The sequence below is a fragment of the Acinonyx jubatus genome, chromosome C2 (genome assembly GCF_027475565.1).
Source record: "Acinonyx jubatus isolate Ajub_Pintada_27869175 chromosome C2, VMU_Ajub_asm_v1.0, whole genome shotgun sequence".
Classification (NCBI taxonomy): Eukaryota; Metazoa; Chordata; class Mammalia; order Carnivora; family Felidae; genus Acinonyx; species Acinonyx jubatus.
The window spans coordinates 76,129,940-76,202,028 of record NC_069384.1 but is presented as its reverse complement, the minus strand read 5'-3'; the positions used below and the strand labels follow the sequence as shown (position 1 = coordinate 76,202,028).

At 36.4% G+C, this 72,089-nt stretch overlaps 1 long non-coding RNA gene across 1 annotated transcript; it reads right to left on the bottom strand.

Annotated features, from left to right (window-relative positions):
* Positions 1 to 43,548: 43,548 nt before the first annotated feature.
* Positions 43,549 to 71,122, bottom strand: LOC128315215 (uncharacterized). The gene is made up of 3 exons (XR_008297746.1): positions 70,985 to 71,122; positions 59,412 to 60,458; positions 43,549 to 45,505 (listed from the first exon to the last, which is right to left on the bottom strand). It is a non-coding gene; the product is annotated as an uncharacterized LOC128315215 (long non-coding RNA).
* Between the last annotated feature and the right edge of the window lie 967 nt (positions 71,123 to 72,089).

Here is a 72,089-nt window from a genome sequence, read left to right as displayed (position 1 = left end):
CCCATTACTTGAGTTTCTTAAGGAACTGTTATAGTTTGTAAGAGATAAGCTATTGCTGAAGGTTTTCTCTCCTCACTAAGCAGACACAAATGGCTGACCTTATGGCCAGTGAAAAGGACAAACCTTTTTGGAGAGCAATGCCAGCTTTAAAGTGCTCAGCTCCTTGCTTTCTTAGGTGAGAAATTGATGGTGTGACATGAAGGAATGAATGCTAATGAGTCCAAACTTCAATTCAAATATTTTATGGTCCTCAAATATTCCCTATAAACCAGATGTAGTGTAGTGGAAGAAATATTATTCCTTTCTGGAGACACAAAATAATATTGAGAGAAAAGTAGAGAAGAGAGTAGGCCTTTAAAAAAATAAGATCCTAAAAGCTTTCCTAAACTTATAGCTCATAAGACCTTAAGTGTTATGTGAAGAGACTAAAGTAGGAGTCTGAGCCCTCAGTTCAAGTCTTCACTTAAATCTTAGATTTATTCTCACGGATAAAATATCGCTATATGGAGTAGACTTTGTTTTAATTTTAAAAAGTAGTATATTCTCACATTGCCAAAGTCTTCCTCTTTGGTCAATAGCAACCTCTTCCTTTTCTGGGGTCCTACAGTTCATACCACTCATCTGGAGTGTCATATATTATGATGTCATGTAGTACCATTTATTACTGTATATGGGGCTCTATAATACTATTTCACTTCATTCAACACTATTGTAAGCTCTTTAAGGATGAGGTCTACAAGTTCCAAACTCTTCACAGTGCCTGTTCCTTGCCGAATGTGGGTGTTTGGTAATTGTTAGTCAATGGAGATTAAGGTTCCAGTAGAAAGTTATTCTTTTAAAATTAAATGCTTTCCAAACATACTGGTGGAATTCAAGCTTAATATTTACTGACTGATAATAATGACTGCATTAAATTAGAGACATAACTTCGTGTAAATATCTTCAACTAATTACAGAAATGTAAATGTGATGATGGATACAATTACTAAAACGATTGTCAACTAACACAAGCTTATCATTTGCATGATCCCATGTAGTCCTTTCTCTTAAAGGCTTTGGAGCATTGGCACTTTAAATAAATGATATATTTGCACCAGTAATCATGTGGTGAAGAACTAGTATTTTGAGGATGACTTCTCATAAAAATAGTAGGTATACTCCCCCTTCTCGACTCAAATGACCAAAAAGAATTGTAATTTCAATACAGTTTTTCCTGAGAGGGTTAATTTTCTCATCTTAGTTTGAACTGAGCAAGGACATTTTAAATATAACTCTTGGGATTCAGGAGGCTATGCATCAGTGTAATATGGAGAGTGCGGTTATATACCAAGACAGTGGAAAGAACACTATACTGAGTCTGGATATCTAACTAGAAGTCCTGGCACTTTTGACAGCTTTCTATGTGACTTTGACTAAATAATATCTGTATAATAGTCTCCTAACAATAACATACTCTAATTCCTGAAAACAATAGTTTTTCATTCTTACTCCTACCTGTAGTTCCAAGTCTGCTACTTTTCTTTCATCCTAGGACATTATTTTGCTACCTAAGAGTTCCTTTCCCTGGAATGAAAACCTCAAGTTCATAAAGAAAACAATCTAAGGTTGAAATAGCCTCTTGTGTTGTAAAGAGCTCTAGAGTCTCAAGAGATATCTAGTTGATTGTGCAATAAATGATCTTGGCAGCTCGGGTGTCAGAGTGGGTGGTAGGTCAAAGTGGGTGATTTGGATTGATGCTATTTAACCCATTTTCCCGTTGTACGATTTTATCTGCTTTGGATAAGTTATTCTTGATAAATGTACTCAAGTCAGAAATTGGGTGTCTTACTCCCACCTCTACTGCTTAATACTGTGTTATAATGGGCAAGTTACATGTGACCTTTGAGCCTTAGTTCTCCATGTGTAAGATAAGGATCCTAATAGCCACCTAACAGAATTCTCATAAATGTTAAGTGAACATTTATCTAAAATATTTATATCTTACTAAATGTTTTCAAATTCAAGGGATGATAATGATGACACTTGGCAGAAAATGAACTAAACATTTGAGGGAGATGCAGCAAATCTGTTAGGTATTTGTCCTTAAATAGATATACAGTGTTCTAAGTAAACTACCAGCAGTTCTGAAATTAAGGTAGCTTCAAAACTGTATGGGCTTACTCTTAAACTTGGGCCTCCAACCAAGATTTGCCTTAATAAGGAGGGATCATTCATCTGACTACAGAATATTCACTTTGCTAAAAATTAATAATACTGTCACAACTGTTACCACTATCTTTATAATGATAATAGTAATTTTGATAATGTTGATATCATATTTCCATATATTTCCATCCTCCCTTTTCTTAACCGATGAAATCATTTTTTCTAAGAAATGTGGCTTATTAAATCATGGGATATATATTTTACCTATATCTTTTCTTGGGGATGATGTGAAGTAGGGTGAAGCAATTCCTTTTTCTATGCAAAGGATATCAAGAGCGAATCAGAACAAATGTACACCTAGTGGGATGGGAGAAGTAGAGAAGAAATACAGGTATATACGTGGAAAGAGTTCCATTTCTTGTTTGGATGGAAACTGTTTTCCATTGAAAAGGAGAATCTAGCCCAGCGAAAACGTGGTTTTTAACAGGAGCTTAGCTAGGAATCTGAAGTGCTCAGAAATCCCATTATTTTAAGAATTAAAGTTGAGGCATAGAATTCCAGGACCAATAATTTCACAGCCCAGCTTGTTCAAATCTCCATGCTTCTGAACCATATACAACCAGAGAGCATCATTCCATTGCTTGCCTGGATATCCTCACAATCACATCATCACGATAGAGGAATTTGGCAGCCTGTCTTCATGAGTGACCTTCACAACTGAAATGGATGACTTTATTTTCAAGTCCACTGAGAAGAAAAGCATGCCAAAATAACTAGGGGTATTGAAAGTATTCGTTCAGGAACTGATTCTTTCCAACTTTCTTCTGGAGATTAGCCTGGAAAGTAGCTGCTGGTGTGTGGTCACTCCAGGATTCGTGGTTAGAACCAATAGAGGTGCCTTGACAGGAGTAAGCAATGCTGACAGGTACATACAATGGAGTTTGTAGTATGTATTTATGAGCTATGATTCAGCTCAAAAAAAAAAATAGAAAAAAGACTTACAGACAGCTTAAAGATATAAAGGGGAAAAAAGTCCAGCTAATGACTGGTAAACAAAATTATCTCATTTTCCTGAGGGTATCTCATTTAAAAAAATAAAATGCTCTAATCTCATCAAATTCTTTGGAGTATTTTTCATATGAGCTAATTAAATCTTATTAAAATTATACATGGCATGATGAGGTATGGAGTTTGCCTTTATACGAAAAACTCTCAAGTATGTGATTGCTTGTCTAAAGTCAATGAGAGGCAGCAGCATCAGAATTTAAGAAGACCTGCCCTAGACAATAACTGGCCAGATAGGCAGTGACTGTTACCTTTGTATTTGTTTGTTTTAATGGGAAAATGATTCTGTCTCACATAGCAAGTTGTTACACTGAACACTAGTTTTCAACTAGGTGACATATATCAGGATCAGCTGTGAAACAAAAATAAATGGGGGGTAGCAGCCTGCCCCCCAAAACTCTGACTCAGAACACTTGAGAAGGCCCTAGAGGTGTGCCCAGTCAAACCAAATCTCCATTTCACAGAAGATATATCCATGAAAAAATATGTTTTTCCTGAATTTTTTTTGCCAACACATTTTTACTATGCATTTTTTTTTCAAAAACAATTTGTTTTCACTTACCTAGTTTCTCTATTAGACTGTGAGAAAACTAATTGAGATTAACAAGTATTCCAAACTGGAAGTTTTATGTACAACAAGCCTCTCTGTTAATCTATTTACAAATAATTCCGATTAATAAATATTGTCTGGGAGGGGAGAGTGGGTGATGGGCATTGAGGAGGGCATCTTTTGGGATGAGCACTGGGTGTTGTATGGAAACCAATTTGATAATAAATTTCATATATTAAAAAAATAAAAAATATTGTCTGAATGTCAACTAGGTGTCAGACACTGGGCTAGGTTCAAAATTTAAAGATGAATAACACACAGTTCCTGACCTCAAGCCGCTCACAGTTTAATTACACGACCTTCATAAGCAGTGAGAATCAATGCCTTTCTCCTTGGATTATGTTGTATTTTATACCCATCTCATAATCTCATTGCATTTGTCTTGTGTCACTGTATCCACATCCATCATTGCAAGTGGGTTGAAAGTCTGCTAAGGGCAGAGAAATACCTATAGCCCTACAGGTCTGTTGGTAGGTAGCATATTACAGAAATGAATAAATAAAAAGTGATTTAAAAAACCAGGAAATGTAGTAGTGCAAATTTCATTGTTGACCATCATCAATCAAGTTGTCTTAATCTTGAATAACGTGTATAATCCACTTGTTTCCAAACTAGAAGATTCAAGGTCATTTGCATGCTTTTCACAGCCTCTACATCCTAATTCAAAGAGGTTTGTACCAAAGAGCACACAATCTGATTATATCATATTTTTACTTTCATTGATTTGCTTGAAAAAAAATTACTATTTCAGAACTTCTGCAAAAGAACATTACATTGAATTTTAGATATTTTTCCCCATTCTGCCTTCTGCTATTTCACCAAAGCTAGCTTCCTAAAATGCAGATTCGATCTCTTTTTCTGATGCATAAAAACTTTTTTTGATACCCAGTGCTTATAAGATAAAATCCAAACACCTCAGCAAATGAGCCTCTTTATTCTTTTTGCCTCAACTTCTATCTCTAGGCCTATCTGGAACCACTCTTCCCACCTCAAATATATCAGACCCTTCAAACATCTGGCATCTTGCACATGCTATTGTTTTCTTTTGGGGGGTCTTTCCTCATTGATGCCAGGTAAAATCCTAATCAGGCTGCAAAACAATCCTCAGTACCATAGTTATGAAGCTTCCCTGCATTGTCCCTCTAAAATTAGAATTTTTCTACTCTATATAGTGAAGTTTAATTCTCAGTTTACTACTCAAAGTCCAGTTGTAAATTTGCTACTCTAGCCTTGCCACTGAGCTCATGATTTGTGGATCTGTCAGTCCTTTGAAGTAAGGTCATTACAACTGCAGGAATTCTTTCTAAAACACAGATAACTTTAGAAGAGCTAATACACTAACAATCCCTGGAATTTACCCAACACTTCACAGTTTACAATAAATTTGCATATTCAATTCCAAACCAGGAAGACAAACATTTCTACTCAATAATATTCAAACCAGAGAGCTAGCCTCTCTGAGTTTTCTGCAGCTAAATGTTTTTCTAGACCTTTTGCATTTGTCAGGTCTATGTATGCCGGGTTAAGGTTTCTCCTGATAATTTCTGCTATTATGGCTAGTGAACAGACTGAGTCTCCCAAGAGAGGCAGAGCTGAAGATAGCAGAGTACCACATGAAATTCAATGCTGAGAATAGTAGCTTTTCTAAAAAAACATTCTGAGTTCTTTATTTTTTCAAACATGCGCACACACACACACACACACTATACTTGTAGAACACTGTACTTTCAGAATAAACTTATAATATGCAGTTAATTTTTAAAGGAAGAAATAATATAGGTATGATGTAATTTCCATTACTTAAGGCTAACTCCTGTTCTCATTGTGGTTTTTATCTTTGTTGTCTGTTTTTTTTCTTCTATTATCATACATACATGCAGATGGCATTTGTGACTGGTGTTTGTCACTAGAAGTGTACTTGGAATATTTTCATAAATTTGATATTTCTTTGAAGCTGAAATTTATAAAATGTTTGTTGACGTTTGATTAAAAGTTCACAGAAGATTTACTGTAGAGTCAAGTCCAATCAAAGTTCAGCTGTTTAACCCATTAGAGGGGAAAGTGGAGGATAACACTTGCCCAGGGGATTTGGGGGGAAGACAGTCTGTCCTAGACAACTCTGTTATTTCCTGGGACAGCTATGCCACATGGCATGACTGAGCCTTACTTATTTCCCTCTAAAAGATTATGATGTACTTTAATTCATGATTCTTATTCTTAATTCCCTGTGATATATTTTGAAAATGAATCTTCTTTCTCTCTGTATATATATATAGACATACACATACACCCTTAGTCAAATATCTGTAGGGCCTCAGTTTCTCCATCTGTAAAATAAGTGTGTCAGGGCGCCTGGGTGGCTCAGTTGGTTGAGCATCTGACCCTTGATTTTGGCTCAGGTCAGGATCCCAGGGTCCTGGGATCCAGCCCCTTGTTGGACTCTGCACAGAGTGTGGAGCCTGTTGAAGATTCTTTCTCTCTCCTTCTGCGCCTCCCCCCTATTCCCATGCATGCTTGCTCTCTGAATAAATAAATAAATAAATAAATAAATAAATAAATAAATAAATAAAAGTATGTCAATCAGATATTTTTAGAAGCTTTATCCAACACTGATATTTCCAGTTTCTGAATCAATTTTCTAGGCTTCCATTTAAATATAATCAACATATACAGGGCGCCTGGGTGGCTCAGTCCGTTGAGCATTGGACTTCTACTCAGGTCATGATCCCACAGTTCGTGGGTTCGTGGGTTTGTGGGTTTGAGCTCCCCGTTGGGCTCTGTGCTGATTGCTCAGAGCTGGAGCCTGTTTCAGATTCTGTGTCTCTCTCTCTCTGCCCCTCCCCCACCCGCACGCACCACGTTCTCTCTCTCTCTCTCTCTCAAAAATAAGTACACATTTAAATAAATAAATAAAATCAACCTATTATCATTTGAACCAGAATATCACTCTATTTAAAACAAAACAAAACAAAACAAAAAAACTTTATAGTCTCATTCAGTTAAATTCCCTGCTAGGCCTATGATTTTTGCAAACAGCTGCTGGTTCATAACTTTCAAACAGAGCCTCAAATTTAATACAAAACCTCAAACTATGTTACTTATTAATACACTCCATTTCTTTCCACACTATCTTAGACACTGGGTTGTGGCCAAGTGATCTGTTCTGATCCTCTCAACTTTATTGCTAATGCAATTTGAATTGTGATCTGGCTTTGCCCAGTTCACTACCAGGGAGTAGCTTCCAAAATTTTCAAGCCTATAAACTAGAACCGCGCCTGCCTCTTAATTCTTACTTTTAAACGTATGAAAGGATCACATGCATGATAAGGTAACACTTTCAGAACTGTGGGGCCTCTAAATTCTTACGTCAGTCCTCTGTTAACAGCCTCATGCTGCTGTTCTGATGTTAGTTTGTAAAAGTGTCTCTTCTGATAAGTATTCAAAAATGTTCCTTTATTGGACCCCCCAAAAAATGGTGGGAGGCAAGCATGTTGGTACCTTCCATCCTGCTGACCTTTAGAGTTTATGCTAAGTGATTTCCTGGAAGTGAATCCTACCACATCAAATACAATTTTTTTTTCCCCAAAGTCATTAACTTGTTCTACCTTCTGAATTCATCATGACTCACAGGTGTAACGGCCCCTTGAGGAATTGCTAAATGTCTCAGACATTTCAGAGATGTTCTGGGTCAAATTACCATTTAGAAAGAGGACACTTAAATTAGAGGTGAATAAAATAGTTGAAAATCAACGGATTTACTCCCTGAAGGAAGCAGGAATGTCTCAATTATATGCGGTATCAGGTCAGGCTTCCCCAGAGATTTTACAGTGATGTATGCTTCCAGTGTCCCTGAAAAATCAAGCCTTTATGGATGACCTAATTTAGTTATAAAAATAATTGCTGTAAAGGGTAATATTCACCTTACCGTAGACTAAAACATACGTCTTTTAAAATTCATTAGTGCATTTGATTCACTTGGAAAGATCACTCATCTGTTATCAGGCCTCACTTCCTCTTCCTCATTTGTTTTTCATCATTCAAACCTGTTCAACTGAGCTCACAAAATCTTCCCCAATAAAAGGTGCTCATTCTCATGCAGAGAACTTTATGGCACTTCATCTCTTTCTTATGCCACCTAGCAGGTTCAAGTGATAATAAATGATGCTGCTTTCTTTTCTCCATTACTTAGTAAGCAACTTTATGCAAGTCACTAGGTTTATGCTCTTTCCCTAGATCAAGAGGTTCATCCCTCTTTCCTCACATAAGTCCTAGAGTCTAGTAGGAGTTCAACAGGTGCCTGAATTTTGCCTAACAAAGCCCATATGTGTTTCGTTTTACTCACTGTGCCATCCACAGAAATGCTTGGCAATGGGTTAATGTATGGGTTAATGGTCATTATGAACATAAGTGTTTTCCAAAAATCTGTGGCAAGAGATTCAAAATTGTTCTGTTTGTGTTCAAAAGAATAGTTTTGAGTTTTCAGTTGAAAGCTAAGAGAATAAGCTGATTTTATATGTGAGGAAAACAAAATTCATAAGCCATTTAAACCACCCAACCGAAACACAAATAGGAGTGGGCTGTTAGGTATTTACATTAGGTTTTGCTTTCATTTTTTTTTTTTTGTTTAAATGAGGCACTAGTGTGTTAGCTCAGTTTCCAAAAAGTGATAATTTACCAGCAAACGGTCATGTTTGTCTGCATGGCAATAGGATTGGCTGTACTTGGAAAAGGGACCAAACAAAGAGAAACAAACAAATTACCCAGAGCGCCAACCCCAATCTATTTATTTGACTTACTCAATCTCATGGCACTTTAGACTTCCTCAATAAATAAAAGCACAAAAGCTGAGTAAGGTCAGTCATCCTTGGTTTTTGTCTTGGGGAATTTATCCCGCTCACAAGCAAAAGGATGTGAAGTTGGCTTTTCCAATCTATATTAAAGCAGTTAACAATGTGAAGCAAATCCAAAATATCAGCTGAAACCATCAGCTTTAAAATGAACCCTGAGGGAATTTAAATAAAGGCTGCAGCCTCAATGGATATCCTGCATTCTAGTTGTGATTTTACATCTGCCCAAAAATGCCTGTGAAACTAAGAGCTGAAGCAATGCGCTCATGGGAATGATGATTTATCATATTTTTAAGAGATCATAATATTACTTATTATTCATAGTCAAAATAATCAATATGAGGGTTCTGTCTACTTTTAAATATATTCATATAAATATGTATTGGGATTAAGGAGATGACCAGAGTTACATATCCAAAGACCTGTTGCACACGTAGTAAGATGTATTTGGACCGTAATTCCATTTATCACCTGGCTTCCACGGGTCCTCATCCTAACAAGAAGGGAGGGGGAGGGGCACAATGCATTCTAGAACCCATATTTTAGATCCAGTGTCAGTTCAGATTTCTTAACTAGAAAAATATGGGTATTTCCTTTTTTCCCCAATGAATTGTTTTATTCTTATAAATGGCTGTTGGTTTCTCTGGGGAAGAATGAGGGAAATATTGTATTTTATACACGTGTGTTGGTATTGAAGTGTTCTTTCTCCACAGGACTCAGCCTCATTTTCAATGGATAGGCTCTGGGTCTAAGAATTGTCTCATGTAGAGAAACTGGATAAGGGATCACTATTTCCCTTTGCAGTTGCTGACATAAGCTTTCTGCTCACCATTTAACTTTTTTTTCTGGTTATACAATTATAGCTCCTATCTCATTCTTGGAATCATTATGGTCAACTAGGTACCATCTCAGATCCCTAATGTTCTAGAAACCCTGGTTGCCACACCAACCTTATAGATTTTTCCAGGTTGACTCTGATCATTAAGTGCCAACATCTGGCCTCTCCTATTTTCCCACAACCAAGTATCCCCATTGAAACTGTGGTAGAGTCCCTCCCTAAGGATTGTGGTGAAAACCTCAAGATGAGGGAAGGCAACCTGGCTATGTGTGTGTTCACAACATTACTCATGACCCTGTAACATAAACCGTACATTCATACTGTATGTTACCATATATGGGAGGCAAAGGAGCAAAAATTGTACAAAAGGCAACCCCCCACTGTGCTCGGGACTCAGCTTTTTGGGTCTTAGCCCACTGAGCCCATTCCTGCACCAATAAAACTGCTTCCTGGAAAGAAGAACCTCCGTGTCTCAGTTCTCTGTGTGTGACTTACTGCTACAAAACTAAAGATCCCAGCTCCATCACCATCTCTTATAGTCAACCATGGCTTACAGAGAACAGTCAGCACTAACATTCTCAATAAAGCCAGCAGTCCCCTCACATATGCATTCAATGCCTTCTTAGTGAAGAGAGTGTAATTTGGGCCTTCTCAAGTAACACAGGGTGAGTGATTGGTTCTCTAGTCTCACAGATTAAACCCATTCTAACTTGCCTACCTCCCTATGCCTTCTGATTCCTTTCACAACATGCTGATAAAACAGTTCTTACATCTCAAGTTCATGTACTATTTGCCATGTTTATTGTGTCCAAGACCTAAAGAACCATTCCAGCAATGTTTTAGGACCAACTCTAAATGTCCTTGCCATAATGTTAAATCTTGAGTCACGGCAGAGTTCTTCTATATCAATATTATGTTATGGTGCCTTATATTCAACACTTCCACACTGGCCCACCAGTCTCAGGGGCCTCATATGTTCTTTTGGTTCCCTCTTATATAGATTAGCTAGAACTTGAAACAGTTTTGATCCACTGTCTGAGCACAGACTGTTTTTCCTTCTCAGCCTATTCTGAAATCTGACCCTAGTTATTGGTCTATAGGCAATCAGGAGAGACAGGGACAGATCTTAAGAAGAAACAGCATCATTTCAAAAGATCCCCACCTCAGATAAGATCATCTAGTCTCCAGGCAAACCTCAAGGCAAGCATCTGTAATCCCAGAAATCAGAGGTGAAGGAGTGGAAAAAGTGAGACAAAGAAGGAGGAAAAGCCAGTTACCATTGTGGGGAATCAGGGCTTAATTCTTCTAGGCTCAAATAAGAAACTATGCTGCATATACCTCAGAATTGCCCTTAGAGTGGATGAAAGTCCAGGGGGATTGATTCACCCATTCCTGTTTTTTGGGGTTTCCTTCAGTGGTATTAGTTCCCCTAAACTTAGAGATCTTGTCTGCACAAGGCAGAGCAGCTTTCAAAAAAGCCCAGCAGGGAGTCTTTGAGACACATTCTGAGTGGGGAGCACAGGAAGTAAAGAGAATGTTCTATCACAATCACATTGAAATCAAATGAGCAGGGTGGGGGTATCTTGGCACATTATGTGCATTCAGCTAACAATGGTTATTATCATGTCAATCCCACTTTGTAAGAGGATTCTTTGGCTCACAATTTCTGTGAAGCAAATATCACACTCTTAGCAAGTCAGGCAATACCCTCTTTAAATTGACTCATGCTTATTCCTCAAGACTCACATACATAGAAATCTACTCCATAAATACCTCATTATCTATTCACGTAGAACTTGGTGCCGGCAAGTTTCTAAACATTCATAACTTTGCACATGGTATCTATTCTGCCTGACATTCATTAAATCTCGCCGCCCTTTCTACACAGAATAAACTTAAAAGTCTTTAGTGTGACACTAAAAACTCTCTACACTGTTGTCTCTTCTGTCTCATCATTGTGATACTATTTTCCAAACACCTTAAAAAATCTTTATTCTTTTCTTTTCTTTTCTTTTTTTTTACAGTCTCAATGCAATGGTCGCATGCATTTTGAAGCATCCTGAGACTTATCCATACCACCCACCACTAAGTGAGTCAACCTCATCTTCACTTGATGACTTTATAGATTACTATTATGGTACTTATCATATTGCATTATGATTATCTGTCATCTGCATTAGCGGGTAAACTGCTAGAAATGAGACATATTGCCTAATATGCATATTTACATCACTAATACTAGTCAGTAATTAAAACATTTTTTAACGTTTATTTATTATTGAGAGACAGAGAAAGACAGAGCATGAGCATGGGAGGGGCATGGGAGGAGGAGACATAGAATCTGAAGGAGGCTCCAGGCTCTGAGCTGTTAGCACAGAGCCCGATGCAGGGCTCAAACTCACAAACCCAGCGAGATCATAACCTGAGCCGAAGTCAGATGCTTAACTGACTGAGCCATCCAGGCGCCCCTAGTTGTCAGTAATTAAGTATTGACTCAATAAGGCAAGTGAGGATGAGATTTTTCTATCTTTTAAATTTTATATAAAAAGTACAACCAGCTCTATGATGGCTACTCTGCCGACTCAACACTATTTAAAACTAAATAAACATACATATTAAATATAGTATTTTATTTCCATTTATACCTTAATTTATAACTAGTGAATGTGATTGAGTTACATTTTTATAAAATATCTCAGTGAAAATAGAGCTAAATTCAAATAGACATTGGGAGAGTAATATATGTAACTGCATTATATCCCTTTTTAAAAGAAGATAAATTAATTTAAGGTATTTGGATAATGAAGAAATAGAAAGTTAAAATAGCTTTAAGAAATGAATTACATTCCATCAAAACTCATGTAGAAAATGTTATGAATAATTTAAGCATATGACCAATAAGGGCTGTTAATATTTTCATAATTTACAAAAGACTCAGTATCTGTCAAATGCGAGTATATTGTAGAAACATAGGATTCAGCTGATGGAGGAATAAAAGCCTTTATTTCCACAAAGTGAACCACAATTGTTGGAAGCTGAATTAGAAAAGAAAATTACAAGAAATTATGTCAGCTTTTTGGTTTTTTTCACGTTTGTAAAATGAGGAGGTGGAATTTCTTGAGCTGAAGTTATTACTCAGGTAAATAAAAGTTATCAGCCGACTGAGCCACCCAGGCACCCCATTTTTTTTCTTTTTAATAAAACTATCACATTCAGCTCCCTCACCATTTCACCATCCCTCCTTCTTCCCATCAGGGTCCATGCAAAGTTTACAATAGACAGATCTAGGTAGAAATGATCTGGAAAGAGAAACCCTCATACTTACTCATACATTTATTATATGTGGTCTATTCATTAATTAGTCTTTGAGAGTCATGAAGTTTGGGACTTGTTTTTATTCACTTCTGAATCACCATTGCCTTGAACAGTATGAAGTAGGATGTGAAAAATTCAATAAACCTTTTTTAAATCAATGAATAGTTTAACGTTCAGTTAATCTTGGGTTAGAACAATTTGTTATTTTATTTATGACTTAAGAGACGCACTTTAATGATCCTCCTAATAAAATAAAAATTTATAAACAATGGTTTTTAAAATGCACATTTTGGGTAGACTTGCAATAAGGTAAGACATTATCAAAGGCCCAAACCAAAGTCAAGGCAGGAATCATGGGAGATAGGAAAACTTAGGAGGCAACTTGCACCCAAAGATATTTGATCTGCCATTTTGAGGATTGCATGGAGTGATGGAGACGTGACATGAATTCTAGGGCTTGCTGAGGTGGACCCTCAAATAGGGAACACTAATATAAGGCTAAGACTACAAATGATCATAACTTTAATGAAAGAGTGGGTGAGGCACAAGTGTCAATATTCAGAAAGTGGTAGAAAAAAAAACTTGCTTTTTTATGCCTTGAGTGTTGATACAGAAAAAAAATGTAAAAAATTCATGAGTTGGTTCTCATGTGATTATGCGACTCAGTTACACACCTATATGGTCCAATTTTATTTAACAAGATCCCAGATTGAAAATGCCCCCAGTCGCCTTGCAGAAGAAAACACAAATCCTCCTTGGAAGAGTACAACCTCAGAACATGAGTTTTTCAATACTAAAGTGTTCTCTCCTTTCAAGTTTTTTTGGAAGAGCTTGAGATAGATTAATGTTAATTCTTTTTTCAATGTTTGGTAGAATTCACAAGTGAAGGCATGGGCTTTTCCTTGCTGAAAAGTTTATGATTGCTGGTTCAATATCCTTACTTGTTTTTTGGCTATTCAGATTTTCTGTTTTTTCATGATTCAGGGTTGGTAAATTGTAATTTTCTAGGAATGTATCCATTTCTTCTAGGTTGCCCAATTCATTGGCATATGTATGATTATTCATAGTCATCTACATAACCGTTTAAATTTCTGTGCTATCAAAGGTAAAGTCTCCTTTTCCATTAATAATTTTATTTGAATGTTTTTCTTTTTTCCTCAATTCAGGTAGGTAAAGGGTTGTCAATTTCCTCTACCTTTAAAAAAACAACTTAGTTATTTTCTCTTGTTTTTCTGGTCTATTTCATTTGTTTGGCTCTCATTTTTATTAGTTCCTTCTTTCAGCTAACTCTGGGCTTAATTTCTCTTTTTTGTAGTTCTTTGAAGTATATAGTTAGGTTGCTTATTTGAGATCTTTTTTCTTAGTGTGGGCATTTATCACTATAAACTTCCCTCTTAGAAAATACCCACTGTTCCCCATTTCTTCTTTCTGCTTAATAGAGGTTGTTGTTGACAATATTGCAATTTTTCATCTCATTCACTATATTCTTCAGCTCCAGAATTCATTTGGTTCTTTTTTGTGATTTCTTTTTGTTGAACTTCTTTGTTCATGCACTGTTTTTCTGTGTTGTTTATCTGTGTTCTTTGCAGCTTGCTAAGCAACTTAAAACTATTATTTTGGTTTTTATCAGGCAATTCATAGATCTCCAGTTCTTTGGGGTTGGTTACTGGTAACTTTTTATGTTCTTTTGATGGTGCCATCTTTCTTTTTTTTCCCATGTTCCTTAGAGTCTTGCATTGTTGATTTTGCAATATTGTTGTCTTTGAAGAAGTAGCCACCTTCCCCACTCTTTCAGAAGGGAAAGATCTTCAGCAGTCAACCCAGCTAGGGATTCTTTGGGTCTCAGATCTTTCCTATGAATACACCTGCTTCACTCTTGTTCCCTCTGGAGAGGAAGTATTTTCTCAACCCTACCAAGCCAGCCTGGTTCTGACAGCTGCCCATTTATTTTCTCTAGGACAGTGCCCTAAAGTGTTCGGAGTAATGCACCTTCTCCCAATTCAGCAGAGTTCATCCCACTATTTGTGCGCATGTATAATCTACAGAGGCTTCTGTGTGCCATCTACAGGTGGCATGCAATAGGAGGAGGAGCGCTCAGAGTACTGGGGTTGCATGTAGACTAGTTTGGGGGTCCTCAAGTAATGAATCCTATGAGGTTTAGGGCAGTTATCATGGTGGAGTCTACCAGGCAGTTAGCAGAAACCATGTGCCTTGGTTGAGTTTACCCTGGCTATTGTGAGTCCTTGCCCCTTTGCTCTGCTCCCAACCACCCCCAGAATATGGTAATAACTTAGAAAATGGTTGATTTTATTCTTGAAATACCAAAAGTCATTTTTTAACAGTGAAAGCAATATTTGTCAGGGATTTGTGCTTAAGTCAAGCAACAACCACCAAAAAGTTACAACTAATTTGAACTCTGTAGAGCCAGTTAGATTTCGAATGGGAACAATCCTGTTTCTCATTAAAACGGATACATAGACAATTATCCAAGTATCATCAGCCCAGGGAATTAGAACTCCTTGCATTCAGGCTGAAGTAATCAGGAGGGTAAATCCAGAATACATAGAAACAGTTTTCTAGGTGTGATACATATAATGTTAGACTGAGACAAGATGCCTAGATGCTAATTCCAACTCTGCTTTGGGCAAGTTTTTTCCCATCTAGACTATAATTTACTTCTATGTAAAGTGAGTAGGTTACAATAAAGTTTAAGAATTGAAATTATGGCCTAACGGACAAATGTAGTTTGCTTATCCCAGGGTAGGGAATCACCTGATATTTTTAGCACAACCTAGAAGTTTTAATTTGCTGGTATAACTCATCTGAATTGATTAAGCATTTAAGTTTTAAATTGCTGCTTCTGGAAAGTAAGAGAAAGGAGAAAGAGTTGTTAAGGTTTTCCCTAGAAATTATCATCTGTGCCATAGGAGATATGTTTTCATCTCTACATTCCAAGCTTGATCAGATTTCTCCCACAAAGAGGTTCAAAATACGTCTTTTGTTACACAGTGGAAGGAGAATGCTGATTTTACAGGAAAGAGGCAGACAGGTAGTGGTCAGATTAGAGAAACAAAGAACCATACATCTGAAATGGTTCTGATAAGGTGACATTATATATTACTTGAAGTATTTTAACCATTTGTAATTTGGACATTAAATTATAGAAGTGGGTGAAAATATTTGATCAGGCAAAACAATAAAATAATCTCAGATTTTTAAAAATTGCTTTCCTTGTCATATAGCATAAACTAAAAAAAATGCAAGATACATTCCTAATAATTTTTAGCTAGTTAGGAAGGTGATTCATTTTGGACACTTACAGGGCATCTTATGTTTTAAGGTTTTAGAAAATTAAATTTATGGGTACTATTCTGTCTTTTAGAATTCAGCTATTTCTAAGGGTCAGAGAAGTCAAAGACTTATGGAACAACTTGCTCCCTGGGTTTACTTTTTGATGTTGCTTGTTTGGAATGCAAGCAAGGGCTGGGATTACTTTTGAACCAGCTCATACCAATTTCACAATCTCCTGCTCTGGCATGTCTAACGAAAGTGGTTTTATTAGATATAAAAAGCTACTCATCCAACTAATCATCTAAAACTTATTCCTGAAGCATGTTGGGGGGTGTTGAGTGTGAACTTAAAAATATTTTAAACTCCCATAACGTTTTAAAATCAAAGAATATTTCTTGAAACGTTGCTCTCCTTAGAGATGCAGCATTTAGGGGGTCTCTTGAGGAAAAGCCTTGTGTTTCCTCATTTCTTTTGAGTGCGGTTTGGAAAATATGTATTTCAAACTTATTTTGGGGGGGGGGAAATAACTTCAAACTTAAAAGACTTTCAAAAATTAAAATAGTACAAAGAGCATCGATATACATTTTATCCAGATTCATCAATTAGCATTTTATCCTATTTGCTTAATGATTCTCTCTCTCTCCTGTCTTTCTCCTCCTGAAAGGGAGCTTTTATTTCCTTGCTCCAGATGACTATATTTGTTATTGTGGAGGCACCTATAGGATACAAAGACATTTTTTTTTATTTAAAAAACAAAATACAGGGGCACCTGGGTGGCTCAGTCAGTTGAGGGTAGGACTCTTGATTTGGGCTCAGGTCATGATCACAGGGTCGTAGGATCAAGCCCTGCATCAGGCTTCATGCTGATGTGCAGAGCCTGCTTGAGACTCTGTCTCTTTCTCTCTTGCCATCTGCCCCTCTCCCCTCCTCGCACTAAATAAATAAACAAACAAATATAAAAAACAAAAACAAAACCCATGATCTTGTAAGGCAACTGCCTCTGGTGTCTTTGCAGAAACTTCAGGAGATGAGACTTCTATTTCCAAGGAAAAGAAATTGTTTCTGCTGGGTGGGAGGACTCAGGAGAATCTAGAGGTTTAAGGTCTTCAGCTCATTCAATCAAATATCCCCAGTGCAGACCTCACTCTTTTTCTATTAGCACCTTGTCTTTGGCATAAAAGACATATCAAATTTATAGAATTAGTCATAACTGCACTACCTTTTTAATTAAAACTTGGGCCTCTGCCTTGTAGCTGCAAGAGAAGTAGGTCTTTCTTAATGTTACTGTGCAGGCTTTCTTATTTTCAAAGTATAATTACCTGAGTCTATCAATTTATTTTTAAAGCTTTTGAAGCAGTAAATAAAAGCCAGCAAAATCGCCATCTTTAGAATTACTGTTGTCCTATATAATTTATTTATGTTTTTTTTTAATTTATTTGTTTTGAGAGAGAGAGAGAAAGCGAGCACACAGGAGCATATGCAGGGGATGGGCAGACAGAGGGAAAGAGAGAGAGAGAGAGAGAGAGAGAGAGAGAGAGAGAGAGAGAGAAAAGGGGAGAGAGAGAGACTCCCAAGCAGGCTCCATGCTGTCAGTGCAGAGCCCATCAGGGCTCAATCTCATGAACTGTGAGATCATGACCTGAGCCAAAATTAAGAGTCAGATGCTCAACCTACTGAACCACTCAGGCACCCTGCCCTACATAATTTAAATGTCAACTTGTAAAGCTGCTTCGGAAATGAAAGTTTCACTTTCTATGTGCACCTTATTCCGACCTATCATTGGTGAGACTCTTAATGACTATAATGCAAGGGTTATCACAGTTTCAACAACAACAACACACTCCTTACAGCTATCTGGTGAGTGTTCTAGTTTTAGAAACCTGTTCTGATGGTGTGACTTCCAGGGTCTTTTCTGTTACCAGCCAATTTAAGCCAGTTTGTCCCGCAGGTGTGAAATATGGGTCTCCATGCAGATTATTTATTTTTGAAAGTGATCCTATGAGATAAGAAGGGGAGTAGGTAGAGTATAAAAGGGAAGAAAGAAAGCCAATCTAAGAGTAAGCTATGATACTAATCACAGTACGAAACCAGAAATCTGTCTTGCTAAATACCTTAGAGGAACCACGTAGAAGATATTTGTGTATTGCCCTGAGTTTCAGGAAAAGGAAGTATCCATTGGCTTCCATCCCTCATTCGTTAAAAGGAGCCACATAGGGATTGAGATTTTCTCCATGCCAGAATGACTGACAATTTTCTCGCCATTGTTCCACAGCATAGTGACAGAGAAGCTCTGGAAGAAAAGTGATGTTATTCCATACAGCTGATGTGAGGTGCCATAGATAACACTCGCACACAGTAGGTTGGCACCATAAAAATGAGTAAAACAGGGACTGAAATAATGTGAAGTGAGACATAAGGTGAGTCAGCTACACTTGTCATTTAAACAAGAGGGAAGGTATTACCTAAAAAACATATGTTAAAACAGGAATATTTTACTAATTAAATGGGGATAAGGTCCTGTATTAGTTTCTTATGGCTGCTGTCACAGATTATCACAAAGTTGGTGGTTTAAAATACCATTAATGTATTCTTTTACAGTTCTGGTGACCAGAAGCACAAAATTAGATTCACTGTACTAAATTCAAACGTGTCAACACAGCCAACTCCAGTTCCTTCCAGAAGCTGGAGAAGAGAATATGTTTCCTTGTTTTTTTTCCAGCTTCTAAAGGCCACCTATATTTTTGGTTTATGTCCCTTTATTAGAGCTCTACAAAGAGATAGATTCAGTGTTTATGAATACATCATCATACATGTACATCTTTGATCCCTGACTAATGATGGTTTGACTTTGGACTTTTCAGCTTTACAATGGTGTATGATATGCATTCAGTAGAATCCGTACTTGAATTGATCTTTTCCTGGGCTAGCCATGTGAAGTACAATATTCTCCCATGATGCTCAGCTACTGCATGGCTACCTGCAATGGGGCTATAGCTTCCATTCAGTCTCTTGATCATGAGGGTAAACAACTGATACACTTACAACCATTTTGTATTTCACCTTCTGTACAGTATTCAATAATTACATGAGATATTCAACATTCTATTACTAAATAGCTTTGCGTGAGATGATTTTGCCCAATTGTAGGCTCATGCAAGTGTTCTGAGCACATTTAAGGTAGACTAGGCTACATGATGAAATTTAGTAAACTAGATGTATCAAATACATTTTCAACTTGCAATATTTTCAATTTATGATTGGTTCATTAGGATATAGCCCCATCATAAGTCAAAGAAGATCTGGAGATCAATATATCTATATCTATTTTTATCTATCTATCTATCTATCTATCTATCATCTATCTAATAGAGAGGCAGAGAGAGGGCGGAGATTTATTTTACAGAATTGGCTCATGGAATTCTGGAGGCTGACAAGTTTGAAATTTTCAGAACAGGTTGAAAGACTGAAATCCTGGGGAAGAGTTGAGGTCATGTTATCATGTCTGAAGGCAATCTAGAGGCAGAATTTCTTCTCCCTTTCAGACCTCAGTCTTTTGACCTTCAACAGTTTGGTTGAGGTCTACCTAAGTTATCTACTTGACCCAAAGTCTAACTGATTAAAATCTTTTTTTTTTAATGATTTAAATCTTAATCCCATCTAAAGAATATCTTCATAGCAACATCTGGACTAGTGTTTGACCAGTCATTTGGGCACAGTAGCTGAGCCAAGCTGAGATATAAAATTAGCCATCACAATCCACTTCCCCCATCTTCAAAATGCATGACTTCAATACCTGCTTATCATATTATCTGCATATCATATGATCTCTGCTGTGATTCTGATTCCTCTTGCATCCTTCTCAAAAGGACCCTAGTTATTGTATCAGGCCCTTAGAGATAATACAGGAAATTCTTTTTATCTCAAGATCATTAACTACATTATATCTGGAAAGTTTCCTTTGCCATATAAAGTAATATTCATGGGTTCTGTGGATTAGGGTGTGAACTAAGTGGGACATTATTTAGTGTGTCACAATCTGCCCTATGGATTCATGCACATCCCACATGTGAAAGACACTCAAGTCAGGTATAGTTGAGACTCTGGTTATGATTTATCTGTCCTGACAAAATTCCACTCCATTTGTGGACACATGAAACTAGATAGCAAGTTAACTGCTTCCACAACACATTGGTGGGACAGGCATGGGACAACAGTTACCAACTTTCCCATTCCAAAATTTTTTTAATCTTTACTTATTTTTGATAGCAAGAGACACAGGAAGAGAGTGGGGGGAGAAGGGGAGGGCAGAGATAGAGGGAGACACAGAATCTGAAGCAGGCTCCAGGCTCTGAGCTGTCAGCACAGAGCCCGACGCAGGGCTCAAACCCATGAGCTGTGAGATCATGACCTGAGTGAATGCTTAACTGACAGAGACACCAAGGCACCAGCTTTTCCATTGCAAAATAGAGGAAGAAAATGAAAGGAAAAAAAGAATAACTGGTTCCAATAAATTTTGAAAGCCAATTGGATCAACTCCATGAGGTTTCAAATCCTGGAAATAATCTTCTGTGGCTTTTGGATTCACCCTCTGAGTGATCCTTCTCTTTCTTTTTTAAAAAATAGACCTTTTTTTAAAGGGCAGTTTTAGTTTCACAGCAAAATGTAGTAGAAAGTACAGTGAATTCCTACTTACTCCCCTCCCCCCGCCAAATATATGCACAGCCTTGCCACCATCATACTGCTCTTACCAGAATGGTGCATTAATTATAATCAATTAGCCTATGCTGACACATTATTATCATTAAAAGTCCATATTTTACATTAGAGTTTACTGTTGGTACTGTGAGTTTTATGGGTTCTGACAAATATATAATGACATGCACCCAGCATTATAGCATTCTACAGAGTAAGTTCCACAGCCCTAAAAATCTTTGGTTCATCTCTCCTCTCCTTCTAACCTATGGTGACTGCTGGTGTTTTTTCTCTCTCCATAGTTTTGCCTTTTCTAGAATGTCTTATAATTGGAATCATATAATAGGTAGCCTTTTCAGATTGGTTTCTTTGACTTAGTCATATGCATTTAAACCTCCTCTGTGTCTTTTCATGGCTCACTAGCTCTCTTCTTTTAAAATACTAAATAACATTTTGTTGTCTGGATATACCACAGTTTGTGTATCCGTGAAGGACATCTCGGTTGCTTGAAAGTTTTGGCAATTATGAATGTCTGCAATAAGCATCTGTGTGTAGTTTTTTGTGTGAATATATGTCTTCAACAAGTTTAAGTAAATACCAAAGAGCACAACAGCTGGACTGTATGGTGAGAGTATGTTTAATTTTGTAAGAAATTGCAAAACAGACTTCTGGTTTCTGGTTCTGCATGTGAGGACCTTAGAAGTTACCACTCCATTAAAGCAAGCAAAAAGCTGAACAGCCTAAAGGAAATCAATGAGACTTCTTGAAACCATAAGAGAGTGGAGGACACAGGGCTCAAAATTGGAGATACCCACAGGGGAATACAGGGAATCATGGCTTCCTGGAGTAGACATTCAAGACGAAAGCATTATGGGAATCAGTGCCAGCATGCGGAAACCTGAAATGTGTTTTCCAAATTGCAGGCGGCTCGGTACAGACAACTCTGAAAGTTGGGGACCTGTCATAGCAGAGTTCCCAAAATATTGTGAGATTTTTTTCTCCAGGAGCTTGTTCTGGTTCCCATAGTAAATATGGGAGAAAAATCTCTTTAGGTTTCCAGCAGGGGAGGGGGAAAGGAACCATTCTGAAATACATCAGAACACTCTGTTCCACTCAACAAGTCCTGCCTGCAGAGGAAGCTAGTTAAACAGAGACTAAACTGGTTAATTGAAGTATTATCAGAACTTGACTGGCCTGGGAAAGGGCCATTCCAGCCCACTCCAGCTACTATGTCCCTCCTTAAGGGGGAGGGGAAAACTGAGAAGCATTTGTGAACTTTACAGTCCAGAGGCATAGGCTCACTATAAGTCTGAGACATTGTAATAAGACAATAAATCTTTTCCCCTGTCCCTGTACCTCATCACCATATTACTAATATGTTTGGCTGTCAAGAAAAAATTACAAGGCATACCAAAAGGCAAAACAACATAATTTTGAAGAAATGGAGCAAACAATAGAGCTGAAAATGGCAAAGATGTTGAAATTATCAGACCAGGAATTTAAAACAACAATGATTAATATGCTGAGGACTCTGATGGCTAAAGAAGATAGCATGCAATAGCAGGTGGGAAATGTAAGCTGAGAGATGGAAACCCTAAGAAAACATTAAAAAGGGCCACCTGGGTGGCTCAGTTGGTTAAGCATCTGACTTTGGCTCAGGTCATGATTGCACAGCTCATGGGTTCCAGCCCCGCATCAGGCTCTGTGCTGACAGTTCAGAGCCTAGAGACTGCTTCAGGCTCTGTCTCCATCTCTCTCTGCCCCTCCCCCTCTCATGCTCTCCCCCTCGCCCCTGCCCTGCTCTCTCTTTAAAAAAATAAATATTTTTAAAAAACAAAGACATAATGCCAGAGATAAAAATACTGTAACAGAAGAATGTCTTTGGCTTATTAATAGACTGGACCCAGCTGAGGAAAGAATCTCTGAGTTAGAAAATATATCAATAGAATCCTCAAAAACCAAAACATAAAATAACAAAGACTTAACAGAATGTGCAAGGACTATGGGACAACTACTATATGCATGTAATAAATATACTGGAAGGAAAAGAAAGAGAAAAAAGAAGAGATGAAGTATCTGTAATAATAATGAATGAGAATTTTCCCCAGATTAATGTCAGACCACAAGCCACAGATCCAGAAAGTTCAGAGAACACCAAGTAGCATCAAACAACAATAACAATAAAACCCTACACTTAGGCATATCCTTTAAAGTACATATACAAATGACACCATGCAGTATTTGTCTTTCTCTGTCAGGTTTATTTCACTTAGTATAAGGCCCTCAAGTTCCATCCATGTTGTTTTAAATGGCCAAATTTCGGGACACCTGGATGGCTCAGTCGGTTAAGCATCCGACTTTGGCTTAGGTCATAATCTCACGGTTCGTGGGTTTGAGCCCTGCTTCGGGCTCTGTGCTGACAGCTAGGAGCCTGGAGCCTGCTTCAGATTCTGCGCCCCCCTCTCTCTCTGCCCCTCCCCTGCTCCTGCTCTGTCTCTCTCTGTTTCTCAAAAATAAACAAACGTTAAAAAAAATTTTTAAATAAATAAATCGCCAAATTTCATTCTTTCTCCTGGCTGAATAACAATCTTATATAGAATATATGTAATATATTGGACATATAATATACATACACACACACACAAACATACACACATTATACCATTAGGTATGTGCGTGTGTGTACATAACATGTCTTCTTTATCCATTCATCTCTTGAATAATTAGATTGTTTCTATATCTTAGCTATTGTGAATAATGCTGCAATGAACATGGGCGTGCAAATATCTCTTTAATACCCTATTTTCATTTCATATGGGTATATACTGAGAAGTAGAATTGCTGGATCATATGGTAGGTCTATTTTTAATTTTTCAGAAAGCTCCATACTGTTTTTCACAGTGGCTACACCAATTTACACTCTTACTAACATTGCATGAAGGTTCTCTTTTCTCCACTTCCTTGCCAGCACTTGTGATTTCTTGTCTTTTTGATAATAACCATTCTATTCACTTGTAAATAACAAGTTGTTTTTGTTTTGCTGGTTTTAAGATTATCTCCTTGTCTTTAATTTTAGACAACTTAATTATAATGTGACATGGTATGGGTGTCTCTCTTTTGTTTAATGTTTATATATTTATTTTGAGACAGATAGAGACAGAGAATGGAGGAGGGACACAGAGGGAGACACAGAATCCAAAGCAGGCTCCAGGCTCTGAGCTGTCAGCACAGAGCCCAATGTGGGGCTTGAACCCATGAACCATGTGATCATGACCTGAGCCAAAGTTGGATGTTTAACCGACTGAGCCACCTGGTGCCCCAGTGTGGGTCTCTTTAAATTCACTTTATTTGGAACTCTCTGGGCTTCCTGGATCTGGATGTCTGTTTCTGTCCCTAGGGTTGGGAAGTTTTCAGCTATTATTTCTTTGATGAAGCTTTCTGTCCCCTTGTTCTCTCTCTTCTCCTTCTGAACCCCCTATAGTGCAAATATTTGTTTGCTTGATAGGGTCACATAAGTCTTTTTAGCAATTTTTACCCTTCTTCATTTTATTTTTTCTTCTTGCTCATCTGGATGAATTCCACTGTACTGTTTCTTTGTTTACTACTGTGTGGGACACATGAACACAAATTCTACTGGCCACCAGAGCCAGGTAACCAACAGATGTATGCTTAGGTTAACAGCCACATAAGCCAGAGTGAGAGCTGTGAGCACAAAACTCCTTCCTGGGTGACACCAGTGACCTGAAGCAGGCCAAAGGGATAACAGGGACAATGTGCCTCTTTGTTTCCCTGGTTTCCAAGGAGGATCCCAGTCAGCCCCTAAAAGTGCACTAAACTAGAAGCTGACCCTCAGGCAGCAGTTTTAAAGTATGCCAATGAGACCTTTTTCAGGAAAAGAGTGAAAGTTGGAATTTCTACCTGCAACTTTTGCACTGAGCCCAAGGGAGATGGCCACAGTGAGTCCTCATGAGCCAAACTCTCTTTGTTTGCTACAGTCTTGTAAGTCTTGTAGATACGAGCCCCCATTGGCTTCCCACGCTAGTGTTTTGGGGGTCCATCTCTCAGATGGGGAACTTGATGTTGGCTCCAAACCTTTGTGCTCAGAGACAAGCTGGGAATTGTGAATTCTCTCCTTGTATGTTACTGTGGCCAGAGTGGGTCTCAGCCTTTCCTACCCACTTTGTTTTGAGTAGTTTCTTGTTTGTCCGATGTGTAGAAGTCACGTGTCTAGTTTCTGGCTTTCTTTCAAAGGGGATTGCTCCATTACACCTGTAGATTTGGTGTGTCCAGGGGTGGAGGTGAGGTTAGGAGTCTCCTTTCTCACCATTTTGGACTGGGACTCCCCAAAACATCTAATACAAGTGATTACTTGTCCACTCATTTTCCATTTTGTGATGTCTTAAGTTTTGCTGCTTTTCTTTTATACACTGAATGATTTTATAAAAATTATACACTTTTTAAAACAGAATCCTCATTTATACAGACCAACATCATAACCATGTATGAATAAATAGAAAATAGAAAGATATAATACATTTATTTTGTAATTATAATTTATTATTATAAATTTACAAAGTAAAGTGAGCATACAGCATTTCTTAAAAATTAAGGATATATTGAAAATACATTGTGTATTTTAGTAATATATAAATATGTTTTGTATTTATAATACATTGGCAGAGAAATATAGAGTCTTGTTTTAGCCTAGGTTCCACAGAAAGTGGAGCCTGAGCAAAAGTGTTTGTCTGAGACTGTTACTGGGAAGTGCAATACCAGAGAGCAGGGGTGAGAGGAAAGGTGAATGAAGCAGAGAAAAGAAAAAGCCAGTTAGTAGGACATGTTATTGATTTGGTTGCTGAAAAATGCAATTTATTGTTGACATCCAGGCCACCAATAAGCTGTGCAAACTGTCTCCCAAGACATCCCATCTTAGGGATGGTGGGGGGAGAGAATTACTCACTAGTTCCCATTTATCAGTATTTCACACAAGAATGGGTGATTCTCAGTTTTATTTCATGGATGCTTAGTTGCTTAGTTGGGTGTCATTGCTTCCCAAGCTTTTCAGTCAACAGGGGAATCATGGGACAGGAAATAAGAGATGCATGGCACAGGGAGGTGGCCCAGGTGTATCACAATTCATGCAAAGCAGGTACTCATAGCAGACAACATAAACAAAAGACAAAGGAGGCCAAGAAACTTTGAAGCAATACATATGAGGTGTCACAGGTCTCAAAAGCACAAATATTGATAGTGGGATTTGTTTCTAATTATATAATAAAAATATACAAATAACGTTTAGGTGAATATTTCACATGTAGCACACTCAAAACGTGTGTACTTAAATATTTACATCTCTTCACTATTGCCAAAAAAGTCTGGAGACCTTTGGTTCGTCCAAAAATTGATCGTTAATCTTTTTACTACCAATTTTCCTGCTGAACAGAGATAATTAATATTTATGATGAGTTATACAAAAGTACTAGCCGAAAGATTTTGGAATCCATATCTTTTCCATTTAGATGTCTAGCACCAAACTGTCTTGACATCTGCATAAAGATTTGAAGAAAAGTGGTCTGAGAATTTGTTTAACTGAAAGTATGATGGGATTTAATCCCCAAAGTCGGCTGGGTGGTTGCTTATACAAATACTTTGCCATATTATCCATGCACCTACCTGAAAAAGCTGTTGATATTTACATTAATGTCCATATTCTCTTCAATCTTTTCCCTACAAGACATCCCATACTTTTTTTGCTGAATAGAAACAGAAAGTACTTCATCTTTGAAAACAAGATTTCTGCTTAAAGCTTTTACTTTGTAAATTTTTCAAAGCAGCTTGTTTTCAGAAGCATTTAAACGGATCTGCAGATGGCAGAGATTTAACATTTTGGTAGATGACATATGTGGCTTTTTCAGTAGACAAATCTTGTGACGATATAACTCATTTTACATGTAGCATGTATGAATTTATTCTATAAAACTTGTGTGTGAGAATCAGATTTACATTTTCCCCCCTAGATTAATTTAAACCTCGCATGAGACCCTGTCTCCCAACTTAGCAGAATATCCAATATTACTCATTATGGTGCTTCTCAAACTTACTTGATGTCAAGATAATGGGAAACTGTGTAGTACTTTTGCTATGCATTCACCATGGTTAGGTGTGCTTCTTACACTTAAAATGTTTCTGTTGAATGCTAATCATACTTTTTTTTTCCAAAAGCTAAGGCGAGAGGTATAATTACTGCCACTCCAAAGGAGTGGTATGAAAACCATTCTGGCCTGACTTGCCTCCAGTTATCCATGCAAGCTCCTGTTACCTGTAAGTGCTCTGAGACTTCTATAACTTTACCCATGGAACACTTACCGCTCCCTCTGGCTGTCTCTCTCTCTCACTGCCCAAATACTTATCTCTTTCCTCCCTTCCCCTTTAGTGAAACCAGCTGAATTTCTTCCTCAGAGAGCTGGATAGGGTTTTTCTTCAATAATTAAATTCCAGAGAAAGTTATTCATTTTCCCAAAGCGGTAAGAAAGAGTCAGACGTTATCATTTCAGGGAAAGTCTTGACACAAATGTAATTCTATGTCTTCCCCATAAAAATGTTTGTGAGCTAAATTTAATGCTTAATTATAGTAACTACTGTTTTTTTTTTCAATAACTGTATTCTTTGCTTAGCCTCACCCCCTTCCCCCAAATTACTTTAATATGTGGCTTCACTGTGTAATGTGTCTTTTATCATAAGATGCTTCTAACCTTTTCTGTAATAATATGGGGTACAAAGGAGGAGGGAGTACTTTAAAAGTAATCCAAAAACAATAATACGCCTTTTATATACATTAAGAAATTTCTCTTAAAGGCAGCCTTCCGTGAATTCTCTTAAAATGCGAATCATAGCCTCTTCGAATTTCTGCTTAGTGATTTTTGGTTTCTGTTCTCAGTATGCATTCACACATGAAAGGATTGCACGAACAGCTCTAAGACTAGTGGGGCATCCTGCCCTTTGTGTGGGGCCCTCATGAGGTCTTGAAGAGGGGATTTTTAATTTCACTTTATATTGTATATTTAAGTTGCTGTTCAACAGTTGTGCATTTTTCTTTTGATAAAATGTAAACTTCTAAGTGAGACTCCTTTGAAGCAAAGGAGGATCATTCAGTATCCATGTGGGCAGTCACCACAAAGGAATATAGACCACAGGCACAGACACAAAAAGCACATGGTAGTCAAACAAAGACTTTCACACTGTCACCAGAGACACAACACATCCCTTAGACATAGCCATTAATATCAGGGTTTATAGAAAGAAAGCAAAACCTCTCATAGAAATAATATTTCTCCTGCAGAATAAAATCTGAGATATTGGTGTTTATGAGGAAAATTCATTTATAAACTGACCTTTGCCCATTAAACCATCTTTTACCTTTAGTCCCTTTGCTCACTGACATTAAAAGTCAGAGAGATTACAGAAATTGTCCAAAGTTACACAGCTAGATGACTGATGGAATAATGATTTAGCCTAGAACATTTCTACTCCAAAAAGTATGTCTTTTCCATTTGCAGCAGATGGGGCATTACCCTGATATTAATACTGCATTTTTGGGAATATTACAGTTTGGGCAGTAAGGCAGGGTGAGGGTGAACCTAACCTCTACAACTAAGGTTAAGTTATAAATAGAACGTGTTATTTCTGTTAACATTTGGATTTACTGCATTATCAAGAGGGAAAAAATCTTTGCTTTCTTATTAAATAATGAGTACCTGGATACAAAATAGGGTTAGGTGAAATAGGTATAAAAAGCATGATGACAACACAATAGACCTAATAGAAAACCCATAAAAGTGGTTTGTCAAAGGGTAGAATGTATTGCAAAAAGTGTATTGATTTTTCCGGTTGGTCACTACAATTTAGAGGGCTACATTTTATAGTTAAAAGACAACCTGAAAAAATCTAATCAATTATCTGTCTCCTGATTTTAACTTTTTTTAAAATAAAATTTGTTTATTTTGAGAGAGAGAAAGTGCAAGTCAGGGAGGGGCAGAGAGAGAGGGAAAGAGAGAGAATCCCAAGCAGGCTCTGCACCATCAGCACGGAGCTCAATGTGGGCCTCAAACTCAGGAACCATGAGCTGATGACCTGAGCTGAAGTCAGACGCTTAACTGACTGAGCCACCCAGGCGCCCCCATTCTGATTTTAACTTTTTAAAAATTTGATTTAAGATAACAGGATCAATCCTGCCTATTTGAGCTGTTCAGTTTGGTTTTGTTCACTTGCCATTTCCATCTGGGATTGAAATACTTGCTGCCAAAGTAGGCCTAGGAAGGAGGCTTGTATGGATTTCCCATCTGGGATCTCTGATATGGGGCCAGCAGTCTCCTGGGAGACTTTGCGTTGGGTCATGGCCAGATTTAAAGTTGTTATTTTGAGTGTTTAATGTTAAGTATGGAACCAACAGGAAATTAAGTGAGGTGTATAATATCCACATGGAAGACAGGGCCTTCTCTGGCGGGTAAGCGATAGTGATTAAGAACAGAGCTTTTGGAATCAAGCATTTGACTCTGGCTTTAGACACTTATCGTATATTTGATCTTAGGCCAATTATTTAATTCCTCTAAACATCAGGTTTATCGTACACAGTTATTGCAAAGATTATAGGAGGAAATATTAGTAAAGCATTTACTTATTATATAATAGAGCTCAAAAAACTTAATGCTGATGGTTTGAATAATTGTTAGGCATCATTTATTTTTTTTCTAAATGTATTGTTACCTAAACAATATGTTAGAAATAACACAAATAAAAAGTGAAAAAAAATCACCCCAAGTTTTACTCACTACCATAAAGTCTGGCACTGGGTCTTCTTTTCCTTTTTTATTTTTAATTATTAGTACATATGTTGACAATGTTTACATGGTGAAATCGCAGTATAGATGTAGTTTTATAAGCCAATAAAATTTCAGCTCCCAAAGGACAAGGATAGTACCTGTCTTTGTCGCTACTGTATGACCACTATGTAATACAAGTATGTCGAGTTGAATTGAACATGAATTGTAAGCAGAGTCTCCATAGCCATTATTTATAATAAGTAGACTATAATGTACCTAATTGAATTTATTGTTGCTATAGCCATAGTTTCTAGTTTTCAAGAGATAGTTCTAACATATGACTGTCCTAGATCAGAAAATACCTGTGATTCATTTTTAGTGCCACCTTGCTCTGTAAATCATGTCCCAATTTGAATGAATTACATAATTTTGGTTACCAACTTTTTGAATTTATGAATAAAACTGTGATGGACATCTTTTCAAATATAGCTTTTTACTCCTGTGATGTTATTCCTGCAGAAGGAATTAATGACATTAGGATTTAGACAAATAGGGATGTTTTTTAAAGTTGTAAATTCTTCCATTTTGTGTGTGTGTGATTGGCTCTTTTAGAAAATGAAAAATGATACTCTATTCACTTTTTATAATTCCTTATTATATAAAATTATGTGACTTCATCAATGTTTTGATGGATTTAGCCACATTGTCACTACTATTTTTCAATAGATTTATTGAGAAAGCCAACAGATTTTAGGATTTATTAAAAAAAAAAACAAAAAACAAAAAAAAGACAAAAATTTTGTCTATTCTCTATAAACTTTCAAGTATCTTACAAATGGGTTCCAAACTGTGGTTTGATAAATCAATTCACTCATTAAGTCTAATAGGTGTTAAATGTTCTATGGAATTTTCTTATTTTTCTAAATCAAATTATAATTTCCTGTATACTCCCAACTTTTTAAGATTGGAAATAAGTTGATTATCAATTTTTAGTGGACCCCTTGCCCTCTCTGGAACTTACATGGTCCTAACAAGTGTGTTGATGTAGAGGAGCCTTAAGAATCTGGTTATTTCCATCAGTATCATTGTTTTCCTTGGTTTCTCAGTCATTGTGTTGTGAAAGAAGACCTTTATGGTTGGTGTCTGCATAGCGTATAGAGGTCCTCAACCTTCCCCAGTGCTGAAGTCCTTTGAGCATAGCCTTTAAAGGAACCCACGTGGTTATTTTCCATCCATTTTCAAAGAGACCATATCCAGCCAGTTTCCAAGGTGACTCTTTCTAGTCAACTCTGGCTGCTATAACAAATCACCATAGACTGGGTAGCTGGAACAATAAACGTTTATTTCTCACAGTTTTGGAGGCTGGGAAGTCCAAGATCAAGATGCTGGCAGGTCCAGTGTCTGGTGAGGCATGCATCCTGGTTTACAGATGACTGTCTCCTCATATGGTGCACAGAGAGAGAGGGGACAAGCTCTCCTGTCCCTTCTCACAAGAGCAATAATCACATTCATGACATCTCCACCTTCATGACCTAACTATCTCCCAAAGGCTCCACCTCCTAATACCATCACATTGGGGGTTAGGACTTTAATGTATAAATTTGGCAGGGCAGGTGGCAGGGGGTGGGGTGGACAGAAACATTTAGCCATTACATTCTCCCTTTGTACAATTCCTAGGGTTTCCTTGTGGATAAGTTGATCTAAGCCTTCCAAAACACTGCTTGTGTATGTTGAAAATGTCTTCAGGGTTACACCTCCAGTTTGAGGGCATGAAACAGAATAGTTATTAATTACTCCTAGTAGGGACAATAACCTAGAACTAAAGAACTCCAAGGCCTGTTTAGTCTCCATTCTCGGAGAGGAAAGGATAGAGACCTGAGAGCTGTTTTAATTTTTCTTTGTTGAAATAATATTAGTTGGACACAGTAGTCCCTCTTTATCCACGGCTTTGCTTTTCACAGTATCCATTATCTGTGGTCAACTGTGGTCTGAAAGTATCATCAGAAGGTCACTGGTAGGGGCACCTGGGTAGCTCCATAGGTTAAGTGTCTGTCCAACACTTGATTTCATCTCAGGTCATGATCTCCTGGTTCGTGGGTTTGAGCCTCATGTCGGGCTCTGTGTTGACAGCATGGAGCTTGCTTGGGATTCTCTCTCTCCCTCTCTCTCTCTCTCTCTGACTCTTTCAAAATAAATAAATTTTTAAAAAAAGGTCATTGGTAGTCTAATGCTACCTCACAGTGCCTACATCACTCACCTCCATGTCATCATGAGGGCATTTTATCATCTCACATCATCACAAGGAGAAGCATAAGTACAGTAAAAGAAGGTATTTCCAGAAAGAGAGAAATACCACATTCACATAACTTTTATTATAGTATATTGTTATAATTGTTCTATTTATCATTAATTATTGTTGTTGATCTCTTACTGTGCCCAATTTACAAATTAAACTGGATCATAGTATGTATGTATAGGAAAAAACACAGTACATACAGGGTTTGAAAATATCTACAGTTTCAGGGCATCATTGGAAGTCTTAGAACATATCCCCCATGGATAAGGGGGGACTACTGTAATAATAAAAATAAAATAATAATAATAATAATAATAATAATATCATTGTCTTCAAATGATACCAATTGAAACTTTTTTTCTTATTACTTTCCATAGCTTATTTACTAGCTATATAAAGCTCTGTTATGATGAATTAGATGTTTATGTAGGTTGGGGAATGGTATCAAGGTAGAAATTATTGAGATATAATTGACATATAACATTATGTAAGTTTAAGGTATATAGATGTGATGATTTGATACAGGTATATATTGCAAAATGTTTATAGCAATTAAGTTAGTTAATTGCAATAACTGGTGAATTGATGGGGCGCCTGGGTAGCTCAGTTGGTTAAGCTTCTGACTCTTGATTTCAGCTCAGGTCATGATCTCATCTCAGGGTTCAGGAGACCAAACCCCACATTGGGCTGCACGCTGACAGCTGCTTGGGATTCTCTCCCTCTCTGCCCCTCACCCATGTGTGCGTGTGTACATGTACCCTCTCTCACAAAATAAATAAATAAAATGAAAAAAAAAAAAGGTTGGCAGGTTGAAAATAAGGCAGTCACTTGCTCTAAAGTAACTCAATCTAGTAGCAAGACAAGCAGCTTACCAGAGTTTGAATCCCAGCTATATCACTTACTAGCTCTGGTCAAATTAGTTGATTTCTCTGTATTTTATTTCTCTTATGTATAGAATAGGTAATAATACTTTTCTTGGGTTGTTGTGAAGATTATATGAGTTAATATATAATAGTATAATAATTTTAATGGAATCACAAAATGAACTTAGAAAAATGTCTGATGCACAGTGTTTAATAAATTTTAGCTGTAAGGATACCTGGGCGGCTCAGCAGGTTAAGCATTTGACTCTTGGTTTCAGCTCAGGTCATGATCTCACGGTTTGTGAGTTCAAGCTCCACATCAGGCCCCATGCTGATAGTAAAGAGCCTGCTTGGGATTCTCTCTTTCTTCCTTCCTCTCTGTCCCTCCCAGGATCGCTCGCTCGCTCTCTCTCTCTCTCAAAATAAATAAATAAACTTTAAATTTGTTTAAATAAATGAATTTCAGCTATAATTATTAAGGTAACACAGATATAATACAGTGTGAAAGACACAAATGATGTGTTAAAAAGGAAATGAAAGAGAGAAATTAGATTCTCCTGGGAGGATCAGTGATGCCCTCACAAAGGAAAAGACAAGTTGAGCTTTGAAGAATGGGTAGGAATCCAACAGGCAGAGAGATAAGGAAATCACTTCACAATGAGGAAAAAGTGTGAAGACTTAAAAAGGCATGGGATGTTTTATTTGGGAAACGTCAATTAGCCTCATATGTGTTACGCACAGGATGCAGGAGGTTTTCAAGCGACATAGCATGCTATTACATTGGAAATATGAGTTGAGGCAATACATTAAGAAGCCTTACATAGAAGCTAAAATATTAAGATTTTATTCTCTTAGACAATGAAACATGATTGGAGGTTTTCTAAGCACCTAATTAATACAACTAGATTTGAATTTTTATCTTTTTTATTTTTTCATGTAAACAACCAACAGCAAGGTTCAGCATGTGTTAGAAGGGGCAGAGACTGGAGACAGGTAAGTTTCTGGAAGGGTGCATGAGCGATGATGGAGAGGGTAGAGTGAAAGAAAACAGTGGCTTTTTTCCTGAGTGAGAGACTATTTATGCTATTAACTGAGCTAAGAAAAATGCTGTACATGTTGGGAATAATCAGGGAGGGAAGTCTGGCCTTTAGGGCTGTCAATCCTGTATGTTTCTACCACTCTAAATTTGGCATGCAGATGGTACCCATTATTATTGTTGTTGTTTAACATTTACTGAGCGTCGACAGTGAGCTGAGCGTGGAGTGGAACATTGGCAAGGCGTGCACACCTCCACATTGCCACTCCCACCTCCGTCTGGTCCCTTACTTTGTTATTGTCATACTTTCTGGGCACTTGTAAGTTGGTCACTGGTTATTCACTTCACAATTATCAATTACATGATAAGTAGTGAAAAGATTGAAGAGTTTTGAAAGTGCATTTATTTATCAATCAGTACTTCATAAGAAATGGGTACATGATTTGCCTAAAACGTTGTTCAAAGGAGGGTTGTTTGTCTTACTAGTATTTAGTGCTTTGCCATTTTATGACAAGTTTTGCAATGACTAGCTAATTTTGATCTTAAAGCAACATAGAAAGTTACTGTTTTGGTTCAAAATATTTAAAACCACAGAAAATGCTTAGAAGGATATTGTGAATATCAGTGTTTCATGCACACACAAACTCACATATATTTTTTAATTAAAGAAATGATCTTATAGATAAAATTAAAAATCTCTTTTGTTCTCCAGCTCAGTATGGTTTACCTCTTTCCCTGTGTCTCCTAGAGTAACCACCATGATAAATTTGATACATATGAAATCCTTCCAGCCAATGTTGTACTGTTATTAACTAAATATGCATCTTTATAGAATATGATATCTTGGTTTTACCAGTCTCATAAAATTAGCTGCACACATTCCTTTTTTTTGATTCTCTGTAATACTTCATGTAAGATATATTATACAATTTTATTTTATTAATTTATGCTTTTATCTTTATTATGTTTTCTCATCTATGATCTTTAGGCTTAATGTATGTTTTTTGTTCTAGGTTCCTGATTCAAATTTTTAGCCCTTTAAGTTTCAATTTTTCTTATTTTTGATCACCGAATGTGTCTTGTCTGCTGTGAAGTGTTTGAAAGTTTTTACAAGAATTTCTTTGTAGTTACAAAATACAATTATAAATACTCCATGTATGCTTAAGAGGAATTTTTATTATTTTTGGTATGTATATAATAATTATGTATAATTATATAAACATTATAAGCTATATAAATATTAAATGAAAAAATAAAGTAAATATTTATATAATTATGTATAATTGTGTACATATTTTTGTATCATTACTATCTATTTATTTAATCTATTCCAGTGTGGAATAGACCCATAGAATGATAATAAAGAGTCCATAGATAGACTTACAAATATATAGTTAACTAAATTTCGTCAAGAATGCTAAGGCAGTTCAGTTGGGAAAGAATAGTCATTTAAGCAAATAGGGCTAAAACTCTTAGATATTCTTATGCAAAACCTTTCTCAATTCCACTTTCCACCACACAAAGATTGATTAATTTGAAATAGGTGATAAACATTAATATCAAACTTAAAGTATAAAACTTTTTAAAAATAAAACTTTCAAAAACTAGAAACAATTGAGAATAACAAATGCTGGCAAGAGTGTGAAGGAATTGGAATGTTTTAGACATTAACAGTGGGAATGCAAAATGGCACAGACATTTTCAAAATAGGTTTGGTAATTTATTATAAAGTTAAACACTTGTCATTTGACCTAGGAATCTCACCCCTGGATATTTACCCAAGAGAATTGAAACCTATGTTTACAAAACAAGAAAATGCTATGTGGAAAAGTTTATTGCAATGTTATTAATAACTGCCCCAAACTGGAAACAGCTCAAATGTCAATCGACTGTAACATAGAGAAACCAGCTGTGGAACACTGTGGAATGAGATTTTATTCAACAATAAGATGGAAGAGATTACTGATGCATGCAACATCAGGGATGAATGCAATTGCATACACGATGCTAAGTGAAAGAGGCCAGATTTAAAAATCCACTAATTGTATTATTCCATTAATACGATGTTCTGGAAAATCCAAAACTATAAGGACATTAAAAGCAAATGAACAAAAATGGTGATAGCCAGGGGCTAGATGCAGGGAAAGTATATTGGCTATGAAGGAGTATATGGGAATTTTCGGGGGTGATGCAAACGTTCTCTATCTTAATTTTGTTAGTAGTTGCATTAACAAATGACTGTGTGCGTTTGTTAAAAATTACAAGAACTGTACTCAGAAAAAGGTGATCTTATTGTATACAAATTATAATTTAATAAACCTGACTTGAATTTTTTATATTTCTTTTGTATGAAAGTCTTACACATATTTTAGAGGCCATTATTCTTTTTTATGGGCATTATTTTTCAATGCTTTATGATTTTGATACTATTTTATTTTAGATGGTATGTGTCTTTTTAAATTAATTCTTGAACTATTTGTTAAGACATAAAACTATGGTTAATTTTATTATCTTGGTTACATTCCAGGGCGCCTGGGTGGCTCAGTCGGTTAAGCATCCAACTTCAACTCAAGTCATGATCTCGTGGTTTGTGAGTTCGAGCCCCACCTCGGGCTCTGTGCTGACAGCTCAGAGCCTGGACCCTGCTTTGGATTCTGTGTCTCCTCCTCTGTCTGTCCCTCCCATGCTCATGCTCTGCCTCTCTCTGTCTCTTAACAATAAATGAACGTTAGAAAAAAAATTATTATCTTGGTTACGTTCCAACACAACTGCTGAACAGTTTTATTAATTTTATTTTTTAAATGCTTTTGTATTTTTCTCTATACTTAAATATCCCATTAGTGGATTATACACATTTTGTTTATTCCTTTAAAAAGTTACAGAATTCATGTCATTTACTCATGTCCTCATGGTTTGAAAGTGGCAGAACTGTAACTGCGATAATGCTCTTCTGAGTATAAACTCCACAGCATTCTTTAATTCATTTTGTACTTTTATTCTTTAATTGCTTTGATGATTTCATCTAAGGCATTTATGTTGGGTCTGTATTGTTTCCAGGGCTGCAATGGATATCTCATTTATGCCAGTCCAGAACCTATTTCCTATTTTCTAGTAATAAATTCTCGATTACCATTAAGCAAAAAATCCAATGCCACACACCCCCTGTAAATTTCAGTGGACATCTAATCAAGCACCACATATCCCATTTATAGTAAATGGACTAAGGATTAACACTTGACTCACACCAGGTTTATCATTCAATCCATGAAATTTAACTGGATTTATTAGAAGGAAGAACATTCTTTCCATTAGCCTTACAGTCCTGTAGAGTATAAATATGAAGTGTTCGGGGGGCTGCTTTGTGGTAAGAATTTCTTCGAGGATGAAGCCAGCACAGGAAAGCAGAATTGAGGGGCAGAACTAGAATTCTGATGGTATTTTTGGTTCAGTTTTCCTAGACCTTAAATTGGTCCCTGAACTTTTCAGTTATATGAAACAATAAATTAATTTTTTGTTGCTTGAACTGGTTTGAATGTGAGAGTATTCCAATACTGAGACATAAAAGGAACATTAGTCTGGAAACAGAGAGGTCTCACAGGCAAGGCAACGACCTCACAGACCTTTAAAGAAGATAAGGAATGTACATAAGTTTATTATGATAACTTCTATGTGGCTTCAATGTCTGATTATTTTACTTTGAGACCATTTATAAAAATAAATTGAATTAAGTAAGTGTCAGCCATTCCTTCATTCAAGCCAAGAAGCTGATAATATTTTCAATTCCACCAAATACAGATACAGAGAGGAAAAAAAAAAAGTAAATCATTATTTGAGTGGAAAGGTGTAGTCCTTAAAAAGTGAGATTTAGATTTTATTTAATGCAACTGACAGATTTTTGGACTTTATTTCAAAGATCTCCATTCCCTAATCACTGTGAATTTTGAAGATCAGTAGAGAAAGATGTGATTCCAAACATTTAAAAATAAATGGTTTTACCATCTGTGGAAAAAAAGCACATGAGGATGACCTCAAGATTTATTATCAGAAGCTGGGAATAAAACCAAAGACACTCAGGGCTCACCACCTCTCTCCCATTTCTGTTAATTATACTATTATTAGATAAAAAACTGAATCTCAGAATCTATGCATTGAAAATATTGTCAAATAACATTTTTTTTTAATTTTTTTAATGTTTATTTATTTTTGAGACAGAGAGAGACAGAGCATGAACAGGGGAGGGGCAGAGAGAGAGAGGGAGACACAGAATCTGAAATGGGCTCCAGGCTCTGAGCTGTCAGCACAGAGCCCCACGCGGGGCTCGAACTCACAGACCGTGAGATCATGACCTGAGCTGAAGTCGGACGCTTAACCGACTGAGCCACCCAGGCGCCCCAAATAACATTTTTTTAAATGCAGTACATTGGAAATAAGTCAAAATCTATAGGTTGCTTAATGCCAAATGATGTTTCGTTAACACTTTCAACCTGGCAAAAAGTTAATTAAATAATTTTTAGAACATACCAATGGGGGAAATTTTAAAGACATTAATAGAATTAAATCATGAAAGTTTATGTCTGTAAATACACATAAAGTGCCTATCTCTGTGTACACGTACAGTATATAAAGTGCCTAATCATCGAGTATGTCTTCAACACATATTTTTTTATAGGATTGCATTAAAGCTGTAAGTAATTTAGAGAGAACTGACATCTTTACAATGGTGAGTGTTACAATCTATATTTGCGAATCAATGAATCATGAATCCATGAAGTTTTCCTTTTATTTTTTTCAACATTTTGTAATTTTTAGGATACAGTCCTTTGTATGTTTTATCAGATTTATACCCAAGACTTTAATTTTCTTTGGAGCAATTATAAGTGGTATTGTGTTTTAAATTCTGATTTCCACATGTTTGCTTTTAGTATATTAAAATGTGATTGATATTTATATGTTGCTCTTGAATCCTACAACCTTGTTGATCTCATTTAATAGTTTTAGGATTTTTTTTTTTTGTAGTCTTTCAGAGTTTCAATGCAGTCATATCACATGGGAATGGGGACAATTTTATTTCTTCCTTTCCAATCTGTTTGCCTTGTTTCTTTTTTTCACCCTATTGCACTGACTAGAACTTCCAATTTAATAAGAATAGTGAGAGCATCCCAATCTTTTTTTTTTCAATGTATGAAGTGTATTGTCAAATTGGTTTCCATACAACACCCAGTGCTCATCCCAAAAAGGCATCCCAATCTTAAAGGTAGCATATTCAGTCTTTCACCCTCTGTATTGATGATAGCAAAAGTTCAGTAGATACTCTATCAGGTTAAGGCAATTCCACTTTATTACAAATGTGCTTATAGTTTTTATTATGGTTTAATGTTGAATTTTGTAAAATTTTTTTTCTGTGCCAATTAATATAGTCATCAGATATTTCTTTTTTATTTTGTTGATATAGTGTATAAAATTGATTGATTTTTCAAATGCTTCACTGGTATTTCATACCTGGAGTTGATTCCACTTGGTAATGATGGATGATTCTTTTTGTACATTGCTGAATTCAATTTTCTAATATTTTGTTGACAGTTTTTGTGTCTAACCTCATGAGATGTATTAGTCTGTAGTTTTTTTTGTTTTTGTTTTGCTTCCTTCCTTTCTTTCTCTTCCTTATTTTTTGTTTTAGAGACAGAGGGAGACTGTTCCCCTGTGTGAGCAGGGGAGAATGGCAGAGGGAGAGAGAGAGAATCTTAAGCTCCACAGCTGAGGGTGGCTCCATCCCATGACCCTGGGATCTTGACGTTGGCGGAAATCAAGAGTGGATGGATGCTCAACCAACCGAGCCACTGCAGCGCCCCATTCTTTCTTTTTGTTTTGTACTCTCCTTGTCTATTTTTAGTATCTTGTTAACACTAGTTTCATACAATGTGTTAAAAAATGTTGGGGCGCCTGGGTGGCTCGGTAGGTTAAGCGTCTGACTTGGGCTCAGGTCATGATCTCACGGTCCATGAGTTTGAGCCCCGCGTTGGGCTCTGTGCTGACCACTCAGAGCCTGGAGCCTGTTTCAGATTCTGTGTCTCCCTCTCTCTCTGCCCCTCCCCTGCTCATGCTCTGTCTCAAAAATAAATAAACGTTAAAAAAAATACAAAAAATGTTCTCTTCTCTTTTATATTCTGAAAGAGATTGTGTAAAATTGGTGTCGATTTTTTAATTTTTTAGTAAAAATTTTCAGTAAAACATCTGGTTCTGTTTCTTTGTTTTTGTTTTGGAGAGTGCTTAAATTATAAATTCAACTCTTTTAAAGATAATAGGACTATTTAGGTTGACTGTTTCATCTTTATTGGACATTAGTAGTTTGTGGGTTTTGATAAATGTGTCCATTTCTTCTAAATTGAATTTATGAATGCAGAATTATTTGTAGTATTATTATCTTCTTAACGCTACAAGATTTATAGTGATATCTCTTGTCTCATTCTTGATATTGGTAATTTATGTCTTTGCTAGCATTATTTTTTTTCCTTTGGCAGCCTAAGTACAGCTTTATCAATTTTATTGTATCTGCCTGTCACCTTTCTCAAGGAAGCAGCTTCTTGTTTTATTGGTTTTCTATTTTTAATTGTATTGATTTCTGTTTGCATCTTTATTATTTTCATTATTTATCATTTGTTTTGGATATATATATTTTTTTTTTGAGGTAAAAACAGACTGTCGATTTAAGGCCTTAGTGGCATCTCATATAGTTGGTATTTTATATTTTCATTTTCATTCCATTCTCTATATTTTATTTCTTTTGAGACTTATTCCCTGACCCATGGATTATTAGGCATTTCTCGGTATAGAGATTCTTCAGTTGTCTTTCTGTTATTGATTTCTAGGGTGATTCCATTATGTCCAGAGAACATACTCTAAAACTTACAAGTATTTTAAATTTGTCGAGGCTTGTTTTATGGCCCAGAATGTGGTCTATCTTGGCGAATATTCCATGCTACCTGAAAATTCTGCTCTTGTTGAGTCAGCCCAGAAGTTTTGAGTACAGCCAGCCTTAGAAGTTTTGAGTAACTTCTAAGTTTAAATGATAAAAGGCAAATGTATGCATAGACCTTAGTCTCTATTCTTGAGTAGCTAATAAATTTGTCCAAGAAAATCAGCTTACAAGAATAATTATAAAGTGGTGAAAATTAGATATTTCTAATTGATTGAGTTGAGAAATTTTTTTATATAGAGTGGTATCATTGTCTGACATTAAAAGATGGGTATAGCTCCAACATATGAGATTTGAAGGAAAGATACCTTGGTTTGTTTGTTTATTTGTTTGTTTGTTTTTTGATATAGCCCCTGGAGGCTGAGGGGAGAAGGGAAAGAGTTAGCTTGACTATTACTTTTTTTAGCTCTAGAATTCCACTAATTGAATGTTAAACAGGACCACACCACAACATGGGATGTTGATATAAAAGGAAGATTTCAGATTTCATTCCACTAGTTCTTTGTTTTAATTTCTGAGGAAGTTCTCTTCTAAGGCTATTAAAAATCAATGATTTACAGGATGTTAACATAATATTAAACTTTGAGGGATTTAGAAATCTAGGTCTGTGAATGTTTCACAACAATAAGTTGATTTCCAAAAGAGAAAGGCCTGTTACTAGTTATGCAAACTATACTATACCAGAACAGGTAAGAACTAAAAATGCGAGTCTTTGGGTTAAAGAACCAAAATATTTTCTTCTGATAAATAAAAAAGAGAAAGCACAGTTCCTTTAGAAGTTAAACATGTACTGAGAAATTGTAGAGCATATTAACCGTATGATATTTCCTACTACTGCAAACACAGTGAAATATGATAAACCATTAGAATTATTCATTGTAGGCAGGGGAATTGAAGGATAGGTTATTTTATATCAAATGCTAAAAATAAAATTTATTATTTGCACGCATTTTTACCTGTTTATTATTTATATTTTTCAGATGAAAAATGGAAGGTTAAATTTCTCCAGGCTCATAGAGTTGATTAGAGGTGAATTTCTTCTATTTTAAGCCAGGTCTTTGGTCTCCATAGTTCATGCTCTTTCTTGTAAAACATAAACCATTGCTCCTTACTAATAGTGAAAATCTTCATGAAATGGCAGGAAGGTATATTACAGTTCACAAAGAGAATATTAACTATACATTCCCTGATAATATTCATATCTCAGTATCTTGGTTTTCCTCGTAGCTCATAGGTCATTCTTTCTCAGTCCCATCAGCCGATGCTTACTGTTTCCCAGATTGACTAATGTGGAAGAAACCCAAGGCTCAGTCTTTGATCATCTTTTTTATCTTCACTTCCTTGATAATCTCATCTTGTCTCATGGATTCGAATACCATCTTTATGCTGATGATCACCAAATGTGTTTCCCAAGCTCAGACTTTGTATATCCAACTGTCCTTAATGTCTCCACGTGGGTAATAGTATCTCATGCTTGATATGTTCAAATAAACTACTAATCCTATGCCCCAAATGTGTTCTACCTTCAGCTTTATCCATCTCAATTGATGGCAACTCCATCTCTCCATTTGGTAAGGCAAAAAACATTGGAGACCTTGCTGATTCTTCTCTTTGTTTCATATCCTAGATTCATTCCCCATTGCCTGTACATTCAACATGTATTTGCAGCTGGCCACTTCTTTCCACATGCTTTCCATATCAAGCTGATCCATATCGAGCTGATCCTAGTGAACATTTCCTCTTGCCTAGATTGTTATGATAGGAATTAACTCTTTTTTCCACATCTGTGTTTGGCAAAATATAGTCCATTTTCAACATAGCAGCTAGAGTGATCATTATAAAATGTTCTCAGGAATTATCACTAGCCTGTTTCCTACAGTGGGTTGCCATTTAAGTGTTCCAGGCATTCTCCTGACTAGGGCCCTCTGCTCTCACTAATATCCCTTCTTGAAACATTCTCCAAGATATACAAAGTTATAGTTTTCTCTTTTCCTTCAGGTATTTGCTCAAATATCATCTTCTCAATGAAATATTCTCTGTTATAGTATTTGACTGCAATCTGTCTCCTGGCCTCATTATCAGGAAATGTATAGTTAATACTCTCTTTGGAACTGTATAACATACCTTCCTGCCATTTCATGAAGACGTTCATTATTAGTAGGGAGCTCTGTTTTATGTATTATAAGAAAGAGCATGAACTTTGGAGACCAAAGATCTGGCTTAAAATTGAAGAAATTCACTCTAGATTTCCATATAATATAAAGATGGTCCCTTTATATAGGGATATTCTTAAATACAGAGAGAGTCAAAATTACCTTAAAACTATTATCCCAGGAACTCCTGGTTGCCTCAGATGGTTAAGCGTCTGACTTCAGCTTAGGTCATGATCTCACAGTGAGTTTGAGGCCTGCATCGGGCTCTGCTCTGACAGCTCAGTGCCTGAAGCCTGCTTCAGATTCTGTGTCTCCCTCTCTCTGCCCCTTCCCTACTTGTGTCCTCTTTCTCTCTCAAAAGTAAATAAACATTTTTTTTTAATTCTAAATAAAAACCAAAAACCAAAAATTTGTTATCCCAAAACTGAAGAGCAACTACACAGGAAAAAAAACAACCAGAAATTGTATTTTATTCTGTCTATATATTAACTAATTCTATTCTTTTTTACTCCTTCAATAAAATTATTCAGAGTTAAAGAGTAGTTTCTTACATCTTTTAACACTATTCAAATAGCAAATATCCCACTGAGAAAATAAACTAAGCCTTTTTGGTTTTTGGTTTTGAATTTTTATTGGGTCTCAAATCTTGTTGGTTTCATTTAATATTAAATACACTATTTAATATATTATGCACTATTACATAATATTACATATTATGCACTATTATTGCAAAGGAAGGAAACTCCTGACAGTCTGCAAAATTCAGCTCCAACATTGCTTTTGGTATAAAACTACCCTTTTTTGTATTCTCTCCCCATTAAAATTTTTATTTCCATAGTAAAATGTATTGTACTTTTTCACCTATATCAGTACCTTCCAGTACTTGTTTGTAATTATATTTGTATATATTGATGAAGGAGCATAAGGCAAATTGAGGACAAAGGACAAGCTAACAACATCCTCCTCCCCAGGTTGGGATACTTGAGACACATGGCAGGCAATCCTGGATGCCTGAGAACAAAGGAAAGGACAGAAAACAAATGGTTAAACTGATAGAGTCTTTATCAGTTTACAAATATCTTAATAAATTACAAGAAGGCAATCTTATCAATAGCCTAATCTCCAGGAACTCCCTACTATTTTAATAATGCTTTACTAGAGGGTAAAAAAAACAAAAAACAAAAAAACACTTTAGCTTGACAATAGCCAGTCCTCCAGCAATCTGTGAGTCTTTAGCACCTGGAAATCCCTTTAAGAAACTTCCTCTTGCCTTTATCTCCCCCAATTCCACAGTATTTAGGCAGTTACTCTTCATAACCCCAGTGCAGCTCTTTCTGCCTGTGGGTTCTGTCGCTGTGCTTTAATAAAATCACCTTTTTGCACCAAAAACATCTTCAAAATTCTTTCTTGGCTGTCAGCTCTGAAACCCCACCACCTCTCCAAACCCCCATCGTATATGGTATATATATCATATGTATTATATATATCAACGTCTACTATAGGTCCTGTGCTGCTTTACAGATACAATTTCATGTAATTCTGACATCAATGGGAAGCAGATTTTATTACTATTGTTTTACAGGTAAGAAACTGATGATTAGAGTAGTTAAGTAAATTGTACAAGATCACAATGCTACTAATTAGCAGAACTGGGATTGGAACTCAGGCCTGAGGCCATATTACTTCTTATAGCCATATTCTTTAAATCATTGGTTGAACCTATTTACTGTTAATGTTCTTCACATTAAGCTGCCTTCCTGTAACTAACATCCATTGATCTTGGGTTTATTTTCCAGAGTGAAACAGAATATCTTATTGTTAATTCCTATAAGAGTTCTTATTATATCCTCTTGATAAATGAATCTATTTATCACTATGAAATGACCTTCTTTATCCATTGTGATCTTTCCTGGTCTAAAGTCCACTTTATCTGGTAATAATGTAGCCACTCTAGCTTCCTCATCCTCCTCCTTTTTCCTCTTCTTCTTCTTCTTCTTCACTTTTTTTTTTTTTGATGCTAAATTCATGTAAAGTAAAATTATCCATTTTAAAGTATACCATTAGTGGCCCTTAGTACATTCCCAGTGCTCTGCAACTACCACCTCTATGTAGTTCTGAAATCATTTTAATCACACTAAAATAAAACCACCTGCCCATTAAACCCCACTTCCCCTTCCCCTAACTCCTGGCAACCACCAGAATAGGAAAAATCTTTAAAAAACAGAAAGAAGTGTGGATTTTGTTCTTTTCTTAAAAAGGATTGGATTCGTTCTGATAGGATCTTGAGACTAAATTTGATAAGTTTGGTCTTAAATTTTGTCATGGCAGTTATAGAGTAATCTTTGTTATAGGAAAACTTCAGCTATATTGCACTAATAACTCAGAAGGACCTACCTTTCTGGCTTGCTACTGAATGTCCCAAGTGATCAACAAATATGCTTCACTCTGGATGATGGAAATTTGAATAATTTTTGCCCTTTGAGAACTCTTGGAACCATTTGCTCGTAGCTTCCCCATCCTCCATTTCTCAACATTGTGGAGATTCACCCAAGACATGTACATCTTAGTAAGAATCAAAGAGAACCCAATTAGGTTTCCAGAACTTTTCTGAGTAGATCCCTCTTTTTTATAATTCTGCCCTGCAAATTCCAGTTAATTCAGATTCTGAATTCTAATCTGTGTCTTCTCAAGTCAGTGATACTGCTGTACTTTTCTTGGTATTTCTTTTTGTGATGGTTAATTTTATGTGTCAAGTTGACTGGGTTAGTACCCAGATATGTGATCAAACAGTATTCTGGATGTTTCTGTAAGGGTGTATTTGGATAAGATTAACTTTTAAAAAATATTATTTTTCATATGTAAAAATTCATAGGTTCATAAGAATGGAAGTTACAGAAATTTTCTTTTTTTTAAATATGAAATTTATTGTCAAATTGGTTTCCATACAATACCCAGTGCTCATCCCAAAAGGTGCCCTCCTCAATACCCATCACCCACCCACCCCTCCCTCCCACCCCCCATCAACCCTCAGTTTGTTCTCAGTTTTTAAGAGTCTCTTATGTTTTGGCTTCCTCCCTCTCTAACCTTTTTTTTTTTTCCTTCCCCTCCCCCATGGTCTTCTGTTAAGTTTCTCAGGATCCACATAAGAGTGAAAACATATGGTATCTGTCTATCTCTGTATGACTTATTTCACTTAGCATAACACTCTCCAGTTCCATCCACGTTGCTACAAAAGGCCATATTTCATTCTTTCTCATTGCCACGTAGTATTCCACTGTGTATATAAACCACAACTTCTTTATCCATTCATCAGTTCATGGACATTTAAGCTCTTTCCATCATTTGGCTATTGTTGAAAGTGCTGCTATAAACATTGGGGTACAAGTGACCCTATGCATCAGTGCTCCTGTATCCCTTGGGTAAATTCCTAGTAGTGCTATTGCTGGGTCATAGGGTAGATCTATTTTTAATTGGGGGGGGGGGGAAACGTTCACACTGTTTTCCAGGGTGGCTGCAGCAGTTTGCATTCCCACCAATAGTGCAAGAGGGTTCCCGTTTCTCTACATCCTCGCCAGCATCTTTAGTCTCCTGATTTGTTCATTTTAGCCACTCTGGCGTGAGGTGATTTCTGAGTGTGGTTTTGATTTGTATTTCTGTGATGAGGAGTGACATTGAGCATCTTTTCATGTGCCTGTTGGCCATCTGGATGTCTTCTTTAGAGAAGTGTCTATTCATGTTTTCTGCCCATTTCTTCATTGGATTATTTGTTTTTTGGGTGTGGAGTTTGGTGAGTTCTTTATAGATTTTGAATACTAGCCCTTTGTCCGATATGTCATTTTCAAATATCTTTTCCCATTCAACATACTTCTACATACTTTTCTACATACTTCCTGCTGGCCATCTTCATTATCAACATCCCTTATCAGAGTGGTACATTTGTTACAACTGATGAGCTCTCAATGACACATCACAATTATTCAAAGTTTATAGTTTTCATTAGGGCTCATTCTTGGTGGTGCACATTCTGTGGGTCTGAACAAATGTATAATGGCATGTATCCACAATTACAAGTCATAGAAAGACATGGAGGAATCTTAAACACATATTGGTTATTGGAAAAAAGCCAATCCAAAAAAGCTACATACTATATGATTTCAACTATATGATATTCTGAAAAAGGCAAAAGTATGGATATAGTAAAAATATTATGGTTTTGTATTCTGCTAACTTGTCTCTCCCTCCCCTTAACCCCTGGCAATAAATAATCTTTTTTTTTAAATTTAATTTTTTTAAATTTACATCCAAATTAGTTAGCATATAGTGCAACAATGATTTCAGGAGTGGATTCCTTAATGCTCCTTACCCATTTAGCCCATCCCCCCTCCCACAACCCCTCCAGTAACCGTCTGTTTGTTTTCTATATTCAAGAGTCTCTTATGTTTTTCCCCCTCCCTTTTTTTATATTATTTTTCTTCTCTTCCCTTATGTTCATCTGTTCTGTGTCTTAAAGTCCTCATGAGTGAAGTCATATGATATTTATCTTTCTCTGACTGACTAATTTCACTTAGCATAATACCCTCTAGTTTCATCCACATAGTTGCAAATGGCAAGATTTCATTCTTTTTGATTGCCAACTAACAATCCATTGTATGCATATACCACATCTTCTTTATCCATTCATCCATTAATGGACATTTGGGCTCTTTCCATACTTTGGCTATTGTTGATAGTGCTGCTATAAACATTGGGGTGCATGTGTCCCTTTGAAACAGCACACCTGTATCCCTTGGATAAATGCCTAGTAGTACAATTGCTGGGTCATAGGGTAGTTCTATTTTTAATTTTTTGAGGAACCTCTATACTGTTTTCCAGAGTGGCTGAACCAGCTTCCATTCGCACCAGCAATGCGAAAGATCCTCTTTCCGCATCCTTGCCAACATCTGTTGTTGCCTGGTTTGTTAATGTTACCCAGTCTGACAGGTGTGAGGTGCTATCTCATTGTGGTTTTGATTTACATTTCCCTGATGATGAGTGATGTTGAGCATTTTTTCATGTGTCAGTTGGCCATCTGGATGTCATCTTTGGAGAAGTGTCTATTCATGTCTTTTGCCCATTTCTTCACTGGATTATTTGGGGTTTTTTGGGTGTTGAGTTTGATAAGTTCTTTATAGATTTTGGATACTAACCCTTTATCTGATATGTTGTTTGCAAATATCTTCTCTCATTCTGCTGGTTGCCTTTTAGTTTTGCTGATTGTTTCCTTCGCTGTGCAGAAGCTTTTTATTTTGATGAGGTCCCAATGGTTCATTTTTGCTTTTGTTTCTGTTGCCTCCGGAGACGTGTTGAGTAAGAGGTTGCTGTGGTCAGGGTCAAAGAGGTTTCTGCCTACTTTCTCCTTGAGGATTTTGATGGTTTCCTGTCTTACATTTAGGTCTTTCATCCATTTTGAGTTTATTTTTGTGTATGGTGTAAGAAAGTGGTCCATGTTCATTCTTCTGCGTATCGCTGTCCAGTTTTCCCAGCACCACTTGCTGAAGAGAATTTCTTTATTCCATTGGATATTCTTTCCTGCTTTGTCAAAGATTGGTTGGCCATACATTTGTGGGTCCATTTCTGAGTTCTCTATTCTGTTCCATTGATCTGAGTGTCTGTTTTTGTGCCAGTACCATACTGTCTTGATGATTACAGCTTTGTAATACAGCTTGAAGTCTGGGATTGCGATGCCTCCTGCTTTGGTTTTCTTTTTCAAGATTGCTTTGGCTATTCAGGGTCTTTGCTGGTTCCATACAAATTTTAGGATTATTTGTTCTAGCTCTGTGAAGAATGCTGGTGTTATTTTGATAGGGATTGCATTGAATATGTACATTGCTTTTGGTATTATCGACATTTTAACAATATTTGTTCTTCCTATCCGGGAGCATGGAATCTTTTTCGTTTTTTTTTTTGTGTGTGTGTGTGTGTATGTGTCTTTAATTTCTTTCATAAGATTTCTATAGTTTTCAGTATAGATTTTTTCACCTCTTTGGTTAGATTTATTCCTAGGTATTTTATGGGTTTTGGTGCAATTTTAAATGGTATTGATTCCTTGATTTCTCTTTCTGTTGCTTCATTGTTGATGTATAGGAATGCAACCAATTTCTGTGCATTGATTTTATATCCTGCAACTTTGCTGAATTCATGAATCAGTTCTAGCAGTTTTTTGGTGGAATCTTTTGGGTTTTCCCATATAGAGTATCATGTCATCTGCAAAGAGTGAAAGTTTGACCTCCTCCTGGCTGATTTAGATGTCTTGTTTCTTTGTGTTGTCTGGTTGCAGAGGCTAAGACTTCCCATTGACGTTTAGAGTGAGTATTGAAAGATATGAATTTACTGCCATTATGTTGCTTGTATAGTTGGAGGTTCTGGTGGTGTTCTGTGGTCCTTTCTGGTCTTTGTTTCTTTTGGTCTTTATTTATTTGTTGTTGTTGTTGTTGTTTTTATCTTTTCTCCCCTCAGAGAGTCCCTCCCTTAAAATTTCTTGCAGGGCTGGTTTAGTGGTCACAAACTCCTTTAATTTTTGTTTGTCTAGGAAACTTTTTTATCTCCTTCTATTTTGAATGACAGCCTTGCTGGATAAAGAATTCTTGGCTGCATATTTTTCTGATTCAGCAGGTTGAATATATCCTGCCACTCCTTTCTGGCCTGCCAAGTTTCTGTGGATAGTCTGCTGCAAACCTGATCTGCCTTCCCTTTGTAGGTTAGGGACTTTTTTTCCCTTGCTGCTTTCATGATTCTCTCCTTGCCTAAGTATTTTGTGAATTTGACTATGATATGCCTTGTTGATGGTCGGTTTTTGTTGAATCTAATGGGAGTCCTCTGTGCTTTCTGGATTTTGATGTCTGTGTCTTTCCCCAGGTTGGGAAAGTTTTCTGCTATGATTTGCTCACTTAACCCTTCTACCCCTGTTTCTCTCTCTTCCTCTTCTGGAACCCCTATGATTCTGATGTTGTTCCTTTTTAATGAATCATTGATTTCTTGAATTCTTAAATCGAGAATGCTCTTTTGCCTTAATCTCCCTGTTTTTTTCTGCTTCATTATTCTCCATATGTTTGTCCTCTATATTGCTTATTCTCTGTTCTGCTCATCTATCCTTGCTGCCGTGGTACCCATCCATAATTACAGCTCAATTACAACATTTTTATTTCATCCTGACTAGCTTTTACTTCTTTTATCTTTGCAGAAAGGGATTCTAATCTGTTTTCAACTTCAGCTAGTATTCTTATTATCATGATTCTAAATTCTGATTCAGACATCTTGCTTGTATCTGTGTTGGTTAAGTCCCTGGCTGTTATTTCTTCCTTCTCTTTCTTTTGGGGTGAATTCCTTCATTTCATCATTTTGAAGAGAGAAAAGGAATTAATGCGGTAAAAAAATTAAAATTAAAAAAATAAAATTAAAAAAATATTAAAATTTAAAAATTAGAAACAAACACACACAAACACACAAAATTGAATAAATGATGCCAGATCCTAGGTGTGTTTTGGTCTGGGTATTGAAAGGGGCTTGATAGATTAGAGAAAAAAGGGGAAAGAAAGAAGAAAAAAAGGAAATCTTTTGAAAATTTGAAAAAATGAATACACTGAAGTAGACTAATATGAAATGATGGAAGTAAAATAGAATTAGAAAAAATTTACACAAAATAAAAAATATAGTAGAAAAAAAGTAAAGAAAAATATTTTTAATAAAAATTGAAAATAAAAATGAATTTTTTCTTTCTGTATTCAAGAAAAATGAGAGAGAAAAGAAAAAAAGAAAACATTGTATAGATGGACTGGCTAACAAACTGAAATTGATTTTTCCCTAGAAGTCAAACTATGAAGCTCTTTATAGTCCATAAACTAAGCAGGCGGAGAGACTTGTGTTCCTGAAGAGCCAGGTTGGCCCAGTTGGGTAGGGCTTAGTGTAATGGCTGCATTCTCCACTACATGGCGTTGCTTAGCTTACTGGGGTGAATTATGGTGGTGCTTGTCTGTGCGTATGAGCATGCACAGAAGCAGAGAGAATGGCATCACCCAGCTACCCGGTGTCCATTTATTAAACTCTGTTCTACCCCATCAGCAATCGCGCACCCATCCTTTGTCTCTGGCTTCTGTCTACTCCCTGCTTTTACACAGTCTGTGACCGAGCCCCAGGGAGCTCTTCCCTCCTGAGTTTTGTGTCAGATGCGGCTGTTTTTCTCAACCCCTCACTTCTGAGGGACTGCGGCTTTGACCTGTTCTGCTCCTCTGTGGAGGGTCTCACCGAGCAAATGCCAGGTGCCGGCCACACCCAGGAACGTTTGCGGGTTTGTGCTGCTGCCGATGCCCAGAGACTATGGCCGGGTGCCAGCCCGCCCCAGAAAAAGTTCGCAAGAGAGTGTAGCAGCAGCATTTCAGCGATTATGGAAAATCACAACACACATCTGGCACCAGGCTTCACCCTTAATGACCTTGTTCCAGCACCAGTGAATGTGGCTGTTCCCCCCGGGTCCACTGGGGCCTTGCCTTTGTGGGACCCACACAGCCTCTACCAGACATCCTCCCAGCAGGGGAACCGCCTCTCCTTGTGTGGCCTGAAGAACCCTGGACTCCACTCTGCTCCTGGGGATTCGCCCTTCCCACCAGAGCACCGCCAGGTATGGAGCTGCGGAGTTGCAGACTTTGCGCTTCCCTTGCTATGGTCTTAGTGGAATTTAAACCCTCTCCTTTCTCCTTTCTCCCTTTTTAGTTCAGTCCCTGAGACTGCTTCCACTTTCTCTCCAGCTGCTTTTGGGGGGGGGCGGTGCTTTTCCCATATTCTCCCCCCGCCACTGCCCCATCTCCGTCCTCTCTCCACATGCAAAAGTGGCTCCCTGCCCTCTGCGGCTTTTCTTTCCCCCAGTTCACCTCTCTGCACCGTGTACCTGCTGAATTCTGTGGTTCAGGTTGTGCAGATTGTTGTGTTAATCCTCAGATCAGTTTTCTAGGTGTGCAGGATAGGTTAGTGTTGGTCTGGCAGTATTTCATGGACACGAGATGCACAAAAACTTCCATGCTGTTCTGCCATCTTGGCTTTCTCCCAATAAATAATCTTTTTACTGTATACATAGTTTTGCCAGAATATCATATAATTGGAACCATACAATATGTAGCATTTTCAGATTGGCTTTTTCCACTTAACAATATGCATTTATGGTTCCTCCATGTCCTTTCATGACTTAATACACATTTTTATAGTGTTGAAAAATATTCCATTGTCTGGATGTACTAAAGTTTATTTATCTGTTCATCTACTGAAAGACATCTTGGTTGTTTCCAGCTTGAGCAATTATGTATAAAGCTGCTATAAATACCTGTATACAGGTTCTTGTGTGGACATAGTTTTTAATTTTTTTAGGGATATACAAAGAATATAGCTGCTGGATTGTAGGGTAAGAGAATGTTTAGTTTTGTGGGAAGCAACTAAACTCTCTTCCAAAGTGGCTGTGCTATTTTCCATTCCCACCATGGGAATGAAAGTTCCCATTGCTGCATATTCTTACCAGCATTTGGTGGTATCAGTGTTCTGGATTTTGGCCATTCTAATAGGTATGTAGAAATAGCTCATTATTTTAATTTGCATTTTCCTGTTGACATATGACATGAAGCATCTTTTCACATGCTTATTTTTCCTCTGCTTATCTTTCGTGAGGTGTTTGTTAAGGTCTTTGGCTCATTTTTATTCAGGTTGTTTTCTTACTGTTGACTTAAGAGTTCTTTGTATGTTTTGGACAATGGTACTTTGTCATATATGTCTTTTGCATATATTCCCTCACAGTCCAAGTCTTTTCTTGTCATTCTCTTAGGGATGTCTTTAACAGGGCAGAAAATTTTCATTTTAATGAAGTCAAGCTTATCAATTCCTTGTTTCATGAATTGTGCCTTTGGCATTGTCTATAAAAAGGTATTGCCAAACCAAAGTCATGGGCAGTTGCTATTTTATCTTCTAGAAGTTTATAGTTTTGTCTTGAGATTAACTTTTAAATTGCTGGACTCTGAATAAAGCAAATTGTCTTCTGTATTGTGATGGACCTTATCTAATCAGTTGAAGGAATTGATTAAACAAAAGACTGGTCTGCCCTCATCAAGAGGGAATTCTTAAACCGAGGATTTGAATGGCAACATTGGCTCTGTTTGGCCCTATCTTGGGTCTCAAGGCCTGCTAACACGTCCTGAATATTTGGGCCTTGCCAGCTTCCATAATGCATAAAGCAATTGCTTAAAATAAAACTCTTTATACACACACACACACACAAACACACACACACTATTGGTTATGTTTCTCTAAAAAATTCTAATACACTCTCCCTGCTGTATGATCTGGAAATTTTTATGACATAGTGCTCACTTTTATTTGTTTGCTTTCTCTCAAAGATCACAGTTCTGTGCTGTTGTCTAATTGTGTCTTATATATTTTACTCAGTTTTCTAATTTTTTTTACAATGTGACAATTAAATCTGGTCCCTGTTACTTTATTATGGTCAGAACTTGAAGTCCAATATAAGAATTTAAACAGAAAACAATTCAATTTCCATGCTCCTTATAATCTCTTATATCTCTGCCTCTAAATATTTATTAATCCTTTCTTAATTTGGCTATTAATAAAAACGTGGCTGGTTTTTATTTAACTTGAGCAAAGACATAAACATTTGTTAGAATCAAATAAATAATGAGTTCAAATGATGGTTCCACCACCCACCAAGTGCCATGAACAGTATATGTCCTTTTTTAGAGCTTTTATTTCCTCATCTGACAACTGTGGATAATTACTGCTACATAAAGCACCTGGAACTATGTGCTGTCCATAATTGTTACTATACTGAGTGCAATATTTTTGGACAGTTCCCTCTCTTTTCCTCCATGAAAATGGTTCTAAAAAGTGAAGCCATTTTGTATACCATTTCTATGTTCTCCAAGCCACATCCTGCCTAGGGGTAGATACCTGATGATTGTAAGATTTAAAGCTCAGGAATTGTATTAAGTAATCATGTTTCCTATTTTAAATACCATAGACAAGGAGAAGAGAGAGAAAGAGAGACAGACAGAGAGAATTCTTAAGGTGAAAATATTTATAATATTCAGTTTCTTGGGTTTAACTGTTTTTAAGGCCCAGATACCAGCTACATTCTATTCCATGGATTCTGAGATACTTCACTACTCTTGAATAAACTTTTATTTTGGTTTAAGCTACATTAAATTTGGTTTTTGTCCTTTGCTACCCAAAGATTCCTCATTAATGATTTTTATCATCTCTTCAACCTTGATTTTCTTTGTGTCCTTGGAAATTTAACTTCCAAGTTTCACCTTTTTTATGACCCATAGAGTGATTCACCCTCCCACTCTCTAATGTTGGGTAAGATATGAATGGAAATAGAATTTTTACAAAATATGTTGAGTTTTTTTAATGGCTTCAAATGTAGTAGATAGTATCATTAAAAAGTGATCAGCAAAACTGTTTCTCATATGAATATATTTTATAAGCCATTCAGTGCCCCCCCTTGTACTATTTCCTGTAATCCTAAATCTTTAATTATAAGTGACTTTAATTATAGTCCAGCTCTTTGTATAAAGAAAGTAATGAGATATGAATCTTCTTGTTGGTCATACTTAGATGAATTCAGAACTTAGCAAATAGTGTAAAATATGTAAATACCAGGCAGGTTTTCAATGTAACAAAAAAATGTAACAATGAAATAGGTATACCTCTATTACACCTAATAAACATTGCACAAAGTAGTGTTCAACATTAATTTGTGTCATGAATATCTTACTGTAATAATACAGATTCCCAGGGAATAGTTTGGCATACCGTAAAATACCTTCAGGAAAAACCCATACTGGTTTATACAGACTCAAAAATCTAGAAGGAATACTTGATCTAGAATCTTGATTTCAAGTGTTAGGATTATCATCAGCTATTATTTTGCACATGGGTAACTTTGACCTAAAAATATAAGATATTTTGGTCAAGGTTATGCTATTTTTCAAAAATAAAATAAAATCGGGGCGCCTGGGTGGCGAAGTCAGTTAAGCGTCCGACTTCAGCCAGGTCACGATCTCGCGGTCCGTGAGTTTGAGCCCCGCATCGGGCTCTGGGCGGATGGCTCAGAGCCTGGAGCCTGTTTCCGATTCTGTGTCTCCCTCTCTCTCTGCCCCTCCCCCGTTCATGCTCCATCTCTCTCTGTCCCAAAAATAAATAAAAACGTTGAAAAAAAATTAAAAAATAAAATAAAATAAAATAAAATCATGGCAAGAATCTGTTGCTTATCTGTCCATTCATTTATTCATTCAGTTATTGATATAGTGAATAGTTTTGTTGTGAGTACTTATTGTGTGTTAGTCACTGTGGTGGCTGCTATGTATAAGTAGCAAATAAACCTGAAAGATTATTAGACCTTATAAATTTTATTAAAAAATATTCTGCATATATTATTTAAAAAGAACAATTCTGATTTATTTGTTTATTTATAAAGAACTCGTGGATTCTTTCTTTCTTTCCTTTTTTTTTTTCTTAATTTAAGTAATTTCTACCCCCAAAGCATACTCTAATTTGTAACCCTGAGATCAAGAGTCACACACTCCACTGACTGAGTCAGCCAGGCAAGACTACTGGATTCTTATTTTAACCAATATTTTATAACTCATTATTATTCCTTAACGTAGTCCTCGAATTATCAGATTTGTCCAGTGAAAGCTTGTTAAAACTGGAGTTTGTGTTCTTTTGGCTTGTAATCATGATTATTTAAGAACTTCCTTACCTTCTGGCATAAAAAATTGTTCAAGAATTATTCTGGGGGCGCCTGGGTGGCGCAGTCGGTTAAGCGTCCGACTTCAGCCAGGTCACGATCTCGCAGTTCGTGAGTTCAAGCCCCTCATCAGGCTCTGGGCTGATGGCTCAGAGCCTGGAGCCTGTTTCCGATTCTGTGTCTCCCTCTCTCTCTGCCCCTCCCCCGTTCATGGTCTGTCTCTCTCTGTCCCAAAAATAAATAAACTTGAAAAAAAAAAAAGGAATTATTCTGAATATTTCCAGCCTTGGTTCTGAAATTAGGCATTTCTCCAAGGAATCCTGGTTCATTTTAGTGGAAGTGGGAACGATGATCTAGGTGATACAAGCTGTACTGATTGCTAGATATCACCTGATGTGATGACTGAAATGTATACAAAATTACATTTATGGTATTTCTGCCAAAGGCACATAAATCTAATCATGAGTAAATATCAGATTAACCCAAATTGAACACAATCTACAAAATGCATGGCTGTCATTCTTAAAAATATGTCAAGCCAATGAAAGAATAAGGAAGACTGAGGAACTATGCCATGTAAAGAAAAACTAAAGAAAAACGATGACTAAATTTAACATGTGCTTGTGAATTGGATTCTACTACATAAATAAATAAAGTACATAATCATTTAAGTATAGTTATGATTAGTGCTAACATAGAAGGGTATGAGATGTAATGTTCTAAGATATTAATATTGAAAATAAAATAAAGGAAATGTAAATTATTTACTATATGGAATTTCCTACCAGTTTGGTATGATATACTATTATAAGGAAACAGACACAAGTTCGATTCATATCCTTACCAGTTTACCAAATCTCAGCTTCCTTATCTTTGAGTAAGTCACTTAATTATACTGACACTGACTTATTATACAAGATCATCATGTAAAAATATTTTAAAAACTTTAAAGCATTTTATAAATAATAATTATTTTAAACCTAAATTAGTTTAAGTCTTTCTTCTATTTCTTTGAATTAATCCTGGTATCCTGAGGCCATAGCTCAAATTGTTACCCAGTGGCACCCCCACCCCTACTGCTGCTCCATACTGACAGGAAAGTATCTTCTTCATGACTTCATGGCTCTACAAAGTTTACATTATATTCTATATGTCATGACATAGACTGCAAGCAAATTGATGGCAAGGAGTCTGTCTTTATTATCCTTATCTCTTCTCAGCAAAAAGCACAATATCTGGAACAAAGAATGGGGTTGGCAATATTTTCTGAGTGAATGAATGGTCATGGATAGCTAGAAAACGCCAGTGGATTAGGTCTCCAAATATCTCACTATCCTATCTTAGGAATGTCAACACAACGCTGTTTCTGCTTTCTTACCTATAAAATCAGGACAACGATATGTGTCTTAAGTGGCTCTTGTGAATCAATGAAAATAATTGTCTTGAAAAAGATTATCAAGTGTAACATGCCATATGTATTTTTTTTTTATGGCTGCCAAAACAAATTACCACAAACTTCATGACTTAACAGAAATTTATTCTTTTGTAGTTCTGGAGTTCAGAAGTCCAAAATGAAGGTATTGGCAGGGTTGGTTCCTTCTGGGAGCTCTGTGGGAAAATCTGTTCCAAGTCTCTTGCCTAATTTCCTGTAGCTTCAAAAACCCTTGGTGTTCCTTGCCTTGTAGATGCATCACTCCAATCTCTATCTTCATCTTCCATGGCTTTCCCTTCATGTCTCTCTTTGTCTATCTGTCTGTCTCTCTCTCTCTTTTGGTCTCTTTATTTGATTTAGAGTATTAACAAAGCAGGGGAGGGTGGGAGGGATTCTCCCCATGTTCTGAATGGAATGAAAAGTGGTTTCTATGCTTTAGTATTGGCTGATGATGAAAATGTCCCAGCATTTGGATGAGATTGATATTACAATGTCAGCGCCTCTGGTGGTACCCTGTACAGCGTTCTGTTGACAGTTAGCAGCTGGCACCCTACTTTGTGTAATAGCAAAAGGTGGAACAATTGGTGGCAGGAAGTGGTGGCAGCTCTTGGAATTTCAGGAAAAAAAATTGTCTGCCAGAAATATTTAAAAATAGGACTACCATGTGATCTAGCAATCCCACTTCTGGGTACATACCTTAACAAAATGATAAGCACTATCCAAAGAGATATCTGCACCTCTGTTTTCAAATTAGAGAGGAAAGAAAAAAGACAGGAAGAAAGGGAGGGAGAAAGGATGGAAGAAAGGAAGAGAGGAAGGAAGGAAAAGAAAACATGTGATGTCAACATGCTCTTATTTTATGCCATTAGATGTTTTTCCTCAAATGGCATAAATTGGAAAAGCATACTATTTGCCTTAGACAACGCAAAAAGAAGACACAATTGACTTTAAGTAGTTTTTCTCTGAAAATATCTTTATAAAACTAGGAAAGTGTAATAATATTAATTTTTCCTCATCTTTTAGAGGATTCTACCATTGTTATCTTCATTGTTGAAAGAGAAGTCACTGCTATCTCTAAAAGAACTTCACGATATTAAAGAATGAATTCGGAGTGGAATTCATATTCAATTATGTTTTAGGTATTTATTTAACTACATTTCTTGGAAGTTGAGTTACTTTTGTTTTTGATTGATTAATTATTTCAGCTAGTTCTCAGAAGCCTGTAGATCCTATCTATTCATATGAGCACCTTTTAAAAGCTTCATTCATTTTTTTAATATGAAATTTATTGTCAAATTGGTTTCCATACAACACCCAGTGCTCATCCCAACAGGTGCCCTCCTCAATGCCCATCACCCACTTTCCCCTCCCTCCCACCCCCCATCAACCCTCAGTTTATTCTCAGTTTTTAAGAGTCTCTTATGATTTGCCTCCTTTCCTCAGAGCTTCATTTATTTTTCAGTAAGATATTTTTTCAGTAAGATATTTTTCAGTTAGGCTACCTCCTTCTCTGAACCCACCCTTTTGGGCCAAAGTCTTAGATGGTCATTCCAAGGCCAAAATGCTGTCATTAAGATTCTCCCCAGACTATGTCTGTTTTTTTTTTTTTTTTGGCCCAAATGCCCAGCTACATCTGCATGTAAACATACATACATATACATTTATTTGTACATATACACACACACATACACACATGTATATACATACATATATATTTAAAAAGTGACATCGAGATTAAGCTTTAGTGACTTGTTAAAACAAGTTTTATATTAGGAAAATATTTAATAATTCTAACACCTATCTTGAAGAAAATACAATAATTACTGATTAGGCCTGAGTTTTGCCACATAAGGGAAAAAACACTTACCCACATTAGATTATTAATTTGAGTTTTATAAAGATAAAAATCATATTCAGAATATTCTTTTTTCCTGAAAAAAATGGACTTCAAGCAGAAACAGAGTATTTGAATTCTTAAACGTATACAGGACATATATTAAATATCTCCAACCATGTTTTCAGAGAAGTTTTTCTCAAACTCTCTGAAATGCTGCCTTACTATCTTTTCACATCTGACCTCCAAATTATTAGCACCGTGAAAAACTTGAAGCCAACAGAATGAGGAAATAGCATCCAAACCTTTCAACTCTGCCTTTACAAAGACAATGTAGCTGAAAAGAAAAACCTATCACCAAGGAAACCTGAAATCACCAATGTTTCCATTTCCCAGAATGTACATGCAAGCCAGTACCCACCTTTCAGGTTTGGTTACAAAATAAACTATTGACATTTACTAATGCAGTTTTTTTTTTCCTTTCAGACCTTTAGTTGGGTCAATATTCATTATGTCTTTCTGCATTCCATTTTTCAATCTCCCTCAAGAAATAAAAGATATGTGGATTGAATCAAGGATGTGTTTTTAATCTGTGTATTTGTAATAATCCAAGTAGTTGTTCATCCACAGCATGAGTTACCTATTTTATCAAGCATACTTACTGTAATAATATTAGTTACCCAGGGCCTGCTACATTATTTATAGTGCTGAGTGCAAAATGAAAGTGTGTTTTCAAAAAGCAAGGGGAAAGTGTCATTAAAAATACTAGCATCTTCCTTTCTTCCACAGTTTTTCTTTGACCTCTCATTGTGTTTTTTTAATTTGATATTGTCATTCTAAATAAAAATAAAATTTTATATCTTTAGTGGGCATTTGATTGTACATTTTTATATTGCACAATGCCAATTTTAATGCAAATATAAGAGCATTTAAATTGTATGTGGAATTCACTGAAATCACACAATTTGTAGTTTGTAGTTTGTGCATGCATAAGTATTTCATTCTTGCTAGCACAGTGAAATGCTGCACAGAATTAGCTCAAGTATTTATTATATTACTTATCGATTCTTGCACATCCTGTCAACACATTCTACTTCCAGCCTACTGATGAGTAGGGAAGGATTGAAACTGGAAGAAACTATGGGTTGCTTATCTTTCCCTTTCTTTTTATGTCATTCTTTTTAGGGCAAGTGATTGGCAGGTGCAGGGCAGTAACATAAGTAAGAAAGGATATGGTAGAATTCGTTGATCATCCATGTGTCTTAAAACAAAGTTGCCTTCTTTCTTCATTCAAATTAAGTCTTCCTTTGATTAGAAAGCATGGTTTCTAGGAGTTGTCAATGTCACTCTTATTCAGTTGTAGACATAGCACATTTATCTTGTGCATACTTTGACCTTTGAGTCTTGCTGAACTCCCATGAATCTTGGGCTCACAAGAATTCTGTGTTCATGGGACATCACCAACACTCTGTGTCAATGGAAAAGAAAGCATGCATGTTGTATACAGTCCATTGCTCCATAGGACATCATTTAGAAGACCCAAGTTCAGAGTTCATCGATCATTAAGATTTTCAAGATCGTGATACCAGAATAATACACTAAATATTAGGCAATTCTTAGCTTGGGACTCTAGGTGACTGCATAGTTTGTGTGCTTGTGAAGCCATACCTGTAGTTAACATTTATTGACTGCTTCCATATGCCCAGTGCTTTACATGCATTTTCTTTCTCAATCATGACAATATTGTTATCCTTATTTTATAGAGGATGAAATTAATATTTAAGAGTAATTGATCAACTTAATGTGTATGTTCCCGGCTCTACAAACAGAATCAATTCATTAGTAAGTCAAAGATCAAGCTAGAACCGAACTTGGTTATTTTAACTAGCTTTTCACACTACTATAATATATAACCAGAATTAATGAATTTTTATTCCATGGCTTATAGACATAAGTTTTATAATTTTATTTTATTTTGTTAAGTTTTTTTTTAAATTTTTATTTATCTTGAGAGAGAGATAGAGAGCAAGTATGGGAGGTGCAGAGAAGGAGACCAAAACCCAAGCAGGCTCTGCACTGTCAGTGTAGAGCCCAATGTGGGGCTCAAACTCATGGACCATGGGATCATGATCTGAGCTGAAATCAAGAGTCAGATTCTCAACCGACTGAGCTACCTAGGCACCCCCAGTTTTATAATTTTATAATACTATAGGCAGTCCTTACTTTGCATGATACTGTATTAACTGAAGCTTGTGAATATTATATGGTGTCATTGCCCTCTATTACCATGAAACAGTGCAAAGTAAACATTACCTTATATAATTCATTATGTTTGTACAGTGATTTACAGTTCATAATTTTTTCTTTGGTTTTAGTTTGTTTTTGATTTAATAAGATGTTATTTATTATGCTGTAAGTGTCAGTTCCAGAATACCCAGAACTGGCCTGAGCTGTATTACTGTGGTACTTGCATAGCACTGATCCTTGGTCAAGGCATGGAATATATTTATTAATATCATCACTTTGAAATCATTTGTTCCAGGAGTGTGAGGATGGTTTGTATCAGTTTATCAGCATTGTTTAATCAATAACAGTAGATTGATAATTTTTATCCATTCTTGGTGAGACCCCTAGAGTGTTGCCACTGGGTCTGATTACATACCAAGAATATACCTGTGTGGTCAAAAGAATATAGAATATTATCCAGTCATCAAAAAGAATGAAATCTTGCCATTTGCAATGGCGTGGATGGAGCTAGAATGTATTATGCTAAGTGAAATAAGTCATTCAGAGAAAGAAAAATACCGTATGATTGCACTCATATACGGAATTTAAGAAATAAAACAGATGAACACATGGGAACGGGGTGGGGAAGAGAAGAGAGGGAAACAAACCACAAAAGACTCATAATGATGGTGAACAATATGAGAGTTGATTGAGGAACACAGGTGGGAAATGGGCTAGATGGGTGGTGGGTCTTAAAAAGGTCGCTTGTTGTGATGAGCCCTGGGTGCTGTATATAAGTGATGAATCACTGAATTCCACTCTGGAAACCAATGTTGCACTGCATGTTAACTAACTAAGATTTAATTAAAAAAATTTTTCTTAATGAAAAAAAAAATCTCAGTCAAGACTCAATTACGGATTCCATAGTTCAAACGTGTGTTTGTGCATACATTGGTGGGTCCTGATTCAAGAGAGGAAACATCCACACAGCCCTTATACACAACCAAAACTCTTTCTTGGACTTTCAGGACCTCTTGCTGTTGTGGTCTTTGGCTGTGATGCATAGCCTTACTTTCATGCTGTTTAGTGATTGTATCCTTTACTTCAAGCATTGCAGATTGGTATGCATTGACATTTTGGATCCTGTCATCTTCTTCAACAATCAGTCCTACTACCTTTGGTGTGTTTACATGTAATATATTCAGTAATTTATATGTACAATATTATGAATTTTATAATTTCTAAAAACTTATAAAAGTAACTCTATATTCAGGATATAGATTAGTTTCTCATCCTAAAATGTTTCTTTGTGTCCTACTGCACTTGATCCCCACTCCAGACAATGGGGATTAAAAGGTTCAAGTTCACATTTCTGTTCTAGCAAAGCAAAGCAGAACATGGTTCCCAAATCTAGGACACTGCCGCCCATTCACAGGGGTGTAAAGTAGCATTTTACATATTTGAAGGAAACACAGACACTGCATGAATTACAACTGTTAAATTGTTTGGCTCTAACTACTTAATATGTGTAATTGCTGGATATTGCTTTGTCTATGGCATTAGGAAGAAATCACCAGTATATCAATACGTCCTTTGAACTTAAAACGTTTGAGAACCTCTGACATGTCTCACTGTGAAGAGGAAAGCAGATGTTACTGACACTTGAATAGTGGATCGGTCACAATTATCTTGGCAGAAAATGACAACAACAATAACTAGCAATGGCTTTAACAGAAGACATGCTTTTCTCAAGACTCAAGAAGTTCAGAATAAGGAGTTCATTACTGAAACACCTGTTCAGTCGTCATCAGGGATCTAAGCTGTCCTGATCTGACATCAGTACTGTGTTGCTCTCATGTCATGATCACAATACGGTTGCCACACTCCTAGAAGCAGATCTGCTATCAAGGAAGGAAAAAAAAAAAAGAAAAAATGAAAGGTAAACTGACAAAGACACCCTAACAATTTTGAACAAATTCAAAACATATAACAAAAGTAAAAAAAAAAAAATCTTTCTTGGAAACTAGTCCAGAAACTTCTTGCATCTTATTGTCCAAAAGAAGGTTACATGATGATGTCTAACTTCAAGGGAGCAAAGGAAATGGACTCTTTCTATTTTCTAGACTTTACTATAGAGGAAGACAACTGAAATTGGGGATATTAACAACTTTTGAATCCAAATAAACAGGAAACATCTAAATTTTAATATCTAAAAATATTACTCCACTAAATGCTATAAGAACTTATTTGCCTCTAAGTCTGCTAGTAGGCTATTTGTAAGTTAGCTGTTTTAGTACAACATAGGAAAAAGCTACAAAATGTTATGTTTGTTTTGTTAGGAAAAAAAAATCTAGATTCAGTGCTAACTAAAATAAATCTTCACCTTTATGTAAAGGTCCTGTATCCTGTGATTGTATCTTATTATCATCATGTAAAATCCTGTTGATTTTACCTAATAGTTGTGGTAAAAAAAATAGTCTATTTGTTGGGATTTTGATTTTGGGAGCACTTGCTAGAACGTTGTATGAACAATGCTATACTCACTATCCACCTATCTCACTGAAGAGTGAGACTGCCTGATATAGAAGATACTGATGGACTCGTCTTATGGACTTTTCATCAGCAACTGGAGTTGGCTGTGCTAGCTTTGAGGTAACTAATAAATTTAGAAACTACTTACAGTTGTCAGAATTCTGTGCCTAAATTTAATAATTGATAACTCAAATGTTACGACTACATCAAATTTTATAATATACTTGGATGTTTAAATTATTGTTTGGACATTAGATGACACCAGGAGTGAATTTAGGTCAGTGGTTGGATTTTATGTATTAAGCTTGATGCCAAACATTTTATGGGACATTTATTATTTTGCTAGATAAATATCATTCCAAAGAATTTGGGATAAATAGTATACATAGGACTCATGGTATGCTTGCAGCCCATAGCTGAATAGATCAAAGGAGAAGTGGTAAATAAGGAATGTACCCAGTAGTTAATGTCATTTAAAGAAACATGTTTATTTATTTTGAGAGAGGGAGAAAGAGTGTGTATGCATGCAAGTGGGGGAGGGGCAGAGGGAGAAGGAGAGATTGAGAATCCCAAGCAGGTTCCGTGCAGAAAGGTGCAGAGTCCGACATGGGGCTTAATCTCATAAACCATGAGATCATGACCTGAGCCAAAACCAAGTCAGACATTTAACCAACTGAACCAGCCAGGCACCCCAGTTAATGTCATTTTTAATAAATAATTATTTTTTAACATTTCTAAGATATTTAACTTCAACATGAATTGAAAACAATCTTGGATATTGAAATATAAGTAATTCTGAAAATCTTCAAGAGATTTTGAAAATGAACTTAGATTCTAGTGAACTATATAACCCATACATGACCCATCTTCCCTATTCATTTTTTATATTATTGACCTAGATATCTGCATGAAGTTTCAATTAGTTCTGTGTCTTTGGAATAATTTACAAGCACTATATACAATATACAAGCAGTATAATGGAGACAAATTTTGAGGACCTCCTAAAGCAATGGCTTTGTCCCATATAATCCTATTTCCAAACTCAGCCATAATTGAAGATCTCAACAGTAAATAGGATACATGTTTTAATATTAATGCTGAGCCCTGAGATTTGGTGTCCTGGGAAGAAGAAAGGTCTACAGAAATGGAAATTTTATATCAAAATAAAGAGAGACAGTCTGCCATTCTACCCTAATGGGGTATGAAGAAAATGGCGAGAGGTAGATGGAGAAGGTTGAATACCAGGATTATTACCTCCCCACTACTTTTCTTGTAGGTAGATAGGAAGAATTAAAAAATATACAGAAAGGTATCAGAGAATGTAAAATCTGTCAGCCCAGAGTGAGAGGAATAATGTGGAGATATCAGCATTATTAATAGGAGGACAAGTAGATGAGCCTGAGGTAGGAACCTGGTGTTTTATGGCACATTGCCTGCAAATTCCCTCAAGCCCTGGTGAGAGTATCGAAAGTTACTGAATAGGTTCATAGACCAGCAGATGCCAGGTTGGAGAAAGGGTGAGGAACATACCTTTTTGTGGCTGTGTGATGTTGTGAAATTACTGTCTTCTACAAGTAGTTCCCTCTAATAAAGGAATTTCCTGCACTGAAGAGTGTATCAAACCCATTGAGACGTTGGTCCTGATTTTGCTGCATGTGGTTACATTAGAAGCTATAGCCTCAAATGCTTACCCAGTGACATGTGGTGTAACTGGGTCCACTGGAGAGCACACGTCTTTCTTAAAGGGTTTGAATTAACCCTATTCTAGGGAACGGTTGCCACAGAGGATTGCTGGTCTAGTGTTGCCAGATTTTCTCATTTTTAAAGACAAGTCTAAATCTTCATTTTACTATAATCTGCTATGTTTTTTAAATATGATCAACTAATCCAACTTAAAAGAAAAAAAACAAAATAAAATATATGATCCATTAGCCATCAGCTTGCTGACATTATGGAATATCCTGGGTTGCTCTTTCATAAATCAGCCCTATAAATATGTGAGAGCAAAAAAAAAAAAAAAAAAAAAGAACTGCCAAGATTTAATTTAATGTGGACTTTTTCCCCAGATAAATAGGGTGTCTGGACAATATTTTACTCATTTTTTTTTGTTTGTTTTCATCTCTTTTTTCAACTACTTCAATTTGGGAATCTTGGGCCTACCCAACCCATGATGAGACAATGTGTTTTTCTACATTATTCCATGTAACTCAAGCACCCAGAGACTTAATCCAAGGCTATCACAGTCAGTAATCAAATAAACTTATTTATATCTGCGTGGGGTAATTACTGAGGAAAAGGAACTTCTGTTTCCTTTTTCACTGTTTGTCTATAACATTGTTGTATGTGTATCTCTGGGATTTCTTTGATGTCTTTATGTTCAATTATTTCAGTCTTGACTACTTTATAAGATACGTTTTTTCCCCTTAAGAAATACAGTAGCATTCTAAAGTGATAAGTACACTTCACTTATTAGTTTAGATGGCAAATATCATACATCTTGAATTCACTTCTACTTGGTTTCCATGCATGCAGGATGACAATAGCCAGTAGTGGGGCACTTTTACATTTGTTTCCCTACAAGAATGTACATATTATGTGTTTTTTCACTTTTTTCTTTTTTTGTTTGCTTGAATAAAACTGTTCAAAAGAAATCTTTTTTTTAAGCTTATTTATTTTAAGAGAGAAAGAGAGCACAAGTGGAGGAGGGGAAGAGAGAGAGGGAGAGAGAGAGAATCCCAAGCAGGCTCCACACAATCAACATGGAGTCCATTGTGGGGCTTGAACTCAAAAACCTTCAGATCATGGCCTGAGCTGAAGTCAAAAGCCAGACACAACCAACAGAGCCACCCAGGTGCCCCCAAAAGAAATTTTACAAACAATTACAAATAAAAGTAAGAGCCACATGTTAAATATGCTGCTGTGGCTGTTCCTTTCTTTTGGCTCATAGTTAGACATTCTTGATACTATCTTATATCTTTTTGATACAATCTTGGGCTCGATAATAAAATACAAAATCTTCAGAATTAAGAGTTAACAACACAAAAACCTCTCAGTCATTTTGGAAAAAATTGAACTTACATAGTAGTGACCCAGGAAGCATTCACATCTAACAACAGGTCCAAGGAACTGGTGGTCAGGTTCTAGTGCCCTCAACAGGGGGGGAGGAGGGGGGATAAAGCATGGCTTCCAAATTATTCAGGATGAAGAGTTACAATCGAATCCAATCTAAAATAATTCTAAAAAGTGTTTAAGTCAGTAAACACAATATTTACTGTAAACATCACAGCATGTAGCTATTTAGAACAGCAAATATAATAGTGACTACTTAAAATAGTAAATAAATAGAAGAGCAAATATAATAGTGACTACTTAAAATAGTAAATAAAAAAATAGTAAATAAAAATGTTTGATAAGAGGGACGCCTGGGTGGCTCAGTCGGTTGAGTGTCCGACTTCGGCTCAGTTCACGATCTCGCGGTATGTGAGTTCGAGCCCCACGTCGGGCTCTGTGCTGACAGCTCAGAACCTGGAGCCTGTTTCAGATTCTGTGTCTCCCTCTCTCTCTGACCCTCCCCCGTTCATGCTCTGTCTCTCTCTGTCTCAAAAATAAATAAACGTTAAAAAAAAATTAAAAAAAATGTTTGATAAGATTTAAATAAATGATTAAAATTATAGTATACAATGCAGCTGGGAGAAATTGAAATAAAGGGCTTTTAAGATTCTTATTATAGGTGGAAAGAGATTAGAATCATCTATTAATATCAGGCCTTGCTAAGAATGTATGCTGTACCCTCTAGGAAAAACATCAAAACAAGAAGTGTACAATATGTAATTGACAGTAAAAAATAGAAGAAAAATATTCTTTAACATTTAATCATTTCAGAGAAGGCAAAAAATAGAGGAAGAAATTTATTTATTTAAATTTATAGGATAATTTATAGGACTAATTGCCTCCTTTGACACAAAAATATTAAGACTTAATAGAATACCAAGCCTGATTATATGCTGCTGCAAACACAGACTTAGTGAACTGAGAATTAGATCTGAGGAAATCACTCCATTTGCAGATCTCAAAGAAATAGAAAATATTTCTAGGGTACATGGATGACAGAATGATACAACTGATGTTTAACAGAGTTGCCAAAAAGTGAGAATAGAGAGTATATGGAAAAAATCCTTGAAGAGATAGCACCTGAGAAATTTCAGAATTGCAGGATGACAAGTCTTTTGACTTAGCCAGGACCCTCCCCCTCAAGACCTAAGAAAGTTAAATAAGAATAAAAAACATTGAGACACGCTATGGTGCAAGTGCAGAATATCACAGAAGTAAAACCAGATGGGCAGATAGAATGAGTTGTCTTCGTGGTGGGGGAGATAAAAGATGTGGAGTCTTGCTCACACCAGACTGCTAGCTCCTGGAGAACGGAGATCCAACCTTGATTTTCTTTAAATTTTTGGTGTCTAATACAGTGTCTCACATGTAAGTACTCTTTGACCTTGTAGAGCTTCCAAGGCAGAATAAAACTCATGATAGGAATATAAATTAAAGTGATGTGAGAGCAGAGAGGAGGAAATAATTATTTCTGAATGGGATATGGAAATGAGACAGCCAGGGAAATAGCATGTGATATAAGGGTGAAGTTTACAACAGGGGCAACAGCCTTAAGAGAATGGCATGAGCAAGATGTGGGGTAAATACTATGGTTGGTGGATGCTGAGTAGCTGTTTGGACAGATTATGGAGAGAGTGGTAACACAAGTGGGGACCAAGGGCTGCCCATGACTGACAAGGCAACACTAGGTTGAACCAGATTGAAGAGCCACAGAGTTGAATTCTAATCGATGGACTCTGGATTTTTTTGTCAAAGCAGAAAAGATGAATGAGTTTATTTCTTTGTTTGCTTAAGCAGGGAATAGTTAGGATCAGACCTATGCTTCGGATGTATTAAAAGAAGGAGCTACTTCAGGCAAGATCACTTACAAAGTCAAGGAAATAATCGAGATGAGGAGAAAATATACCTTTGTGCCTTTGTTGTTTCGATGTTTTGTGTATATCTGAAAGAGTAGTGTGTGTGTGTGTGTGTGTGTGTGTGTGTGTGAATAAAAAGGAAGATAGGATAAATGCAACAACTGGTTTCAAATTTGTGGAATTATTCCAGCTGTCATACGGTATAATTATGAATTTTGAAAACTCAGTACTGCCACTTTTTAGCTGGGTAGTCTTGGGGAAGTTGTTTTAAAGTTTAAATAAGTGGATACCAACTTTCTCATCTTACCTCATCTTTAAAATGCATTACTGCTGTAGGAATTAAATGAAATTAATTAAACAGCATTGCATTTGTAAAAAAAACTCTAATTACAGTGCTTAGCAAATATAGATAATAATTATTGAATTACAGAATGACAGGCTGGAAAGTAATATCCATGTTTGCCCATCCCATCCATGCATTTCCCATTTTAAACTTTCCCAGAACTTTTTGCTGCCAGGTAATGGCAGCTTATCCTGCTCAGAGTTGAGCATGTTAGAACATCTTCCATGTGACTTAGAGGCTCACGCATCTATGTAGTGCTGTACCTTGTTTTAATTTCTTTATATTAAAAAAAAGTGTTTATGTTTTAGAGGGATCGCAAGTGGGGGAGGGGCAGAGAGAGAAGGGGACAAGGGGCAAAGGACCTGATGTGGGCTTTGTGCTGACAGTAATAAGCTCTGATGCTAGGCTAGAACTCATGAACCATGAGATCATGACCTGAGCCAAAGTCAGATGCTCAACTGACTGAGCCGCCCCTACCTTGTTTTAATCATGGGCTTTTGAAAGATGGTCTTTCTTCCTCCGGTACCATGGAACTAATCATGTTACTTATACTTTGCACAGTATTATTCACAAGGTTGATGCCATTTTTAGAAAACTCTGACCTCCTAGTTAACAAGAAGTCTAATTTGAGTCAACAATTTGCAGCTCTCAGGCTGCATAAATATAAGCAAAATATCCAGAACATACAAGAGTCCTCTCTATTAGAACATAGGGGAGTACAACTTCAGGTCTGAGCCTTACTGCCCTACAATGTCAAAACAGTTAGTCTTAACCAAGAAAGTTAGATTTTTTAAAAAATATTGTTAAACACCCTGAATGAGGATCACTGGGTTGATGTAAGGATATAATTTGATCCTGACGTTAAATAGAATTTGATAATGACTAAAGCTTCCAGACAATAGAATGAACTGCATTAATATTTAATGTTTTCTTTGCCAGTGGACTCTGCTTATATATAATCTGGACCACTCTTTAGGATGTGGACTGAAGAAATATCAGCCACTCTAACTAAGGCCACTGATTTTTAGTCCTTTGATCTTCAGCAAAACCCTCTCCTTCCTCCTCTTTGCAAATATAGTTTTGCTGTATAGTTTTGAGTATTTTATTTTATATATTTATATCGTTTATTTTGAGAGAGAAAGTAAGAGTGAGCAGGGGAGGGTCAGAGAGAGAGGGAAAGAGAGAAAACCAAGCAGGTTCCATGCTGAGGCTCGATCAGCGACATGGGGCTCAATCTCACAACCCCATGAGATCATGACCTTAGCCAAAATCGAGAGTTGGATGCTTAACTGAGCAACCCAGGTGCCCAGTTCTGAGTATTTCACAGAGAAAAACAATCTCAAGTTGATTAGATTCTAATGAAATTAGCATTATATCAGTGATTATCACTGTCAAGTACCATTGTAGAAACTTAATTATTAATACTTAATAAAGTATTAACTTAATTTAATACTTATAACTACCCTGAAAGATATTTTTGTAATTTTACAATTTCTTAGTGACTACAAACAGGTCCATGATATATTGTTAATTGAAAAAATTAAAAATATAATGTGTAGTGTGTTACCAATTATGGAAATGATATAGTGATTTTCCACACCTACTCACTTGTGTGTATAAGCTCTTTATACGTACATAACACACATAAAGATGATCAGAATAAAATACACCAAAATCATCATTGTGTTCATAGCTGGGTTATGGATTATTATGAAAGCTTCTTAATTTCTTTCTTGGACTCTTCAGATTTTCTGAATTATCTACAAGCATAAGCATTACTTTAGTATTCTGAGAACAACTACTATATTAATATTTATATAGCTATTTAGAAAAATATATAACTCAAGATGACATAAAGAATAAGCAGTAGAATCTGGCAACGATTCCTGATGTAGAAGCATTTGAGAGAAGGGAGTTCATTCTTACCTAGGTCCAGAATTTTGAGTTTTTCTTTGTTCCCCTATTTTTTTCCAGGCAAGTTGCACTGCCATTGATTAGAAGACAGGAGGAAGAAGAATGGCCCATTCCCTTAATGATGACAAATACCAGCTTTGGTCCTTACCTGAGAGGCTATGGTAACCTGGGCCTGCCTTTTGTATATGCCCCTGAGCGGCAAGCAGGAATTCAGCGTGGTAGCTGGAACCTGGCTGGGCTTCAATTTGGCGTGTGTCTAACATTGTTTGGGGAACACTTTGTACCTGCTGAGGCACACTCCTCTCCCAGGGACTACAAGTTAAGAAAACAAAGGCTCCTGGTGCCAAGGCTACTGCTCTTATCTGTAAATCACTTATTCTTTTTTCTTGTCTTCTCAAGGGTGCTTAGACCTTAGCCTGGAGCTTTAGCAGGCACAACTCATCAATTTTTCACTGGCAAGTTAAGACACCAACTAGATTTACCTTCCCTAATTACTGAAACTGTGTCAGGTCTTATATTTGAGTATCTTTTTGACCTATTGGTGACTAGTACTACCAAGCATATGTGTGTGTGTGTGTGTGTGTGTGTGTGTTCATGAACGCATGTGTGAGCATTTACAACTACATACACATGATCATTAATAAAAAATGCAAATATATGAGATTAATTTTCCTTCTAGGTTTTTGAAGTCATAGTTCCAACATTAGCCGATTTAATCTTTCTATGTCTGTGCATACTAGGGTGAAAATGTTGAAACAGAGAAAAGAGGACAATCATTAGGACTTTGTTTCTAATGTTCATTTTTGGTGGAGAGAGCCATTAGTGATTGTCTAGCTCTATGCACATTTATAGAGGTGAAAATGAAGACTGGGGTCGTCAGAAAATCCTTCAAGTTCAGAAGCCAGTTCTCAGAAGAACCAGACTAAAACGTTAATTTCCCAGCTTTGATTGAGTAGACTTTGTGCCATATCTCTCCAGGATGGTTATCATGGTGTCCAAGAAGCAGTTGGAAAACATAATGTATATATCTAACATGATAATAATAATTACCCTAGGAAAAATGACTGAGACTCTTAACAGGGATTACCTGTGTGACATGAGATTGATGGTAATTTTA